This window comes from Misgurnus anguillicaudatus, chromosome 3 (genome assembly GCF_027580225.2).
Source record: "Misgurnus anguillicaudatus chromosome 3, ASM2758022v2, whole genome shotgun sequence".
In the NCBI taxonomy this organism is placed as follows: Eukaryota; Metazoa; Chordata; class Actinopteri; order Cypriniformes; family Cobitidae; genus Misgurnus; species Misgurnus anguillicaudatus.
In genome coordinates, this window is record NC_073339.2 from 32,502,062 (window position 1) to 32,563,009 (window position 60,948).

The 60,948-nt window shown below is 37.2% G+C and overlaps 1 protein-coding gene across 6 annotated transcripts; it reads left to right on the forward strand.

Moving 5' to 3' along the window:
• Nucleotides 1-6,140: 6,140 nt before the first annotated feature.
• Nucleotides 6,141-60,496, forward strand: rapgef2a (Rap guanine nucleotide exchange factor 2a). Of its 6 annotated transcripts, XM_073864771.1 has the most exons (30): nucleotides 6,141-6,800; nucleotides 29,632-29,702; nucleotides 30,843-30,899; nucleotides 32,288-32,371; nucleotides 32,463-32,538; nucleotides 32,620-32,787; nucleotides 33,121-33,138; nucleotides 38,921-39,043; nucleotides 39,866-40,043; nucleotides 41,140-41,276; nucleotides 41,362-41,520; nucleotides 43,108-43,260; nucleotides 43,439-43,603; nucleotides 43,692-43,799; nucleotides 43,939-44,142; nucleotides 44,468-44,576; nucleotides 45,074-45,317; nucleotides 46,390-46,553; nucleotides 48,958-48,972; nucleotides 49,967-50,207; nucleotides 50,323-50,706; nucleotides 50,790-51,001; nucleotides 51,817-51,940; nucleotides 52,209-52,232; nucleotides 56,660-56,877; nucleotides 57,134-57,262; nucleotides 58,303-58,407; nucleotides 58,492-58,651; nucleotides 58,853-59,385; nucleotides 59,471-60,496. In XM_073864771.1, the coding sequence occupies exons 1-30, from the start codon at nucleotides 6,717-6,719 to the stop codon at nucleotides 59,494-59,496; spliced, it is 4,473 nt and encodes a 1,490-aa protein (XP_073720872.1). In that variant the 5' UTR covers nucleotides 6,141-6,716; the 3' UTR covers nucleotides 59,497-60,496. The 6 variants fall into 6 exon arrangements, with proteins under 6 accessions (XP_073720872.1, XP_073720881.1, XP_073720893.1 ...); XM_073864780.1 differs by lacking the exon at nucleotides 52,209-52,232; XM_073864792.1 differs by lacking the exon at nucleotides 38,921-39,043.
• Nucleotides 60,497-60,948: the final 452 nt, after the last annotated feature.

The following is a 60,948-nucleotide window of genomic DNA, read 5'->3' on the forward strand; positions in this document are numbered from 1 at the left end:
ATGACACACAACCTAGCCATTGAACACATAACCTAAGATATTGTGATAATGTTCAGTATTATCATCATTTTTCTCTTCAGAAATAAACAGTATTACAGTATTAAAAAAAGAAAGGGCTACAAAAGGGTTTTTACAGCGATACCACCTTTTTGGTTTCCCAAAGTACCATTCAGTCAAAGGTTATTAAAGAACTATTTTATCCTTACCTTTTAAGTGTCTAACGCAGGGGTTTTCAAACTTTATGATCCCAAGGACCCCTAAATATGATGAACCTTTGTGAAGGCCCCCTTTCCTAAAATATATATAACAATGTATATATTTTTTATTTATAACGAATATATAACTGGCTACACTTAGAATAAAGCTGGATGCATAAACCTGTCCTGAAGACAAACATTTTTAATGCAAATGTATTTGTATTGCAGCAACCTTGACAGTAAATCTTGTTTCATTGCAGCTTTACAAGATTTTTTTCTCTGCTATGTTTTTTAAGTTCAGTATCGAGAGATCCAAATGTATTGTACTCTTGTATAGTAATGTTAGTTATAATTTTAATCCAGGCATTAAAGGGATATTTTCTGCTTCCTGTTTCAAAAACTAATGCCAAGCAACGGACTGTAATGTGTAGAGGAATGAAAATATGGAATGAATTGCCATCGGATATTACAAGTAAAATGAGGTTTTAAAAAGCTTTAAAGAATTATTTAATGGTACAGTACTCAAAAAATTGCTGATTGTGGTGTTTTGAATGAATTATGGGTTTGTATATTTTATTGTATTGTTTTTTATTTTGTTTTTTTTGTTCTTTACTTTGTCATGTATTAATGTATTTTAATGTAACTTTGTTTGTTTTTTTGTTTTTTTTACTTCTTGGACCCCAGGAAGAATAGCCACTACCTCGGTAATGGGGATCCCAATAAATAAATAAATAAAAATGAACCCAAAAATAAAGGGGACTCTAATAATAAAAACACAGTAGAAAGAAACAAAGCAAATATAAATTCTGGAATCTATGTAGCATTAAATGAGAGATAAAAACCTAAAAAACTTCTCTAAACAGAACCCTGAAAGGCGCTTTGGATGTTAAAGGTTCTTTATTAAACCATACAGTAATTTTTTTATGGCATGGTGAAGCGCCTTTATTTTTAAGAGTGTACAGTCAATGTATACACTCATTGTTAGTAAATGAATAAATCAAATTAATTCAGTCTATATGTTACCCGACAAGGATTCAAATGGCCATTTAAAGAATCGAATACATTTGATAAGGAGACAAAGAAAAAGAGACATACTGTACAGTATATTGAGTTGGCTACAGTACATGTATCTGTAACATCTAGAGAACAACTACTTACGTTGGTGTAGGAAGGGCATCTGATTTGTCATCTGGTGGGCTCTTAACAGGAAGTTTCTTTCAGACTGATATGTTTCATCTATAGATGTTGTCTGTATGTGTAAGTGTGGGTGTATTAGTGTGTAGGAGAACTGTGGATGTCAGTGGATATGATAAAGTGCGGTTGTCCCTGGCGTCATTATCTTAAAAGAACCATAAACGAAATTCTTGGACCTGAAAATTTGTCATACTCCTGCACAAAAAGGGACTTATATGGTTGAAAAATGAGTCATGCTTTATTCCCAAAGCTTACAACGAGACAAACATCAGCTAGAGTATTTACGTTTACAGACTGTTAACATGAAGCCCTGTTAACGTGTGCTTTCCATCTTCCCATACGTGATGTGCATACAGTAGGTGGGTGTCAAGATTGTACAAATTGACATTACAAATTGCTCATTTGTGTCATTGATCTCAGTTTGTTTGTTTTTATAGATTTATATATATATATATATATATATATATATATATATATATATATATATCAATTTGTGTGGTGCAAAATTATTTTGGGTACATTTATTTCTTTAATGCAATTCACAACGTGCACTGTTTCAGAGCAGCATTACAGAAAACATTTTAGTCAAATTCAAACAAAACTGAAGAAAGGTTATCATTAGTTTATTTCTTGGAAAGTTTCAACTGTACTTAATATCACACCTTGTTGTATATTTAATTGTAGAAATAAAAGATCTTATTTTTGTGCACCAGCATCTTGCAACCCTTATATGGTCTGTTGATTCGGTGTGGATTGGATTTCTTTTAATCTTTGGAACAACGTCAGAAAGAAAATGGACCTCTGTTTGCCCTCTGACTGAAAATAAGGTTATAAATAGATAACGCTTTAAGACGATGCCATAGGATGATGGTTTACAATGAACTGTCTGGAGGAGGCAGGCAGCAGAAAGCAGTAACAGCGTGTTGCGTGTTTAATAAGTTTCTGTGAGGAAGACATAAATAAGGAGAGTGTTTTTCACCCACGCCTTTGAAGTGCTGTCTGAATCACAGCCTCATTATTTTCACATACAACCAGTTCAGCATATCTTGAGGATCAAAGACCATTGCACTTAAAATACTTTAAAGAGTAGGCCAGAATTACATAAAAATAAACAGAATTAATTAAACCATTTTACTATACTGCCTGCATGGCAAAACCTGGGAGAGAGAGAGAGACAGAAAAAGACAATTGCAGATGACTGCAAAAAACAAATCTAAAGGGTCCAATGTCCACAAATGGATGAAAACATCCTGTTACATGTGAAAACAAGCTGACTTAGCTGGATGGGAGCAAAGCCACGGCACAGAACAGAGACCTGTGATAAACACACCACGACTAAATGGCACAAGAACTGGCACACTGGTACAACCCTTACGAAAGGAAAATATATTTACCAATATTTTACTTGAAATATATTATTATTTTACTTTCCATTTTCCAATATATTGTATATTGGCAATACATGGAATAATATATTTATGGTACATATATTCTATAAATGTGTAATATATTGCAGTATATTGCAAAATATACAAATTATTGCCACTTTCAATATATTGTACATTAATATAATATATGTGTTTATATATTTAAAAATATATGCAATATTATATTTATAATGTATTAACAATATATGTACAGATATAGAATATATTTCAAATATATGTACAACTATATGGAAATATATACATGAAATATATGTAGATATGTGTTCGATATATTGTGGAATACATTTTACATAATGTAAAATTAGATGGAAATATATGTACATATAAATTGTAAATGTATGCACAATATGTGTACATATATGAGAACATGCACATTCAATGTATGAACACATGGGGATACAGTATATGTACATGAAACATCTAATATATATATATATATATATATATTTTTTTTAAAGCATATAAAGACAAACTATTACATGTAAAAAATATAGTGCCCTTTTTGTTCTTGATTGCAATATATTTTGTACCATATATACATGTATGGTTTATGCATATATTGCAATATATTGGAAAATATAAATATTAAATTCCATTTATGGGAATATGTTGCCTAATATATTACATGATATTTTCCAATATACTGCAATATATTTTTGTTTCGTAAGGGAAGATAGTTAAGAGATCAGACAGGTGAGGTGAAATATAACTTAACAGATTATCAGCAAATAAAGTGGTAGGGTTCAGACACAGGACAGACTAGACGGATGAACACTTGGCACTTACACAGACACAAAGCATTCCAACATAAAAACAAGACTTCCAACAGAGGAGCATGGGGGCTTTAGTTAAATTTTTCTCTGCCATGTGATCTAAACCAAGACAAATGCAACTCTAAGACACCAGGCACTTAACTGTGAGAGCATCAGTGACAAAACCCAGTATAAAAAAGACCTGCAAGTTTATAACTTTGTTGCAGAGAGCGATCTGGAGTGTGACAATGGCATGCCACAACAGAGCCCAGACCTGAACCTCACTGAACACCTTTGGGGTAAATTGAACCATCAGCTCAAAGCCAAAAATCATCACAAAACAACAAAGTCTGACCTCAATGATGCTCTTGTGTCTGAATGAGAACGATTCCCCACAGGCATGTTTTAACATCTTCTAGTAAATAGAAATCACCCATTGGAAGCACGTATGGGTGTGATGTCTGAGTGTCCAGATACTTTTGGCCATGCATTCATTGTCATTGTCATTGTCATTATATGCTTTGTCATTATATGCATTATCCATTGCGTGTTTATCTGGAAATAGATTCAGCTGGACAGAGAGTGACAACAACTGTTAAACAACAAGGTGAAACCATACACACATACAAAATGTATATACAGTACTTCAACAGTATGATATACCCACCCATATCATAGCTTTAGCCATCTGGCCATAAAGATTAAGTAGATAAAACACCAATATTTTACTTCTTTGTTGCTAAGGAAACACTGGCTCACTTGGTCACAGACATTATGGTAATTGGTGCCCTACAGTATATGCGGTAGGCAGACCATTTTCTATGCTTTTCAGTACGAAATTACACAAGCCTAAAAATTGATCTCTCTCTCTCTCTCTCTCTCTCTCTCTCTCTCTCTCTCTCTCTCTCTCTCTCTCTCTCTCTCTCTCTCTCTCTCTCTCTTCCTCTGTTGTGAGAAATTGTTGAAAATGACCTGGATAAATAACATCAATAATCATTTGTTAATTACCCTTATTTCCATCCTCCCATGACACACACTGTACACCGGTTAAATAAGAACATGGTAGTTTGTAAAAAATGAGTGCCGTGTCATAAAGATTAGAATAATGTGTTTCATTTTTAAGTAATTTTATTTACATGTTTAATACATCTCAGGCTAGAGGCAGGAAACACCCAGGACAAACAGACAGCCCGTCGCCTACCTAAACAAATAGCTATATTTTACATTTATACAATTTAGTTTAAATATTAACAAAGCATTGTACATAAAATAATACTAAAAAAGAAATATACAATATCACGATAACAACAAAAAATTAGGTTGTATTAAAATGAGGAAAATATATTTCACTGCATATGCAGTGATATAGCGACACCTTGTGGTCACTTTGGGTATTGGCCAATCAGAATAGTTTTTACATATTCTCTAATTTAGCTGATAACAACACACACCAATACAAAATTAACACACTTTAAATTTTTACATAATGTTTATACGACGAACTCTCAATTTTTTTTTTTTGAATCTTCTAACTTATGTGTGTTTTGCAAAGTTAAAGAATAAACTTTACTACATTTATTCTATTATTGCAATCAGGTTAAGTCTCTTTGGGAGAATTTAAGTTGTTATTTATCTTCTTTTATGGAAGGTAATTTTAAATTCTCACTGAAAGATTTTGTATTTTTCTGATAGTAACCATGCTGTCGATCTTGTTGTCAATTTTTTTTTTGCATTGTACATTTTTTATACACTAATCCAAATTTCTCAATACGTTACCTCGATTTGATGTCTTCCTTGCAATTATTTTAGTTATTGTTAAATCTTTTAAACACATTGATAATAATAAGAATAACAAGTTTATTAAGGCTTATGATGATATTATGGTTTTTATTTCCTTCTTTCTTTCTTTCTTTCTTTCTTTCTTTCTTTCTTTCTTTCTTTCATTGTAGATTGTCAATGGAGTGATATTTTGTATTTGTCTTGCAATAAAAAAAATCTAAAATAAAAAAATATTAAATAAATAAAAAATAGAAAGAAAAAAATACAGAATCTACGAATTTTTGTTTGTGAAAGGATTGTATTTATTCTTTTTAATTTTTGTAGATTTTTTATTTTTTCCTATTTCTTTAAATTGTATTTGTTTTACTTTAAATGTTATTTTCACAATTATAACGGCTGTTTTTTTTTTACAATCTATGGATAATGGCCAAAAAATCTACAAAATTAACTGTTTTCACTTCTATTAAAAGAAAAACACTATTTTACATATTCTTTGTAATATAAATTCAGTATTTAATCTCGATTACACACTTTATTGTCATTTTAATTATTATACATTTTCATCAAAACTGACATTCAAACAGAGGTAAGGTAATGTTAAGCAAAATGTTAAGCACACATCAATGTCAAACAAAACCTTATGCTTTATCTAAATCTTATGTTATATGCCCTCGCAGGAAGCACTTTTACAGTTAACAGTGATCCACTTCCAAAGTTTGGATGAACTTATTATCCACACGGGGCGCTAGAGGACAGTTGTTTAATCTCTTGCTTCACAAACTATTGAATCACGGTGTTGTCATCGGTCCAGTTTCACCCCGCCCGTCCTTAGTGTTCGTCGCACGGTCGCTATGGACGCACGTCACTTTGTTAAATTACTGCGATTACTGATGTCGTACGTGTAGTATCGCATATTATCATCCGGACTGTTAAGACTGTTACACGCGCCGGGCTAATAAACGGCAATCCTGAAACAACGAAGATCACGCCTGCATAACCGTAAACCTCTATCTGGACATGGGACAATGCGTAGACGTTTCTGGATTTAGTTAATTTGTTCGTGCTTGTTTCAGTGATGTTACGCGATTCCCTTATCACGTTGGCTTTATATTTGTTCTAGAAAGTGTTAAACTAGCCAAGTATTGGTCGGCGAAGGGACTCTTCTCTGTTACCCCAGGCTTGTATACAACTCCAATCCGCGGCTCTGAAACTGGGCCACATCGAGGCACTTTTGTCTTTTGGGGAACTTACGGAGTTTAAAATGACTGCTCGACTTGAAAGAGAAACTCGGGAGCGTTAGAGGAAATGTACGGGTTGTAATAAAGGAGATTTAGTGTTACACGTGAATGCACGCGGACGGAATGGCGTCTTATGTGGACAATAGTTTTCGACACGCGATCATGAAAAATCCTGCCGACAGGACGCAACAGGTAAGATACACTGCGGTTTTTGTATATAATACTAGATTGTGAGACAGACTGCTTATGTATGTGTGTGCTGTTAAACAATAACCATAGTATGAATTGTTTTAGCTAACGGTGGCCTGTCTAAAGTATCCCTGTAATTAAAACGATACAAATTCGAATGGTTTCCATTACGAGCACAGTTATAACCAGTGTTAGAATTTATGTAAAAATTTGTTTTTAAGCCACAGATGCAAAAACATTTATAAGGGAAATTTGCATAGCGTTTGGATGCTGTTACATGGATAAAATATGGACATTCTCTACATTTTTAACTGGAAGTCTGTCCCCCAATGAAATGCACTCCATGGACTCGGCCACCCCCATTTTCAGCCCTGCATTACACCCATCAGTTGTACAAAACCCTTTTATGTATTGTGTTTAATTTGGGCTGTATTCCAGTATGATTTAATGGTGTTTTATTGGTTCCCATCCTCCAGATATCATCCTGCCAAAAGAACCCAACACATTACCAGTTACAGTTCCCAATAAATCCAATACAATTCCTGCCATAACCATTTTGTGTTGTTTTTAAACAGTTATTGCTCAAGCTGAATTAAAAAAACGTCTGAATGAAACTACATCCATCCCACTGTGGGTTCAGGGGTTGGGGACATTGTTTCGCTTGGACGTTTAAAGGCGCCACTGGTTCCACTTATTCTCATTTTTGGGGATTTGTGGTGTAGCCAAACTCTGAGGGAGCGAGTTAATCTTTTGTTTTACATCTACAACATCTCAGTATTTTCCTAAGCACTGTCGTAAGTTGTATATTGTTGCTTAATATAGACGCACACTCATCGGAGTTGGTTGGACGGTATGTTATTTCAGGCACGTATTACTCATGTATCGGAAGGGTGTATTTCCTCACTATGCCCTGCAATCCAGACTAGACTCTTCTTAAACAATTTAGCCCCAAGACTACAACTTCATTTCTAGTAAACTAGCTGCGTGTTTTTTATATCTGCACACAGTAAACCTACTTGTGACCACAGTAAAACCATGAGTTATTTGTGTGTGGGACTGTGGGGTTGTGAATGTCGTGAAGAGTTATTTAATGAATCAGAAGAATGTCAGGAATGTAGTTTGGAGTACAAGTTTTTCAACTTTGGGCTCATGTGTGCTGCCACAAATTTTTAAAGCACTGCCTTAGGATTCATATTTTGGTTATGTTTTGAGTATTGTTGTGTGATGTGTTCAGGTACACAGCTCGCATACGTTATGCATAAGTTTAGGGTTTTTAATAGGTTGGTACGAGCTAACTCAAAAACAGTCTAGTACAGATGTAAAATTGAGATGGATTGCAGAGCAATGGTTGAATGTATGCCAGTGAATATTGGCACAAGTTGGAACAAATGTGCACTAACGCCTTTTTGAGCACATTTTTGCAGCTTTGAAGTTGTTGACGATAAACAAAAATGCATGCGCGTCATCACAACAAGAAGTATTGTTTATGGTTAAACGAGTTGTTCACCGTAAAATGGAAATTTCCATGCCATCCCAATTTATGATCTTGTGGGTGTCATAACTAGTTGTCAAAAGTTTTTGTGAAGAGACACAGGAGAACCAATGAGATTTTAAGTTATCATTGTGTGGCCATATTTGAATTTAGCACTCTTATCTGTATGTTTTGATTTCCACTTTGCTGAATAGCTCAAAATCTTAATCTTTTTTCTTCTAACAAACCTATTGTTTTGCTTCAGAAGACGTTTATTAACCCACTGGTGTTATTTGCTTTACTTTCATGGTAGATGTTTTTGCTTCCTGGAGCTTTAACATTTTGGGACCTAAGCTATATATATGGGTAGGTCAGCTAAAGAATGAAAGTCATTTACATCTAGGATGGCTTTAACAATTAAACAATTCTTTTAAAGGAATAGTCTACTCATTTTCAATATTAAAATGTTAGTACCTTAACTAAGAACTGTTGATACATCCCTCTATCATCTGTGTGCGTGCACGTAAGCGCCGGAGCGTGCTGCGACGCTTCGATAGCATTTAGCTTAGCCCCATTCATTCAATGGTACCATTTAGAGATAAAGTTAGAAGTGACCAAACACATCAACGTTTTTCCTATTTAAGACGAGTAGTTATACGAGCAAGTTTGGTGGTACAAAATAAAACGTAGCGCTTTTCTAAGCGGATTTAAAAGAGGAGCTACATTTTATGGCGTAATAGCACTTTTGAGAGTACTTCGACTTGGCGCAGTAACACCCTCCCTCTCCCATTATGAGAGGGAGAAGGGGAGCGGACTTTTCAGGCGAGTCGAAGTACTCCCAAAAGTGCTAATACACCATAAAATATAGTTCCTCTTTTAAATCCGCTTAGAAAAGCGCTACGTTTTATTTTGTACCACCAAACTTGCTTGTATAACTACTCGTCTTAAATAGGAAAAACGTTGATGTGTTTGGTCACTTCTAACTTTATCTCTAAATGGTACCATTGAATGAATGGGGCTAAGCTAAATGCTATCGAAGCGTCGCAGCGTGCTCCAGCGCTTACGTGCACGCACACAGATGATTGAGGGATGTATCAACAATTCTTAGTTAAGGTAATAACATTTTAATATTGAAAATGAGTAGACTATTCCTTTAAGTAATGAAACAAATTCAATACCAAGACAGTTATTATAACAGTTGGGACTAGGGTTGGGAACCGAGAACTGGTTCTTATTCAGAGCGGTTCTGTTTTTTAAAAGGAACCGGAACCGGACGGAATTCTTAAGTTTCGGTTCTAAAAGCGTTTCCGATGCGATTCACGGGCAAAGCGCGTTGAGCGGTCACTTTAAATAGCCATGTCTTACCTCCTGATTATTAATTACATTGTGCCACTGTTTACAAAGAAAACACTCGCACTGCTGAGGTAAGCTTTGTATACTTAGTGTTAAACATGTCCAAAAGTTAAAAGTGTGGATTCTAGGGCTGTTGATGATAAAGTGCGACCCACGGTGCACATAACAAACTATGAGAAATATAAAGTACAGTCTCGAGATGTCTTCAAGTTCGCGTGAATGCAAACGGCCATAAAACTCATGAGTTAGTGCCCTATAAACTGATATCAGTGACCCGCTGGCTTTGGGGCAGAACAATGAGGTAAGATGTTCTCTCTTGGTCAAGGTTGCCAAAAGTATCAATTTGCACTACCAGTACAGCATCAGAACGCGTTTTCAGTGCTGTGCATACATTATTATAATCCCAAAGGTTTCGGGGCTCGAGCTCCTACCGAAATGGTCAAGCACATTATGCTCAATTGCTTCACATTTCGCGTCTAAAACCATGCAGAAAACGTGATCATGCCACTTTCATCCTCATTAAAGCACGTGGACGCTCCAAAGCGTCTGTCGTTGCTAAATAACCTAAGCATTGCTTGACGTTGTGACGAGCAGCCACCTGCGGAAAAGAATTTGCGCATATGAACACGCATGTTTGTTAAAAAAATCGTATCTGATCCTCGTTTCCATTTTTATATTTTAAAATATATGTGTGCATTAAATATAAGCCTATATGCATCAATGCACGCATGCACATACAAAAATTATTACTTGTACAGCAGCCTTTGCAGGATAGCCTATATGACATAACACTTGCTTCAGCATTTATAAATCTCAAATCATATGTTTGAGAACTACTCTTAACATGTCAACTTCACCAGGTAGGATCTTACGAGGACTACTTTAACAGGAATCAATGATGAAAATATGAATTTCCTTTACATTTAAAATATTTTGACGTGATTAATAAACACAAATGTAAGTGTTGTGCATAATTTTTTTATTATATGGAACTGAAATCGGAACCGGATCTGGAAAATTTCTTACGATACCCAACCCTAGTTGGGACTGTCTGTCTCTGTTATAAGTGCTTTGTAAATCACTTAAGATAAACATGTCCGCTCAATGTCAAATCAGTAAAATGGGTCTACTGGCCAGTGGACTTCTAGGCAGTTGTAAATGTGAGACCTTGCGATTAACAGATTAAACTTTTCAAGGAGCAGGCTCTGTTAGTGCACATTACATATAGCCTACACAATGCAGATTTGATCAGTCAGTAATACTTTGCATGCAGTTCAGTTAGTTGGCATTGTATTTTCATAAAGATTATTGTCAGTACCCTCAGTCTATTAGAACTGCTAATAAGCATTAGTGAGTGGTAGATTTGGCAAATTAGACCACTGTTGGATAATCTGCTGAATTTCATTTGAATTGTTTGGTCTAAATGATTACAAAGAGCAAGTGGTTTAAATTAGTATTCATTTGTTTTCCATATTCTTGTTTTGTTGTTGAAGTAGGAATGGACATGAGCCATACCAATGGATTTTTTTACATTTTTGAATGGTAATTTTTGTCTAGTTTTCTATTTTAGATTGCTTTCACAATTTTCAGTCTTTATATAAAAGTTATATTTGCCTACAGTCTCACATCACAATCAAAAGTGCTGACAGCTCTCCGAGTCTAACCTTAATGTCAGAGGCTTTGGTTATAACTGAAGCTAGGGTGCAGTTTAATGTATTGCAGTCTTGCATGGTTTCAGTTATGCAAAAATACGTTCACACTTGGTCTCATGTTTTTTCTGTCTTCCTGCACTCTTTCAGTCTCACACACTCGCTTTTATATTCACACACACATAAAGCTGGTAGCTGCCCACAATAGGAGTGGAAAGCCACATTGAACCATATGTTTGTGTCTATGCACAACAATCTCATGACTGTGGTGCCTGCATGAGGAAGTGTTGGTGCACTATTTTGCGGCATATGCGCTGCGACTAATTTAGCAGCCGTTTAAATGAAATTTTTTTTAACCGACTAGTCGACTAGATAAAATGCCCCGAAGACAGTCCTATTTGTGTGTTTATAAATAGGATTCATTCATTTATTAATAAACTGCCATCCATCCCATAATTATTGCTTAAATGAACGTTTTCCAAATTGAAAATCAAGAAAATGCATGTGAGATCCAAGCAATTTTTTCCCGCTTAGATACACTTTTTAAAATAATTGATTGTATATTTAATATTTCACTTTACATGTTTTTAATCATAATTAAAATGACAGTAAATTGAACAATAGAATATTTGTATTTGTTTGGGTAGTCGACTAGGGTTTTAGGTGTCCACTAGTAGAAACTGTACCTGTTGGCAACCAGTTGTCGTTGTTGCCAGGCTAGTAGTTTTAATATGACTTCAGTGTTACATAAACCTCATTCACACAGCACTTTGGTCCAAGAAATACCTGTAAAATGTCCATACAAGCTTCTGTGTGAACGCAAACACGTCCCGTAAATGTACTGGAATCGCTCCCGGAATGAGGACCCAGTAACATTGACATAAGATGCCCAGAAAGCCCTCAGTGTAAACAAGTGTCATGGCGACATAAAGTTATGGTTCAGCTCTTTAAAATGAGGGGTTTACATGCAGATTAACAATCACGATGAGAAATGTCTGCAAACTGGACTGAAGGGAGCTTGTTAAATATCCATTTGTCACCAGCGTACTAGAACGGCACGTCACATGCTCCTTTATAGTCTTATCATAAACAAAAATGCATGCGAGTGGTTTCCGGAGAGTGAAATAATAGATAATAAGCAAACTTCAGACACTGCTGAGACAAAAACTACCAAGAACAGGACTTTAAATACGTCACGTGTCTTTCCGGGATATTTATGGTATCTGTGTGAACACACACACAGATTCCGGCAATTCATTGGCAGTTTGAATGAACCAAAAATCAAATGATCCCAGACAAATCCAGTATGCATTTCCTGTGCATTTTCCGTACTGTCTGTGTAAAAAGGGCTATACTGAAAGAAGAGTGTGTCCACCACAGGCTTTAGAGGTGTGTGGTGATAATTCGCACGTAATGACCCTTGCCAACTTGTGGCTGAGAGCAACAGGAAAGGGAGAGGAATGAGATGTACTTAGATAGGAGAGAAGAAAAAGAACGAAAGGGAAAACAAAACAGAAATGACCAACAGGAAAAAGGAAAATTGACGGGGGTTAAAAGTCTTGATGCTGAATAAACTTCATGGGCTATTTATACCTGGTATGAAGATGCGTTTTGGTCGATCGGATGGCAAGTGGATAAAAAAAGACACATTAACGTTTACACCTTGTATTGTAATTAGTCTCTTTTGTCCAATTTCGACCTCTTCTGTCCTGATTACTGAGGGGCTGGTCTGTGGGCGAGTCGTTAAAACGTTAAATTGATGCAAACTAATATTAGGTCATAGTCCGCTGATGTGTTTATAAGTAAACATGCTGCACATAGTTTTGTACGTGTATATGTAAGTGAGCAGTTGATGAAATAAGCTTGCACAACTTTCAGAATCTCGCAAAATGAAAAGAATAAAAGAGGCGCAAAGGCTTCAGTTTTATCAATGAAAGCCTGAAGATAGCGCTGGTCACTGTGTGTTCATGTTAGAAGTCATTTCCAATATGAAAACATTGTGCTCTACACCACAAAAGCAATGCTGTCGAATGCGTTTTCAGTAACCTCTGAATGTGGTCGAAAGTGGATGAACTCAAAACGTTTTAGACCCCATTTACACCTTTATTTATCGTCATCCACTTGTGATCCGTTTTAGGGTCACGTTTTTCGGTTCTGTACGGTTCTTGTTGTTGCTTTTTTTCTTTTAATTGTTAACACTTCAGAAATTTACTTCAGCATATGATATATAACTTAATTACCCACAATTTAGGATTCAGTATTAACAAAATTGTTATATCGTGTAATCATGCACAAACTGAATTTGACTTGACACTAAGCACATTATTGGGACCATCTCTGAGGAAAGCTAGGTGAGAATTTGATACAGCAAGAGAGAAAACATTGATGACATGCTTTTCATTTATTTGGCAAAAAACGGAGAATGTGTATTGCTATCTCTACAGGAATGTATGTGCCTTTTTAACACACAAAGATTTAAATTGAAGCACACAAAGATTAAACTGAAGAATTAACTTGCATTTATCAAACTGCCAACTTCAGTGTAGTTTTAAGACTTGATCATCGATGTCCACATGAGCGCGAGGGTGCACGTGGCAAAAATTACGTCAATGGTATTGAGCGTTGAGTTCGTTTGGCGGTAAACACCTCCCCAAACGGACCAGGTGCGCGCGCAGTCAGTGGATGCTCGCGCTGTGGAGCCAGACAAAAGTATAAGGCTTCAGTTAACATACAGTCACGACGCTACATTGCGTATGCGTCGAACCGTGCAACACACACATGCTCCGAACTGAGACAAGCAAACCAAACGTTTTGGATGTTTTTCCATGTACCGTGTCACCCCTAAAACAGGTATTGTATGAAATGAAAATGAAAAACCATGTTTTCTTTAAAGTAGATTCACCTGTCTTGCATGGAATGAAAACAGCATACAGCTTTGGAACAATGTGTATGCAAGTAGTCAAATTTTTGGGGTAAGTTAGCTTTTCCATTGCATGGAAGGTTACCCACAATTGTACTTGATTGTGATCTTTCTTTCATTTACCAAAAATTGTGCTATGCACACAAATGTGACATTATACTGGCCACACAGGTCTTATCATTTTTTCATCTGTTAGCCATAAAAGTGCCATGTTTTATCTAAATGATGACTTGATGTGGGACATCTGTTCAGTCAGGGTTTGCTAAACCTTTTGAGCAAGCTGATGTGTGGAAAGATGCATCAGATCTCATAAAGAACCATCTGCTTGAACCATTTTTGGTTCATCATGAGTGTTTAACCTCTGTATATAAGGCAATGCAAGTTTTGATCATTAATTTAAACTTTCTTGAGTAGTGATGAGTTGTCAATTTTATTTTTTAACTTTGACTTGTAAATTCAAGTTGATTAAACTTACAAACTTAAATGCAACATATTATTTTTTATAAATAACAGCAATATTGTGTAATTTATATTAAATTTATATGAATTAAAGCATTTCTGTAATGATGTTCCTCATATTTTTGTCTAACTTTGCTAAAACAAGTTTCACTTTTAGCTTCACAGAGATCTGAAAAACTTTGCCACGTCAAAGGCTCTTTGTAATGTAAAAGTCTAAACAAAGTTTGGTTAAAAAGCTGTAAAGTTCTATCCAAAAGTAAATAAAACATTGTTTATAGTGTGTATTCCTTGGGCATTGTGGGAGGAAAGAGTCATTTTTTAACACTTCAGTCCATTGGTTTCATAACAATGGTTTAGTTTCCTCCCTCCGGCTGTTTCCAAATAGAAAGTCATTAGTGACTGGGACCCCCTGAAATGCCTTAAGATTTTTATCTCATAACTCACACTTCCTCCTTTAGAATAATGTGGTGCGTGTATGAGTTGTAAACAGAGCTTAAAACACCACAAAATATTTTCTTTTACAGAATACCACAAAGCAAAATAAAACATTGTCTCTAAACACATCTTGAATAAGGTTACAGCTGCAAGCCATACTTTTTTTTTTTTTTTTTAAATAAACTTAAATCGATAATTAAGCAGGTGCATAAAAACAATCTCCCTCACCCCGATTTGCACCAGTAGCTTATTTTTTATTTTATTTGAGCTGTCAAGTACAATTTGTCAAATAATGTCAGATTTTTGACTTACGCTGCGTCCGAAAACTTAAGGCAGTGACTCGTTGCCTCGCTGCCTCATGAGGAAATGACTTCGGAGGCATGAAGGCAGCTCAGAGAAAGACTTTCGGACACATTTCAAAGGCAGCGTGTTTGAAATATAAACAGAGAGCGCCTTTGTGATAACTAATCACATATTTGAAAACTACAATACTAATTTCTGGCTAGAAATGCAATTAAAAGGTGTAAAAAGTGAAAATCTACCTTTATTTACACTAAATTGGTGGTCCATTTTATTTTTTCGAACTCGACCAGGCTCGACCAATCACATTCTTATTGTACGCCCACGCATGGGTATCTCAGGAGACAGGAAGTAAACCAAACATTGAATTCGGACATGCCTTGATGCCTTCCTGCCTTGGAAAGCTGCCTCAGAAGGCAGCAATTTTGAGTTTTCGGACGCAGCCTTAGACTCACTTAACATCTCTGCTAATTACTTATTGCTAACTTGTATTTTATGATTTAAACAAAAAATGGCACTAGGAATGCAAAAGTTAAGGATTGCAACTTTAAAACATTTAAACGGAAATACTTGTTCTTGATGTTGCATGTAACACCAGTTTAGTGTTGTCTAAAGGCATCTAATTATTTTTGGTAGAGTATTTTTACAGTACACGGAGCAAAATATTGTGATGTTTTTGGCTCAGCTCTGTTTGAATCTGTTAATGTAGGTAGTGCTGGGCGATAATTCGATAACGATAATTTTACCGATATAAACTTTTTCGATAAAACGATAAGGACAGTTCGATAAGTGATCGATAATGTTTACGCACTGTGAGTAATGTTGCGCAAGCACTTCCGGATGCGGCACGCGCTCTTTGTTTACCATAGGGTTTACAATCAGAGTGTCAGTTAGACTTGAATGAGTGGAAGATGAGGAAAGTTATTCATTTATTAGAGAGAGCCCTATGATTTTCGCGATGCAGATAACGCGGACGGAATCGCGGAATCCAAATGCGCGGAAACATTTTCGTGTGTGTAATGTTGGACGCGCAAACAGGGTTCGTCAAACACAGCAGACACAATAGGTGCAGTATACTGTACTTTCTTTCAGCGTCGGCCTTGCGCGCGGACACATCCGCACAGCTTTAAAAGTATATTTACAGGACATTCACTAATTCAGGAAACTGAGGAAAAACAGCAGATCCACCACTGCAGTGAATATATTGTATGCGTATGCGCTCCCACAGCAACGTGACGCTCTTGACATCCATTTATCAGCGTGTATAGCTCGTATATGTATAACACACGCGTGATCACTGAACGAAGTTTTCTTTTTTGTTTAAGTGAACATAAACAGCTGGATGTTACCTCAGTATATTAAAACTTAAAGTAGACTGTCTTGGATCTTAAAGTGACAGTAGCCTGCTGCTTTCTGTGTCAGAAATGTGTTGATTTCATAACAAATATAGGCTATTTACATTTAATACAGATGCCTGAACATTAAAACAAGATTTTCGTATTTGAATTTGTTATGTTCTGAATAGGCTTGCCGCGATAGTCGGTGAAACGGTGATAACCGGTGCTTCAGCCTCTCACCGGTTAGATCACTTGCCCACCGAGACACCGTCTTTCACCGTCGCTTTGATATTTTCGTGTAATTTAATCATTTAGTTTCGTTAGAGAGAGCAAACTGAATGTGTCTGGTGCCTGAATTCAGCGAAGCTGAACGCACGTCACGTCGCAGAGCAGCAGGTGTCAGATTTCATTTATTCCTGTCAGAGTTTGCGAGGCGAGCTGACTGACCAGACGAAGGCAGAAGCCGCGTGCTTACTCGTTTTTGTTATAATATACATATATGATGTTTAATATAAACGAGATCGTTTTGTTGTTGTGTTTATCATCAAGAAAAATAATAAACCCATCATTCAAGCAGCGCTTTATGGAGAAGTAGCCGGTTGCTCTGCTTGGGACTGGCTGGTTCTTTGAGAATTACCTGCGCACATTGACTCAAGCACTTCATTAAACCAGCTGTTGCACTTGCATTGCATGCAAATTCATACGCAATTTAACGGAGCGTACGCAAGCACTGCATTTAAACAGTTGCGTAATTCAAAAGTGAAAGTAAAATGTGCACGTCTGCATGCGCATTTATAAGCCCCTCCCACACGGTGACACCGGTTTCACCGGGTTTGTGACGCGCTGATTAACCGGTGGGAAAATTACGTCACCGCGGCAACCCTAGTTCTGAATAAAAAGTAGTTTAAAACCATTATTAACTGTCTGGTTTTTAAAATTTTCATTCAGGAGCAAAAATCTGTCTTTAAATTTGACAGGAATAAAGATTTGTTATTTATCATGATAATTATCGATATCGACTGATATGGAAAACATTTTCTCGATATTTTTTTGGGTCATATCGCCCAGCCCTAAATGTAAGTTAAGGTTTCTTTGTTCCTGGGCCTAAACTTTCCCAGCTGTGATTCATTTAACCTTTTCCCAGAAAGTGAGAGTGTGTATTTTTGGAAAGAATGTTTCCATTTTTACCCCATTGAGGCCCACTGATTACATGTAGGGGAGTGGAGGTCATTTAGCTGATCTTGACGTTTGTGTTTTCAGTTCCTTTTTACTTCTAATGGAATGATATGTCAGTGCTCAATAAGCGCATTAGCACACACTCTTATATTATTAATAATGTCTTATCAGCTTTTTCTTTCCTCCCTGCAAGTTCTCCTAAGCCTTTGCATTAATCACAGCTGATAAATGAATTCTGCATTTGTCAGAATAGATTCACGCACAGTTATTTTTAGCAGAACCATCCCCACATCATTTACCGTAGCCCTTTTTTCACATGCATTTCAGGTGAATGGTGTGGTTAATAGCAGAAATGTGAAGGTGGTTGTTTTCATTTCCTCAGTTGTGTTATGTAAGGTACTAATCATTTCGGTTTGAGTTTTTTTTAGACTTTCCAATAAATGGTTGTTCAAAACTTTACTTTCTTTACAAATGTCATTCTGGTAGGAAAGTTAGAAAACCGGCAAGCATTGTGCTATTACTACCGTGCATTGCTTTTGCATTCTCTCTTTTTCTTTATAGAGATGGGATTGTTTTTGTGGCTATGTGGGTGTGAGCATTTACTTTGGAAAAATTCTTCTCTGGTAGCAGCTAAGGAGTTGCCTCTTAATGGATTGTTTGTATGGAATCAAAAGTCATTCCGAGGTTTTTAAATGCTTGGTGCATAACATATGTGAAAATGTTAACATATTTTCAAACAGAGCTGCACAATATAGCCTTTCATAGACAACGCAATGCATGCATCTGCAATAGTCTCATCGCAGAATACAGATAATTTGTACAAAAGAAACTGTGTTTTCGACTCTTTTGCCAGTGGTACACTTAGGGCTGGGCGGTATGATCAAAAATTAATATCCCCGTAATTTTTTCCAAGTAAAGGATAAAAATACTTCTTGAAAGTCAAAGCCTTTATTTAACCTTAATTTAAACAGTTTGCATAATCTTTGTGGCTTATAAAAGTTGTACCATAAAGTTGTAAACACTCCCTAATAAACTATATATTCCACTTCAAATCAAAACAAAAATTAATGCTATACCATGCAGTAGGGCTGTCACTTTTCGTTCGAAAATCGATTGCACAATCGATCGGACCAACCAAAAAACGTTTCGAAAACGAAAATAGGCAATCGATTTTAACCAAATATGTACACTATTAATTTTAGAAGAATTAAACAGTTAAAAATATAGATGTAACAAAACTCACAAACAAGCAGAAAAAGAAAATAAAGAATTTCGAAAGTGCAGTAGGTGTGCGAAAGCTAGACAGAAAATACCCAGCAATTTTACGCACCTATAGTTTCACGCTTTCAATCGCTGCATCTAGTGTTTTGCAAAGAAAATGGAGGACAACGTCAATAAACCTGTGCAACACGAGACAACGTCGAAATTGTGACCTTACAGGAGATGATGAGTTATGACAAGGAGCCACCCTTGCGAGCTGACAGCGACCCGCTTTTGAGATGGAAGATTGGCAGTACGAAATACGCAGCTGGCAACGAAGTACCCGAGTTTCCCTGGGACATCAGAGCGGTCGGAGTGCGTCTTCTCAACAGATGGACATATAGTAAATGAAAAGCGCTCTGCTCTTGACCCCTAAAATGTTGATCGACTTGTTTTCCTGACCAATAATTTGTAATGGCCCTAGTCTTTTTGCGCATTTCATTATGCCTGCCTAGTGCCGTCTAAGTGTCGGTTACGTTTAATAAAAAAAATACACAGCATGTTCTCAACTTCAAGTAAGTCTATTTAAAGTTTCATTTTTGAACAGTTGTTTGAAATGGATCGAATCATTATTTAAAATAATTTTTGAATTGCCTAAATCATAAACGCAGCCGGTTGAACCTGCAGTAATATTTTTCATTTATGGCAGCAGTCCACTCTGCATATTTTTTTAGAGAATGTTGCACTACTGTTGCTGTTTTTTATTCTGCACGAAACTTAATGACAATGAATAAGAAATATTGCTGACTTGTGCGTTTCAGGCGCTCTCTTTACATTTGTCTGTTATTTGGCGTTAAATAGAAATGTCTTTTTTAGACATGGAAAATCGATATATTAAAAATCGAAAATGATTTTTTCACAAAAGTGACAGCCCTACCATGCAGTACCATATAAAAAATGTTCATTTTTATTAGAGCCTTTATCTTATCCGGAATGTATGCTTAAATCCTTGATGGTTTCGGTTGGTGAATGTTTGTCATACCAATGTTGTTTAGCTGGGTTTAGTATGCAAACCAGTGAAGTTCTTAATAATTTCTTGTGCACATGGGCATTATCATGTTGGAATAGAAAGTGTTCTTCCCATACTAAGATTATTAAATCCATAAAATCAGTAACACACAATTCTCATTAATATAGCCTATTTGTGTACACAGAAATGACTAAAGTAGTCAACCTCTTCATTAGACAGTCCTTTTGTCCTTACAGTGTATTCTAGTTACAAAAATGGACAAAACTTAAACACATGATCCAAAATAATAAAGTTTATACAACAGTTGTGGTTCTCGAGTCTTATTGGCTGAGTGCTACGTGGAAACTGAAACTATAACGCACACACATTTAGCACGTTTAACCTGTCTCTGTTTCAATTAACCACATTATTACATAATATTATTTCTCACTAATTATCTCATAATTGATTCACACTAATAGCTTCACTGAAGCAGCACAGTCATTCGTTACTAATTCTAAAGTGACGTTTTAAAATTAAATAACGTAGACTTGTTTGTGACTGGTATACTGGGTTTTGAATCTGAGGGAAAAGTTCCCACAAAAGAGAATTTTAAGTTGGATTGTTCAGTTTCGTGCGGGAAACCACATCGATATGAACGGTATTGGCTAATTCCGCATTGCGTCGGAAAACCATATTAGTATATACCCCAAACCCGACCGCCCAGCCCTAGGTACAATGTTTTGGACAGCAAAAGGAAATCAAACGTCTCTGTGACAAATTGGTGAGCTATACAAAAAAATGCACAGCAGAAGTTAATTACTCTTAAACAGAGCTTTTATCTTATGATCTTGTGAAGTCATTCAGTATTTCTCACATTGGAATATACCGATTATATCTGCCATTGGATGATCAAACAGATAGTTTCGCTAATGGTTGAATCAGTGTTTGGCCTGCTCCTAGATGTTTATACACAGTGCACAGTAATTTTTTGGATTGTTGCGCCTAGATGTGTTTATGCCAAAAGTCAGAAAACGATTGGTTACTGATAACATTTCACGATTGCTCCTTTCATTGTCATACATGATTTTTTATTCCATTGGCAAAAATGGCATGGCAGTCGTAAACTTACTAAAATTAAGATTTTTAGGTCATGTGATGACAACATGACAGCCCCCATAGCCAGCATAGCTTCATGCAGAATTATATTACTGATAAAAAGATAATGATTTGATTTTCTCACAGAAGTGTGGATTCTTCACCAATGCTTTTTTAAAGCTATTTTTATTTCTAAGGTTACCACATTTTAATAATGGAATAGAAGAACATTAGCCTGACGTTGCCATACTCAATTCTAGTCAGAATTTGAGTCTGATACCGCTCCATTGAGCTATAATTATGAGGCGTGTCTCAACCGAAAAATGCCTTTGCACTCAATTGGATAGACCTACGACCAATCAGAGCAACGGAGTGTGTGACGTATGATGAAATTACGTCTTTGCAGCCTGACTGAACTGCTAGTTATTTCGCTACAATGACACTAACATTGTGAATATACTGAGTTAGCGAATGTACATCAACACCTATTATGTTTACAACATTTCGTTTATCTCACAACATGAATTATTTACTAAGTCATAGAGTAAGACTATCTCTTACCATTTGTACGTTAGGTGAACTTCATCCACGACGATACCCATTACGTTTGCTTGAAAATATTGGAGCCTAGCATGTCCCTCCACTTATTCAGCAACCACGATTCCGGGCTTCCGAAAAGAAGCTGGCAACGACCGCTAATTATATCCATCTCGTCGTGCACGCTGAGTTGCATCGCCGTGATAACGTTAGCCATTTCAGTTGCGACCAACTTTTGCCGAATAGGAAGGACGGCAAAAACATCAACAAATGCCCTGCTCGCGTTTCTCTGTTCCTCTTTTAAAATCAATGCTCTGTCGATATCTTTTAGAACAGACTCAATGTCAGAATCCACACATCTGAACTCTACAGCGGCAGCCATTCAACACACGCGCTCTTTGGTGACGTGGTTCATTACGTTACTGTTGATTATCTGTCCATCATCGTATAAAGCCCGCCCTGACAATTTGATTGGTTCGACCAGCATTTGTCCTAGTATAGTAGCTCCTCAACGCAGAAACCCCAGACCGATCTTCCCGTTTACAAAATCTTGTGGGCGGGGCTAAGATCGGCTGGCACCCAGGCTAGAAGAACATATTTTAACATCAAAATGTTTACAAACCTTAAATTTAGGTTACAATTACACGACAACGATTGTACTAAAAATGGACATTTTTTCTGTTTTTTTTTTTATTTCCCATGTACACCACAAAGTTGTCCAAATGATTCTTCTTTACACCGATCATTGAAAACAACTTAAGACGCTGTATTATTTGTGCCAGGTCAGTAGTTTTCGATGTTCACATACAAATTTATTTATAGAGTGATAAATACAAACAGACTAATGGGTTTTTTATATAAAATTATAACAAACAAAACACCTTTTTCCGTACAAAATTATCCTGTAGTACTGGACTGGTACACATCGTTATGCAACACGGCATGCAAAAGAAGGTACTTTTATTTTGCCTATAGTGAAGACCAAATCAATTAAACGTTCAGTCAGGTATAGAACTATGTGTGACTGGAATTCTCTTCCAAATATTATCAAACAACAAAATACTTATTATGGTTTTAAAATTTCACTTAAACATTTCAATATTTAATATTAACTTAAATAGATTCTGTTATCTTATTTTTGATCTACTTGGAGAGTTTTTTTTATATTTATTTTAAATATTGTGTAATGTGAAGTAATGTGTAGATGTGAATAATGTGATGTGGAAAAGTAATGTCACATGAAAGATTATAGGACCCCCAGGAAGAATAGCTTTTAGCTCATGCTGAAGCTAATGGGGATCCAAACAAACAAACAAATCCATGAGTAATTTTGTTTAAACCGATATTTTGTTTCATTTTATTGGAAACCTGTTTTCAAAATATTTTGGTTTTTTATGACTTTAAAATGCTGTTGTTTTGTAAACCCAAAATGCATAAAAAGTTCCCCATGCTTTTTTGTTGTTGTTGAAATTGTTGTTGTGTAAATGTCCTCTTAAAGATGGCTGGTTTAAAAAAAAAATTGTCTATGTATTGCATTTCGATCTCTGTAACACAGATTCACACTAGGAGTGTAAGTGCTTTTCATAAGCTAACTGGAATGCGAGTTATTTAGGGTCAAAGTTCAGAATCTGAATTTATGTAGCCCTCTTAGACAGCTGCTGGTCTTATTCAGCATGTTCAGTATGCATATGAATTGTTTTTATAATACAATGCTTACTGGCCATCTGAACTAGCTCAGTTGACAATGTTTTACTAGACTTTTGCTCCTCTGACTTCTGAGTTTGTTGCATTTATCCCTTGTTCACCCAGCTGGCTCTAATGGTTTTTCCCACCTGCTAACCCTGACACTGAGACACCAGGTGGGGGAAATTCTGCGTTAGCACAGAATGCGTTGTGAAACTTAGAAACCACAGAAACAGATGCTGGGCAACCGTTAGCCTCCTTTTTTTTCAAGTTGCATAACATTGCATTTAATGTATAATGTGCAATGTTATGTCTAGATATTTAAAACCATAAATTTAATAATCTACTAGTTGATGGGTAGTTTGAATGACTGGTCAGTGTAAAGGAAGACTTATGTACAGAGTATACTCTAAAAATGTATACTTTGTAACTGCAACTCGCTTTAGATCAAAGCATTTATCAAATGCATATTGTAATTTGACCTGGATCTCATGGCCTTTTTGATGACGTTTGATCTTACCGTGATGGTAGTGATGTTAGTGTAATTTACACACATTGAGTGATAATCTTTGTAGTTAATGACTCATTATTACTTATTCTGTAATTGTTCCAAACGCAAGGCTTTACTCCTATACACCTGCGAACAAAATCATGACAGATCGGAGAGATATGTGGGTGTAAAGTATCTCTTTTTCTGCAGTGCATGTGGGTTTGTTTGATTTCAAGGCGGCTTTTTCTCATACAGGAAAGAGGTTAAGGAGAAACTTTGAACGCTGATTCACGTTGAGGAACATGATGGCATTTTTAAACACCTGATACCAAAAGCTTCATTACAGGTATCAGATGTAACACTAGCCGATACCGTTTTCACTGACAGCACAAAAAGACCTAAAAACAAGTTTTCATTTCTGGAAATGTACAAAACCGTATCTACCTTTCGAACGCGGATGTAAGTGATGTGACGCATTTCTCTTTTTTTATGTGCAACTTCCATTTCAATAGCCTGCCGGTGTCGTGGGAGCATGAACGCAACATGATTGAAACCGTTATGGTAAAAATTTACTACACCTGCCCTGTATAACCCAGAGGGAGGATGAAATGAAGAAGTGGCCTGATATGAAGATATATTCAATAATTTAGCCTATATGTTCAATAATTTTAGACAAGCCTTTTATTGTGGCCACCTGTGCAATAATCATGCTGTCTAATCAGCATATTGATATGTCACACATGGGAGGTGGATGGATTATCTCAGCAAAGGAGAAGTGCTCACTAACACAGTGAGTTCAGCTTATGACAAATAGAGGCAAAAACAAAAGTGTTGCATTTATAATTTTGGTCAGTATATATTAATTTACAACAAGATATTTCATTTTTTGTCAGTGGTTCCTACTGTGTGTGTATGTGGAAACCCTGGAAAAATGTACTTTAAAAAAAGTCTTTAATAGCCATGACTTCAATTACTTAATGAGAGTAGTTTGCTTTAACCCTGAAAAAGTCATGGAAATTTCATTGGTTATTAATAACCTCTGCTCTTTTGTAAGCTTGATGTTGCTTCTGTTTGGAGTTAACTTGTCGGTAAACCATAGCAGTGATCACACATTAGTCCGAATTGGTCTTATTTAATGGTCTTATTTGACTGGTTTTACCTTATCTTGTATATCTATAGATACCTATATTTTTATATTGCCTTTTCTAGTAAGTCTCCGTTATATGTATCACTGTTGTTTCCTGAATTAACTATATTTTGTTTTAACCATGACCAGGTAATGTGTTAACTCTTTCACCGCCAGCGTTTTTTAAAAAAGTTGCCAGCCAGCGCCAGTGTTTTTCATGATTTTCACAAAAGTTTAATGCCTTCCAGATGTTCTTCTTCAAATATATAAACATGCAATATACCAAATGAAACAACAGACCCTCTGCTTTCAAACAAAAAAAACGTTTCATCCTACCTTGAGTAGTTATTTTGTAATCAGCTTTTGAATATGGGTAGGTTTCTGCAAAAACACCACATTTTGAGCAAAAAGCAGAGATAATTCCATTTTTGTGACGGACTTTTCATAGACATCCCATTCAGAGCGATCTTTAAAACAGACACGGACATGCAGCAGCTTGCCATAGGGCAATACTTCCGGTTTTAAAAAGTTGCGGAAGGATAATAGCGGTATTGCGGAAAGACGGAAATACTCTTCATTGGCGGGGAAGCGTTTTCTCTTGATTGACGAGATATCTCGTCAATGGCGGGGAAAGAGTTAATAATGACAATAGTTGACTTGGACTTTGAATGATTCATTTGTGAATCTGTCTGAATTTTAATGTTTTTATCCTCATCCACTTATTACAAACAACTAAAAATTAGGAAAAAATCCTAGAAATTAACTGGTGACAAATTTGGTTGATTTAATGGCTGATGCGAGACTCCGTAAATCTGTTTTATTTTTTCCAAATTCCGTTTTATAATTCTCAAATTCTGTCTTTTCCCTTTTAATTTTTCTAGATTCTGCTTTTAATGGTTTAATTTAACAAAAAGCATATCTTATCAACTGAAAACATTAAAAGAATGCAATTTAACAGCAATTAATTGAAAGTTTTATTTAAAATTACATATAGGCCGATGTATTTTGGCTGTCACTGTAACCACTGCAACCATGTACTACAACCATGCTGCTGAAAGCAACTACTAGGGCTGTCACTTTTGAGAAAAATCTAATTCGAACGGATATCAAATATCATGCAATGTATTCCCTGCACGTATTTAAAAAAAACGTAATGGAGATTCAATCACAAATTTATTAACAGTGGCAGCCATAAACAGGACTTTCTGGATTTTTTTTTTTACTTAATGTTTGAAACAGCAGGTTATCAACTTGTATGATTAACAACTTGTATGAAGTGCCTCTATGTTGCCACAATTAGGTTACAAGAAAAAAAAAACTATTCAGAACAGGCACAAACAATAACTTGACAACTTAAACAGCAGCAGGAGTAAGGCATATAGCCAGGCCCAAACGGTATATATGTAAGTTTATATACAAACTATAATAAACTATCTTGACATTCACATCTGGTTTATGTTGGTCCAATTTAATTCAGAGGAGTCATTGGTTTGGTGTATTCATTTTCATTGTAAGCCTTTAAAAAGTAATTATTTTAGATGCAATTTTGTAATATTTACAGCTCAAATTCTCTAATTTTTTTTTTTAACATTTAAAATCATTCCACAGAATTTTCCACAAAAAAGCAAAAAAAGTCTGCAGAAGCCAGAGCCACGTCTTTCCTCTCTTGCGCACAGTTGCCGTCGGTCTCACTCTCAGCTTCCTTCCTATTACGAGGTGTTAGACTTTAAAAAAATGGGCTACTCGTAGCATTTTAAAAACAAGATGGTTTATTTATAGTTTGGTTACAGATGTTCGAATGTATATTAGAATATCGAATAAAAAGTGACAGCCCTAGAAACTACCTTTCTTTACATGCAACATTACATAAAAGAAAATGTTTCCGCACATTTATGAGATTTTATTTGCACACTAATTAAACCACGTCAAAAACTAGCATTTGAAAATGAGTTATAGTGTGATTTAAAAATGACTGAATCCTAAATTAGCAGAATTCCGTGACATTCTGCATTGTACAGTAAATTCCACTATTCTGCTTGGATTCCGTGATTCTGTCTGTGTTTTCCGCATAGCGGAAATCATAGGGCCTTATATTTATATAAAAAAAGACTGCTTCCGTTTTTGAACTAGAAAGCATGTTGTTGCAAAACGTTGGATTTGTTTGGTTTCAAAATAGGCATCATGTTTTTTTTTTGTTGGAGAAATTGAAAGTGCTGATGTTGTTTAAAGGGTCATGCCAACATGTCTCCATTACGGGTTTTTTTCCATATCTGATTCAATGTCCTTCTAGTGAGCTCTTCCACAACCAATTGAACTGTGACATTAGTCTGATCTCAGGGGACTCAGTCCATGACCATAATCAGAACTGTGCGTGTGTCTGACTTTCAAGGGGGAAATGCCACAGTCCAAGAATAAACATTCCTGCCCTTCGACTCAAATCGACCAATCGCGGCCCGTGGTGCACCATCCCTGAATTAAACCCATTGGCTTGTTTGAATTTTCTGTTTAAGTTGATTGTGGCATGAGGAGATGAGATTGATGGGTGTGTGGATGAGAGAGGTTGTCGGAATGTCAGGGAGGAGAGAAGACAACAGTGACGCATGAGTGTACCATGGAAGTCTGATGATACAGATATACGATCTGTAAGAATGTACATGTGACCTTTAACCTGCTAGGCCTCTGTATTTAGCTTCACATTTGTTCTAGTGTATTTTTGTATGCGTTTATCAAGATAAATATAAAATCGTTAGTGTTTCATTTTTTTCTTGTGTGGTTCTAAAAACTGATTGGAAGGAGCTACAAACAATTATAGACGCAGGTACATAGCTTTACATAGCTGTAAAGCTCCAGTCTATTAGTACATGATGAAAAAAGATATTTATTACAGATGATTCATAAACCAAAGGCCAAATGCTTGTAAGAAGTTGTTTTATATTTGTGTGTGAGGAGTAAATAGCTCTGATACAGAAATCTGTCCAGTGCTATATAGACATGTAAGTATATTCAGTTACACAAATTGCTCAAACCAGTAAGTACACGTTTCTCTTTTTTTCAAAGCTGAGTGTTACTTACAAGAAAACCAAACGGATGAATTAAGTGACAGCCATCGTAACTTCTGCAATAAGTCATTGAGCAAATAGTAGTCATCTCATCACTTAAAAGCGCAGGAAATGCTTAATGGATGATACTGTGTCATGTGTCAACAGGACCTTGTGACTTGTCCAACAAGAAGGTGTTAAGCAAGTGTTGTTAGTAAGTCAAGCTAAATTATAAAAACAAAAATAAAATTTTATATATATATATATATATATATATATATATATATATATATATATATATATATATATATATATATATATATATATATATATATATATATATATATATATATATATATATATATATATATATATATTTTTATATATATATATATATATATATATATATATATATATATATATATATATATATATATATATATATATATATATATATATATATATATATATATATATAAATATATATATATATATATATATTTATTTATTTATTTATATATATTATTTATTTATTTATATTTATCCTAGTAGTTGTGTCTTGTCTGAAACTAGGGTTGTCAGTAAACATATTTGCGTGGCTATAATTAATTTATCTTATCATAACTTGTTTGCCTGTTCTATTGTGTTGCCGAACGCTCTTCAAACAGGAAGTTATGTTGATTTCCTGATTACTAATTTGCTTCATCTCAGATTATCTGGTGATGGAAGGCAATTACAGATCAAATCTTAGACCTTCAAATCTACTTGCAGACACATCGGGGTTGTGAAGGTGCTTTATTGGTCTGTAGGACATCAGACTTTCATTTTCTTTGTATTGTTGCTCCACCATGACAGTATTTGACCTGAAAGTAACCATAGACAGAGACAGTATATGCCAAGTCTTGCTAGCGCCCTTACCTGTGTTTCACTATGAATTGTGCCCTTGACTCATTTCAGAAAGTAAAGCATAAAATTCAGTTTGCATAGCTGTGAACGTCTCTCATACCGTGTGTTTCAGGCTATAGGATGCATCTTACCCTAATTATTGGCCTACCTTGACAGCATTTAGGGGCATTATGGGATTGTTCTGACTGTAAAACGTGTCTGATGTCCAAACGTGCGGCATCAGGCTGCTTGCAGGATTTTAAGAAACAGCTTGCAAGAAAAGGAGAACATGAAACAGAGACCAAAACCAAATTGAGTAATAAACACAAAAGGAATATCCGCAAATACTACGTTGTTGTTAAATGTTGAATTCACTGTGGGCGGTGTTAAGTAGTTAATGTGTGTGTGTGTGTGTGTGTGTGTGTGTGTGTGTGTGTGTTGACATTGTGTACATTCACATGGCTGTGTACATTCACATAAAAAATGGCACCTCCTAGTGGTGCTTTTGTATACATGAAGAAAGTTCACAAATGTTGTAAAATATGGAAAAAGTGACTGTGAACTGTATGCTTGTGACGGTGTATTTTCTGTGTTTGTATAGATTTGTGTGTGTGTGTACAGCAATGTGAAGTCATTTAGGTGTAACCTGGTGTGTTTGTGTTTTGCAGGATCTGCAGGTTGTGTATTCATACCTCCATGGAATGGAAGCATTGTCCAATCTGAGAGAGCATCAGCTCAGGTATACCACCTCTGTTTTGTGTGCGTGCATGCATGCGTACGTGCGTGTGTGTGCAGGGCATAAAGGAGCACGCTGACATTTTGGGATTTTAACCCCCCCACCCCGAGTTAGATAAGTCCATACATAACTTTTTCATCTCCATGCATCCTGTAACTGTCTGACGCACCCACCGTTAGCTTAGCTTAACAAAAAGACTGGAATTAAATGGCTCCAGCTAGCATACTGCTCCCAGTAAGTGACAAAATAACGTGAACATTTTCCTATTTATATGTTGTGATTTGTGTAGTCACATGGTGTACAAATGACAAGGTCATATGAGACACATCCATCTTTTAAAAGTAGGCTATACATATTGGGAACTATATTCTCAGAAGACGAAGCACTGTTACTTGGGCGGAGTGATTCGCCTTTTGAGAATATAGTTCCCAGTATACATACTGTTAAAAGATGATTGTGTCTCATATGTTATTTGTACACGCTGTGACTATACAAATCACAACATATAAATAAGAAAATCTTCACGATATTTTGTCACTTATTGGGAGCAGTATGCTAGCTGGAGCCATTTACTTCCAGTCTTTGTGATAAGCTAAGCTAGCGGGGGGTGTGTCAGACAGAGTTACAGGACATACGGAGATGAAAATGGTATGTATGGACTTATCTTACTCTGGGGGATACGGTGAATAAGCTAAAATCCCAAAATTTTGACTTGTTCCTTAAACAATTATTAAATATTTCTCCTGATGAAATTGAAAGTTTTGGCATGCAGCACAACATGTTATTTTGCAAAGGCTTCTAAGATTATTACAGCAATATTGCAACAATATTCAACAAGCATCTTTTATGTTATCCAGCTAGATTACTTTACTATAGTTAGCTACAAGTTTTAACAAACAGCCTTCACAACAACAGTGCAAACATACTTAACCACAGATAAGCTAATGTTTGCAAGGCGTAACAATTGCATATCTAATGTGTATGTTATTGACAATGCAGCACTGGCCCAACACGGCACATGACATCCTGTCAACTGACCCCAAAACTGTCTCATACTGCCCCAAGGCCATTGTGTGTGCATGTGCGTGCATGTGTTTTAATGACTGGTAAATTTACTTTACGCTCTGCCCATCTGACTTGCAGGTTAATGTGTGAGACGGTTCGATATGAACAGCATGAAGCCAATGAAGTGTTATTCTAGTGAGTATTAAAACAACACACACAACACAACACACGCTCACAAAGGCTGTGAATTTATCTCTATCTAGGTCAGTTTATATGAGGTTTATATCAAAGTCACAGAATGACTTTTCCCACATCTGCTCGCTTTCGCTCGCTGTATCTCAGATACGCTCAAACCGACATCTGTCTCGTGCTCAGTTCATTTAAATCTGCACACTCCATCTACAGATAAGGATTAAGCGTCTAAAGGCTTTTTAATATAGATACACACACTGCCTGTTGAAACTGAATGTTCAGTACAAACCTCCTGTTTGCCCGGGTCATAAATAAGTTTAAGTGGTGTTTAAGGTGAACAGGAATGGGTTAACAGCATTGACATCAATTGTGGCACAGTGTCGATTACCACAGAAAATAGTTTCGAATTGTCGTGAGCATGCAAGGGCCTGTAAATGTTTAAACTCATTTTACCGTATTAGAAAATACAAACCACATGTTTCTGTTAAACATGCACAATGCATTAAATTGAGCTTGTGTTCTGGTGTTTTTTCTCATTCCTGTTTTTTTACAGTCGTAATGCCACAAGTGTTGATGATGTTGACAAAATTGCAAACTCATGTTTGGTCATCATAACCTTGTGCATTCCCTGTCTTTGATGCTTTTGTCCATTTTTCAGCTGTTTTTCCCCTCCCGTTATTTGGAGTAAATCTACAGTAAAATTTCTGCAGTAACCAGGCGGTCAAACACTGCTTTCCAAAACACACAAAGTCAGCCATGTGCTTCTTTTCAAATGTGTCGTGCAAAATATATTGGCTCATACTATTTCCTCAGCTTAGCTTGACCTATTACTCTCAGTCTTAAATGGCGCACCCATGACGTCCACGGTGTGTCCACTGATGCATATTGTACACAAAAATGACTCAAACTGGCAAGGCACGGTCATGTTTTTGGCACCAGGCTACTACAATAAGCACCTTCGAGAAAGAGCTTAAAGATATTCAGCATTGGTTTGATTTCATGTCGAATGGTCAACACGAAATACTTTTAGACAGAAAAATAATTTCTTTAAACATTCTTGTATATTCCTCTGTAATGTCCTTTTGTTAATTTTGGATAACTCACTCCTACACGTCACATACAAACAAAACCAACTGGTCATTTTGCATGTTGGTCAGACTGTCATGCTTTATAGTCCAATGTCTGACTACATCAGCAACACAAATGTGCCTCTTTTCTCTTGAAATTGCTGAATTGATGCAGTCGCCCACATGGTATGATTAATTTCCAAATGGGTTTCCTTTTCCCTACTACATTAAGTCTGTTAGCTCCACCCGGAACGTCATCATAACCGTGTCTGGGATATTTTGTATGTATGTGTAATGTAAAATTTGTCTGTGTGTCTGCTGCAGTCCTGATGACATTGGGACCTGCTGGTACATCCTGCTGTCTGGTTCAGTCTTTATTAAGGAATCCATGTTTTTGCCACGCAGCAGGTATGTGTCTGTTTGTTTCCATAAAGTTTGCCTCATTGTTTCCTTTCTGTGTCGTTCAATGTTTTGTGTAACGTGTGGCGTTATGTTTCAGTTTTGGTAAGCGTTCTGCGGGTAGTTTGCGTCGTGGTTGTGAGTGTATCGTCCTTGAAGCTTCAGAGATGATTGTGGTGAGTTACATTGGCATGTGTGCAAACATCATTCTTTACAATTGGATGGGGAAACACTCATCTATTTCGTTTCTTTCTCAGGTGGACTACATGGACGACAATGACGAGTATTTCCAAAGGCAAGCGTCTCATCGGCAGTCCAGGAGAAGGTTCAGGAAGATAAACCAGCGTGGAGAGCGACAGACTATAATCGATACAGTCGATCATTATCCAATGAGCAAACCTCCTCTGCCTCCAGGATACCATTCGGTCAGTACACATGCACACACATAAAACTTTTGTTGATCATTTTGATGGCTTGATGTAAACTTGTAACTTAACAAACCAGGAAAAGCTATAAATATTTAGCTTTCCATTTAGATGGGGAGATTTTCACTCCTAATACCAGGGATCTTATTCCCTTCGAAAGTCTATACGTGATATCACTCTTTGTTAATACTTGTGACTCAAGCGTGTTGTTTAAAAAAATAAATACTAATCCTATCAAAGCACAGTGCTGTGGATCATTCAAAATTATTTTTTTATGTTATTGTGGAGTCACTAATATGTATTAAATACCTTTTTAATTTGTTTTGCCTGCAGGAATGCTCAAAATCCCAGGTAACCTTCCCTTTTAATATTATACAGTACTAATCTTTAAAGCTGCTGTGTGAAATTGTTTTTTTAAAGAGACCGTATTTTAACATATCTAAATATTTAGTGACAACCTTTGTGAGCCTTAAAGTAAGATTTTGAAGTTGTATTCCCAAGAGTTTCACATCACTGTTTAAGCAACCATACATGGTAACACTGGCTTAACATTGGTGTGTGTTTGAGGTGTGATTTCTTTTGAAAATTTGCAATTACACACAGCAGTTTTATCACACATGCATGTTCGGACACTGCTAGGCATTCATGAACTCTGTTCCAAAACCTTGCAAGCAAAAAACAAGATGCATTGCGAGGTGCTCAATGAAATCTAATTGAAAATGAACCTGGTCTATATTTGATATTTGTTAACGTGTATTTTGGGATTCTTCGTATTGTGCTCAGGGTTCCCACAGGTCCTTGAAATCCATGAAAGTTTGTTAATCTGGGGGGGGGGGGGGTCAAGGCCCAGGGAAGTTTTTGAAAATATACATACATAGATACAGGTCATTGAAAGTGCTTCAATCTATTTTATGAAAGAAGTTTTCTGGGAAAAAAATCCATATTATTCCCTGTGTAGTGCAGGATAATATCTTAAAAATTCTAGACTTTTTAAGCACACGTGCTAAACTGTTCACTTTAAATGCTTATATCTTCTGTATGCGAATGTTGATTCATACCAAAATGCTTTTTTGCATAGTTGTGACACATGAAAACATCTCGGGTTACGTATGTAACTGTTGTTCCCTGAGAAGGGAATGAGACGCTGCGTCTCCCTTGCCATACTTTCTGCATCCCTATAACGCTGTCTTTGGCAATATTTCAGATAGCAATATACTTCCTGCACCCTGTCTTTGTCGTTAAACCTCACCATTGGTTGAATTTGATATACCCATTCAGACGCACTTACTACTGGAGGCGTCCCCAAAGTGTCACCGCAGTGACGCAGCGCGAGTTCCCTCATAAGGGAACTGTAACAAAGTATCTTAAAAGGGAACACAATGTTACCTTGCTCTCACTTGAAATGTGTCCCCACATTTAGTCCTTGGGTATTGGACCTGGAAAGTCCTTGAAAGGTCTTTGAATTTGAAGTTAGCCAAGGTGTGGAAACCCTGTGTGCTGTTAGTGTAGCAGAATGGTAGCGCTGCATTATATTGAAATCAATTTCAGCAGTCTCTACCTTGCATGCAAAATATTTTTCAAATCCCTTTTTAAATTTTGGTTAGGATGCTTCCTATTTACAAAGTACATAACAAGAAACCTCAGTAGGTTTTGGAAAAGAGCCATAGTCATGACTGCATTAACAAAGCTACTCTGGTAAAACCCATGCCTGCATTTCTCTCATTTCACTATCATTCTCACTTTCTCCTCTGTGGTCCTTTTGAGCATTCAGTTTCTCTTTCTCCATAAAATTGATACGTTTTCTTATATTTGTGGATTTCCGTCAGATATCTATGCCATACTGATTGTTCAGTAAGCTGTCAATCACTGCTGGGTCGACCCTGGTGACGGGTTTAGTGGGGCAGTGGGTGTTAACCATCCCCCAAAACCTATGCCTAAACAATACCAGCATCCTGTTTAATCCCTTGATCTCATGTTGGTGTGTGTGAGAGAAAATGAGAGAGAGGGCAGGGTCTGATGAAAACTGTGTCTGCAGAAGCACTTTCCCTGCTGTTTGTTGAGGAGAGAAGGAGGGATGCTCTTACTTAATGAGTGATTTAGAAATGAAATAGTGTGATGAATGATAGACATGAGGATACTGTTTTGACTGGCTTCAAACAGAAAGACAGGCAGGTAACATTTTAAGGGATCAATTTGGAAAGTGCACACAGGATGGTCGGGCATTCGGTATTGAAGGCTATGAGACAGCTGGTCCTGTCTCACGGCTATGGAGTCTGGGGACATGGGACGAGGACTGTGAGTACCTCATACACAAACTCTTGCGCCACGGACAAACACATAAAGCCTATAGACAACATTATATAATCACCGTCTTGCATGCACAGGCTAAATACGAACCATAAACGAACAAACCTACGTGGGCACACTGCATTATTATGGAGAATATTTGTTTAGCTATACATGTTACATTGTTTTCATGAATGGACAATGTTTTTGGGATAATAAAGTGCAAGCAGAAAAATGTTTGCTTTAGACAAAAAAGGATTTATTATGCTGTAAATTAGTTAGGATAATTGTTAGTTAAAGGAGGAACTTGTATGTGTGTGTGTACAGGTTTTTATGTGCCGTTATCTGAATTTTGTTTGTATGTTAATATTTTTCAGATGACTTTTAATATTATGTTAAGAGTTGTTACCTGCTATTTTGATGTTGCATACAAGTTATATGTAGCTATTAAAGGGACATTCCACTTTTTTGGAAATAAGCTCATTTTTCAGCTCCCCTAGAGTTAAACATTTGATTTTAACAGTTTTGGAATCCGTTCAGCCGATCTCTGGGTCTTGCGACACCGCTTTTAACATAGCTTAGCATAATCCATTGAATCCATTCGATTATTAGCATCGCACAAAAAATAACAAAATTACTATTGTTGGTCACTGTGTACCGCATTTTCCAGACTATAAGCCGCGGGTTTCTTTTCCATATTTTGGTTGGTGCTGCGTCTTATTCTCAGGAGCGCCTTGCAAGAATGAATTAATTTTGACATTTATGAGGCAAGAGAGACCATTACCGTCTATAGCCGCGAGAGTACGCTATATGTTTCTCCAGTGTTTATGCAATTCAGTGGATTCAGTGATGTTGAATAAAGAGTCCGCGAAGTTGATGCTCAGTGGCTTGTTCGGTTAATTTATACTTTTCAGCCTTCCAGGTATGTTCTGTATGCTATTGTTTACCGTGTAAGTAACTGATAATGTTACGATTACGTACGAACATCTATTCAGCCTGCTCTTCTGTGTGCTATTGTTTAGTTGAATAACTTGCCTCTCCAGATGAAATGCGTGTTTTTCGGCGCAGATTTTGTGAAATAATTGTATAAATAAAGCCACGTATAGTCCACTGCGACTTATATATGTTATTTCGTCTGACTGACGCATTTTTGATTGGTGCGACTTGTACTCCGGTGCGACTTATAGTCTGGAAAATACGGTAATATCATTGCGCCTCCTGCAGCCATGTTACAGCAGCAAAGTCCTTGATTATTACGCCAGAATAAGAGTATAGTTCCAAGCCATATCTGCCTAGAAAATCGCAACTTTTTATTTTCCGTTGGTCTTAGTACACAATGTAACTACAGAAGAGTCAAGTTTTAAAGAGGAAAATATCGAAACTCCTTGGTCATTTTTTTGCACAATGCTAATGGTCTAATCAGATTCAGTGGATTGTGCTGGGCTGCGCTGGAAGTGGTGCCGCCGGACCCGGAGATCGGCTGAATTTTATTTTCAAAAAAGTGGAGTGTCCCTTTAAAGGGATTTATTTAATAGACCATACTGTTGAGTTTATAAATTGCGAGTGTACTCTCTAATGCACTACTTCGTTTGGTTGTTGTATAAAGCCCAGCTAGGCCATTGTATTAACTAGGTTATCAGTATGAAGCCATCAACTTTACTTTAGTATGCCTCCGGGTATTCTCTACAGTAGGAGGAAATTGATGTGTGTTTGTTCTAGCAGGTCTGATCATTATTTTGTCTCATTAAAGTCATCGGTAATTAACATGTGAATTTACTCGGATGTAATGTCCCTTTAATTACTTTATTGAGAGCATGTTAGGACTGGGTGACAGCCAAAAAATTAAATCTTTATTTTCCAGCATTTCAACAGTTTACAATATCTTTACATTTGTAAATACCCTCAACCCCCAAAAAACCAAACAAGAAGCCATCATGTCATCCAGTATTCAGAATAACATAATTATTTATATTATGTAAGCAGCACAAAATGTAATGGGTTCAATCCCAAGGCGCACACGTACTGATTAAAGGAAGGCCTTGTAATGCACTTTGGATTAAAGCATCTGTCAAATACAAAAGCGTAATTGCATGACTATTTGCTAAATCACCCTGCACTAGTATTTATCTGTATTATTTCTACCCTCTTAAAACGAAGGTGTTAAAAAACAACACGCTAAATGCGTTGTCCCAGAATACACACATCTCTGTGTTATTATTTGAACAACACATTTTGTGTTACTTTTAACACGACTTGACACACAGGGGTGGTTTCTCGGACAGGGATAGCTTAGGCCAGGACTAGGCCTTAGTTTAATTAGGAACTAACAAACATATCTTACTAAAAACATTACTTGCGTGCATTTCGAGGCAAAACAAAGGGCATTGATGTATTTTAAGATATGTAAGTGCAAGTTGTTTTCAGTTTGAACAGCTCTTACATTTATTTTAGTCTAGGACTAGTCTAATCCCTGTCTGGGAGACCGCCCCATAATGTGTTAAAAGCATAACACAAAAAATGTGTAAAAAAAAAAAAACACATCTGGGTCATTGTACAGAAAATGTGGAATTTGGGTGATGGAAATCTGCTTAAATGAACTTCTTTCAAAACACCCAAAACTTCTATAATAACATTAATTAACTTGTCAAATCTATGAATCCACCAAAACGGGGAGCTTAATCTGATTAATTTTTAATACAGAATCCATGACGTATCTTCAAATGAGAATATAATAATAGATAATGAATATGATAAAACTTATAAACTTAAAAATTTTTCCATCTTGTTTTGTTTGTATGCTTTTATGTTGGTCAGTTAAAGGAATAGTGCTTAGGAAGTACTCATTAAAGAAGACGGTAACACCAATGACCGTAACACTAATGACAATTTACAGAAAAAAACAAACATTTTAACAAAATGGCCGCCATTAGCCATGTGCTATTTAATCAGAGATGTAACAATCACATACTTATTCAGTATAATGTATTTTATGTAAAGAGCTTGACACTCCCAGCTATAAAAAAGAGTTAATGACACTAATGACATCCAAAAAATCTTATCTCAAAATTCTTAGATATATCATGATATTTTAGACAAATAAGGTAAGACATCTCACAAACCTTTTGCCTTCCTCCACTGCACTTCTTCCACTGACCTCTTGCCCAAAGAAAAACTTCAAAGAGCTGATCCATTGTTTCAAAATAAAGGTGCTTTGGGTAGGGTAAAACCAATGACATAAATTTGGGGGACAAATATTTATTTGATATTATTCATATTAACAGTGTATTTTTTACCATTTCAGTGTTGTAGTAAAAACATACAGGGTTAAAGGAAAATGTAAATTAGATTTATTTTATAAAAAACATGGTTTTAAATAATAAGTACACAGGTCAACTTCCATGTATGATCAAAGGGACAGGGCAATTTTCAGGACCAAACATTTAAAAAAAAAGTAAAAAAAAATTAAATAAATAAACTCTCTCATCATTTTAAGAAAAGTTTATATTTATTAAATATATATATATATATATATATATCATTATGGGATTATTGGGTCAAATTAAATGATTAAGGGGTCTGCAGAAGCAAGGGACAAGCATTTCCACCTTTTTTGTAGAATGACCCATCTAATACACTAAGAAGGTATGTGCGTGCGTGCGTGCGTGTGTGTGTGAGAGCACATCCTTCTCTTTACTAAAACGTAATTGTTCTGACAGAAATCCACAATGAACTAGATAAAAGCACAAATTACATGACAAATTGCTATTGTGTGTACATGCTTATATGTGTATTTTATCCCTTCTTTGTTTGTTTGATTTTTATTTATGTGCACGTACATCTTTTGCAGCTTCCTGCAGATTTCTCAAAGCTTCACCCCTCCGACAGTTGCCACTCTCACATGACAACAAGCCAATCGCGTTCCAGCATCGCTAGCGATTCAGGAAGTAGCAGCCTTTCAGATATTTACCAGGTTATTAGAGACTCTGCATTTTCTTATTTCACATCCTTAAAACAAGCTCTTCACACACAACACAACAGAAGCACATCCTGAAAGAGATTTATCATGAACATCTGGGGCACACACACACACTTTTAAATCCTCCCCTGCCGAGGGAACCCTCCTCCTGTGGTCCATCTGTCACCTCTCCATAACCTATTCATGTCAATCCTCAAACATGCACACCTCTTGATCCATAGATCAACATTACACAAACATCTACTGCATACACAATCAACTCTAAATCCTGGCTGCAAACACGCAGTAACAGTGATAGAGAAGCTACTTTAAAACGGTAGCATAACAAGATATGTGCTACTTATAATTAAAAGTAAATAAAGCTAACCTTTCAAGAAAGTAATTACACAGCAGGTTACTAACAACGCATTGAAGCTTTTTTTAAAAGGATTATATCTTATCAGGGCTCTCAGATTATTTCTTTTTGTGCTAGTAAAGCATTTATCTGGCCCCAAAACATCTAAATTTGGGTGATGTTATTTAATTTTACAATGCTGCTATTACTAGGCAGATGCTTTTATCCATTTCACTGCTCACTCCTTTCTACTTAATGTATTTTTAATCAGTGAATCACCATATATATGCAACATAAACAGCCCTTTGCCTCCACATTTTCTAGCTGCATGATTGCTTTGTTGCTTACTTGTGAATGCGAGTCACCAAGGAACAAAATCCGCAGATATAAAGTCAGCTACTTTAAAAACTAAAGAATGTCAGCTAAAAAAATTGCAAAGAGATGCAAGGCATTGTCATCTCACAGCATTATTATTTTTGCAGGCCACTGAAAGCGACTGTGGCGACATGGATCTCAGCGGACTTCCCGAAACGGCAGTGGACTCGGATGAAGACGATGATGATGAAGACGTGGGGAGGGGGACGGACCCTCTCATGAGTCGGGATATTGTGCGAGACTGCCTGGAGAAGGATCCAATGGATCGTACAGACGATGACATCGGTAAGAGACGTATTGATGTTGACCATGCACTTGTGTTGTTGTAGTGATGATTATGGTGTCCAAGGTTAATTTAGTTTTAGTTTATCATTATTTTCCAATGTGCTTTTCATTAGGATTTTGTTAGTTTTAGTCATTATAATTTGGCAGAAGCAGTATTTTGCTCATTGGGCAATAACAGTAGTGTAGTGTGCTATAGATGCAGGTACAGTAGCTATTTTATTTTATTTTAACAATGGGTGTAGGGCTGGGTGGTATGATGGTATATTGCGTTACCGTGAAATAAAATTTTAGACGTAACAGCTTTTTCTATTCTGTCTGTACCGCGGAATGTAAATAAGTGGGCGTGGCTAACTCTGCACTGCCGCAGGTTAGACTGACTGTGAAGGAGAAACATGTTTGTTTGTTATGAGTGGATTATTTTACGCGTTATTTGTGTAATTTCATAATAAGCCCAGTGAATCCACCGTGGGGTTCGCTGTCTCTGTGCTCATGCAGCAGGAGGTCTCTCGCGTGAGGTCTCTCGAGACGCACGCAAGCGGCTACGTTGCCCAATTAAGAAAGCTTTTCTCACGCACAATGCTAATAGTTGTAAAGTTTTTTGAACTTTAAGCAAGCTAAACACTGACACCTGCGCTGCCGTAGTTTGACGCGCCATTTGTTTATAGTACAAACATCTTTGATCAGAAATACAAGAGAGAGATGCGGTTAAGGTCTAATAGAAAGTAAAGGGCATCAAGACCTTAAAACAGACTTCATGGTCATTTTCATAATATCTATATCTAGAGATTCGTCTCTCATATACAAGTATATCCTGTTTGTAGGTTTGTGCATATATTCATACCTGCTTATTTTACATATTGCCTATTATTAATGTACTGTATGCATAAATAATACAAAATACAATAAATGCATACCATAGCTTCAATAGTCTATAAAATAAGTTAATTAAAAAACAAGATTCTGTCTATCAAGACTTAATCTGTTGTTATCTTCTTGGCATTTTCACTTTAACACTAGCTTTAACTCTCCCATATTTTAAAACCGTGGTGAGCATTAAGTTAAAAACTCATTTTGCTCTTTCTCGTTATGTTTAAAGAGCAATTGCTGGAGTTCGTACAGCAGCTCCCGGCATTCGCCAGCCTTAGCGTTTCAGTTCGGAGGGAGCTCTGTGCCGTCATGGTGTTCGCGGTCGTGGAACGGGCCGGAACCGTGGTGCTGAATCATGGTGAAGAGGTAAGACTGGTGCTATACAAGCATCTCGCCTTCTCATTGATATTTAGATGAGATGATAACAGGCAAGTGTATGTTTTTGGTTTAGCTGGACTCTTGGTCAGTCATTCTGAATGGAGCTGTAGAGGTGATCCATCCAGATGGCCGCAGTGAAAGTGTTTGCATGGGTGGAAGTTTTGGTGTTTCACCCTCAATGGAGAAACAACTGATGACTGGAGTCATGAGGACCAAGTTGGACGACTGTCAGGTATGAGTGCGTCTATGTTTGCTTACCATTATACACTCACCTAAAGGATTATTAGGAACACCTGTTCAATTTCTCATTAATGTGATTATCTAATCAACCAATCACATGGCAGTTGCTGCAATGCATTTAGGGGTGTGGTTCTGGTCAAGACAATCTCCTGAACTCCAAACTGAATGTCAGAATGGGAAAGAAAGGTGATTTAAGCAATTTTGAGCATGGCATGATTGTTGGTGCCAGACGGGCCGGTCTGAGTATTTCAGTATCTGCTCATTTACTGGGATTTTCACGCACAACCATTTTTAGGGGTTTACAAAGAATGGTGTAAAAATGGAAAAACATTCAGTATGCATCAGTCCTGTGGGCAAAAATGCATTGTTGATGCTAAAGGTCAGAGGAAAATGGGCCGACTGTTTTAAGCTGATAGAAGAGCAACTTTGACTGAAATAACCACTCGTTACAATCGAGGTATGCAGCAAAGCATTTGTGAAGCTACAACACGCACAACCTTGAGGCGGATGGGCCACAACAGCAGAAGACCCCACCGGGTACCACTCATTTAAACTCCAAATAGGAAAAAGAGGCTACAATTTGCACGAGCTCACCAAAATTGTATAGTTGAAGACTGGAAAAATGTTGCCTGGTCTGATGAGTCTCGATTTCTGTTGAGACATTCAGATGGTAGAGTCGGAATTTGGCATAAACAGAATGAGAACATGTATCCATCATGCCTTGTTACCAGTGTGCAGGCTGGTGGTATAATGGTGTGGGCGATGTTTTCTTGGCACACTTTAGGCCCCTCAGTGTCAATTGGGCATCGTTTAAATGCCACGGCCTACATGAGCATCATGTCCATCCCTTTATGACCACCATGTACCCATCCTCTGAAGGCTACTGCCAGCAGGATAATGCACCATGTCAAAAAGCTAAAATCATTGGGTTTCTTGAACATGACAATGAGTTGACTGTACTAAAATGGCCCCCACAGTCACCAGATCTCAACCCAATAGAGCATCTTTGGGATGTGGTGGAACGGGAGCTTTGTGCCCTGGATGTGCATCCCACAAATCTCCATCAACTGCCAAATGCTATCCTATCAATATGAGTCAACATTTCTAAAGAATGCTTTCAGCACCTTTGTTGAATCAATGCCACGTAGAATTAAAGCAGTTCTGAAGGCGAAAGGGGGTAAAACAGAATTAGTATGGTGTTCCTAATAATCCTTTAGGTGAGTGTATATGACTTGCAGAACACAGGAGATTCACTGCATTAGTTTTTTAAAGTGTTACATTGCATGTTTTTTCAAAGTAACTGGTTTCTACATAAAATCATCCTATGTAATGCAATAAACATTCTGTGAAAATACAACCTTGATATCTTTACTATTGACTAAGTAATGCCATGACAAGGGTCACGGATGTCTAGACTAAAATAATTGATATGCTCCAAAATAAAGCAAACAGTTCACCCAGAAGTGAAGATTAATTTACTTGCCCTCTACTTAAACTGTATCATAACTTTTTCACTCCAAAAACTGCATGGAGAACATCAAAGATTCATCCGTAAACTTGATCTTTTCCCTGTGTGTAGTTTGTGTGCATCGCACAGCAGGACTACTGCTGCATTCTGAATCAGGTTGAGCAGAACACACAGCGTGTAGAGGAGGAAGGGGAAATTGTCATGGTGAAAGAGCACAGAGAGCTCGACCGGACGGGTACCCGAAAGGGACACATTGTTGTCAAGGTGAGTACTGAAATCTCTTTACATACTAAACTGCAAAAGATGACTCTGATGAGGCTGTGCTATTACTGTTAAGAGGTTGTTATCTGGGCAAATCAGAATCAAGTATTCCAGAGAGCTGTGTAATAATACTTAATATTGTGTTTTTATGTATTATTAAATGAGAATTATACATTTTTAGGGTACTGCTGAGAGGTTAATGCAGCACTTAGTGGAGGATCATTCGGTCGTGGACCCCACATACATCGAAGACTTCCTGTTGACCTATCGTACCTTCTTGCCCAGTCCTTTGATTCTAGGACAGAGACTTCTGGACTGGTTTAATGACCCCTGTTTACGAGACAAGGTAGCATTCCTAAATCATCCTTTTCTGTGAAGGAAACATGCACATTCGGCTTTTGCTGCTCTGCACTTAGTTCTTCTGTCTCTCGCAGGTAACACGAGTCGTGCTGTTATGGGTTAACAATCACTTTAGTGATTTCGAAGGAGACCCCGACATGACCAATTTCCTGGAGGAGTTCCAAAACAATCTGGAAAGAGAGGTGTGAACATAATGCTAGCATTACTTACACCCTCTTAAAGTCATTATGCATGTATAACTCAATATAATTTGGTTTAAGTCACATGCATACACAAAAACCTCCTTATCCTTATAATCTTCCCCTCTTTATTTGACTTCAGAAAATGACTGGGCAACTGCGGTTGCTCAACATAGCTTGTGCTGCTAAAGCCAAACCCAGGGTGATTACAATAACAAGGGCTTCTCGGGAAACACCCCTCCCTTTTACGCTTATTGGAGGAGCCGAACGAGGGACACACCTATTCATTAGCAGTGTGGAGGTGGGAAGCAAAGCAGAGGAGGCGGGGCTTAAGCGTGGAGACCAGGTACCACCTTTCGAACCTTAATGTATTATACACTGGATACTGAAACAGCGTCTATGTAAACCTAGCTAAGTCATTTTTTGTGATTTTTACTGTTGGGTACATAAAGTGATGTAAATATAATTCTATGAAAATTTAACATTGATGTCTTAAATATTAGGTAATGCCATCCTAAATATTGAAATCAATGAGTGAAATTTAAACTTTGATGCTTCTAATCTTGTAATAAGTTTTAAACTTTAGCCTTGATTTTAAGGAACAGGGTCAGATATATTGTTTTGTCCTTATGTTTGTGTTAACTAACTGTTTTTATTTTTGTTGTGTGCAGATATTGGAGGTGAATGGGCAAACCTTTGAGAATGTACAATTGTCCAAAGCAACTGAAATTCTAAGGAACAACATCCAGCTGTGTATGAGCGTCAAAACCAACCTCCTGGGTGAGATTCCCACTGGGATTCATTTTCCAACACTCAAAACACACAGGCTTAAGCCTGAAGAAAATTTCAGTTTTTATGGACACAAATTTCTTTATTAGAATAGTATGCACAACGCCCGATATTTGTATCCGCACGCCCTTTGTATGCATAGGCCAAGCATACACGTACATGAGTATTAGGGTCCTTATAATGGGCCAAATATATATTTTTTTTAATGTTCAACTCTCACCCCCTAAATGTGGCCAATACACAAAACGACAACATAAACATCAGTTGAGGGCTGCAACTCCATTTTTTAAATGACAATATTCTGGCCAGACCACTTTGGTCAGTGATATAAGTATTTAAAATGAAAATTATTTCTTAATGTCTAGTGACATATCAGGGCCATTTTATGATTAATTGATATAAATTTCTTAAATACTGTTCCTTTAAGTCAGTCGCATTGAGTTTGCTTCGTATCATCCTTTGAATTCCTCTTTTCTTATTCTTCTCAGTCTTCAAGGAACTTGTGGCCAGGGTGGCAGAGGAAATAAAAAACGGCGTTCCCCATCTTCCAAAGATCGGCGATGGAAAGAAAAATAGCCGTTTCTCTGTACCTGATCTTGGAGCCGGTTCTGATGTCATAGGTCAAGATAAAGTCAGCAAGAAGGCCAAAGCGCACACCATGGGCGGCCGAATAAAACTGATGAAGATTCTAGACAAAACGCGCATGAGTATCCTACCTCAGAAACCTTACAGGTACACACACCCACACATTCTTATTTCGCTTGATAGTTTTGGTTTAAAGCAGGCTGGTAACATACATTTAGAAACATTGAGCCCTCGGTAGGAATGTTTTTCTTATAGAGGGTATGCACGTGACGTCACCTTCTGCGAAAGTGCCTGCGGTTACACCCATTGAGTGGCAAAAGACAGAGCGGCAGAATTTAAGTACAGTGTGAAATCAGCGGAAACACAGGGAAAACGCGTTGAAATGGGAAAAAGTTGTTGTGCGATAGACTGTACAAACAGATTAACAAGAATTCAAAGCTGTTGTTTTACAGACTGCCAAAAAACACAGAAAGGGGAAGTAAATAGATCATTTATGCCAACGTCCACAGACCAGAGGTGGGTTGACAAGTTGCTAGGGTCACTATCAAGCAGAGGTTTTACTTTCTACTTAAAAGTATTTTTTCAAGTATTTGTATTTTATCCGTGTTTTTCTTTGGAAAACATACATTCCAAAGCATATTGTCATAATTACATTTCCTAAATAATACGTTTTTGTTTTACATTTAATATTTAAGTACATTAACATACTTTTACTTAAGTAAAAGTACACAATTTTAATGTAATTAGGTATTAAATAAATTTTAATATGCAATATTAAAGAATACACAGTATGATTATATGCTTTAGAATGTAGTGAAGTAAAAGTTTCCCCAATACAAACACCCAAATAAAGCACAGATGCTTGGAAAATGTAACTAAGTATTGTCCACCTCTGCTATCAAGTCCAACTAAATTCAGTTTAAGCTGATAATTGTCAGTTTTACTGGCATTTTCGCTGCAGCCGCTATGAAAACCAGACATTTTGTTGAAGGTTTGACACTCAACAGTGCGATTTCCGGCGTGGTCACGTGGAAAAGTGACGTCAATGCATACCCACTATACACAGTATGTTACTAAATTTACATGTTTTTTTAAGAATTTATTACATCCACTCCTGTGGTTTATGTGATTAATTGTAATGTGGAAATCGGCAGGAAATATAAATGACGTAATGTTTATTTTGTACACAATAGTACTGAGTCATGGTTTCCGTTTTCAGCAGTGACCTCGGGTTGGGCCAGACCCAGGATGACAGCATTGTTGGATTGCGACAGAACAAACTGGCCCCGCCCACCGTAGCAGTCAGTGGAAATCTCTCATCCAGTAACCCTGACCTGGCCCAGGGCCAGCAACGCATTATCGACTACAGTACACAGCCACCAGGTAAATCCAAACAGATCACAACATGCACTAAAATCTCTGATAACCTTAACCGTTGGTACACATACGAAATCCGATCTTAGTCAAACTTTTTGAGTGTAGTCAACACTGCAGCTTCATCTTATTGCTTATTCTGTTAAAAAAAAGGACTAACCCTTGGCTATGTATAGTGTGATATACTTGATGAGACTCATTTGTGTGTCGCTTTGGGCAAAAGCGTCTGCTAAATGACTTCCACCTAGGAAATACACCTAGGAAGACATTTTATTTATTTAACTCTTTCCCTGCCAGTGTTGTAAATGATTTACAAAGTTGCCAGCCTTGTAAATGATTTACACACAAGTTGAATGCCTTCCAGAAAATTTCTACTTTAAATATATCAACATATCAAATGAAATAAAAAAAAAACATTTAATCCCATCTTCATTTGTTATCACCTCTCAAATATGGGTAGGTTTGTTCAAAAGTGCAAAATTTTGAAAAAAAATCTGAGCTAATTGCATTTTTGTTTGTTTTTATTGTTTTTGGATCAAGGGATGCTTTAGTGTTTTATAAGTTGGGTAAGATTGCCTCCTAGTGGATAATTGTGAAAATATGGATTGCTGAAAAACGAGAGAGCTCGTCAATGCGGGGAAAGAGTTAAATATTTAATTACTTCTAAAAGATGTATCTTAAACTCTTAAATATGCTTCATGGATGTAGTGCCATGAAACTTGCAAATCTAGACACCATTTGGATTTTGAGAAATTGTAAGTGTGGCAAAGAAACTCTCCACCCTGTTTCTCAAAGATTTCATCCAAACCAAGCAATCATATTGGTGCTTGCCATTTTCAGAAGTTTTTTATGTCTATCAAAATTTCATGAGTGCTCATTGGGTGGTTTGAAGGTTTAAAGTGAAGTTAAGGATGAAGGTATTGTCATTAATAACTCACCCTCATGTCGTTCCAGGCTCGTGGGACCTCCGTTCATCTTCTGAACACATTTTAAATGTGTTTTGAATTTAGTTTGAGAGCTTGTTGATGACCCTTCGTTGAAGGTCTATGTACGGTATGCTGTCCGTGTCCAGAAAGGTAATAAAAACATCATCAAAGTAGTCCATGTGACATCAGTGAGTCAGTTAGAATGTGTTGAAGCATCAAAAATACACTTTGGTCCAAAATTACGACTTTATTCAGCATTGTCTTCTCTTCCGTTTCTGTTGTGAAGCGCATGCGTGAGATTAAAGTCATGTGACTGCAGTGACGTGGATGACGTGTTATCCTCCGACATGTTTGCAAATTTTTTTTTCAAATTTACAGGGTGCATCTCCCTTAGACTGTAAACGAAGCTCGGGCGCACAAAAAAAAAAAAAAAAAAACAGCTGGGGCCACCCAGGTAACACGTCAGCATCACTGCAGTCACGTGGCTTTGGTCTTGCGCATGCGCTTCGCAGCGGACGCGGAAGAGAAGACAATCGATGCTGAATAAAGTCATAATTTTTGTTATTTTTGGACCAAGGTGTATTTTTGATGCTTCGACACATTCTGGCTGGCCCACTGGTGTCACATGGACTACTTTGTTTTTAGTACCTTTCTGGACATGGATAGTGTACCGTGCGTAGAATTTCAATGAAGGGTCAACAAGAACTCAGACTAGGGATGTGCATTTATGTCATTTTTTCATTTCGATTAATCCATAGGTCTGAAGAACGAGTACTCTATTAACTGGGGGCGGGGCAATCAAAGGGGCGTGGTGTACACGTCATATAAAAATTAATTTTGAAGAAACTATGACAGAACAATGAACACACACTAGATTATTAATGAATTAAATGTTTTTAACAGAAACCTCTAACAGGAAAAGCTGCGTGATTAAGTGAAACTAAAGGGTTAATAAACACAAACCGAAGCACTTACTGATGTCATACGCCGGTCTGCGTAGCTCAACACCACCTCAAAGACGCATTTCCAGACCCAGTCTTTATTACCACATGCGCTTGTAATGCTAAACAGCCATCCAAATGCCGCCATATCCACAATAAATAAATAAATAAACCCACATGATCATCGTTTTCGTGGTCGATCATCGATGCCACGTTCGAGTACTCAAGCCCATCCCTATCTCAGACTGGGTCTAGAGCATCTTGAACTGTGTTCCGGGGATGAGCGGAGGTCTTGCGAGTTTGGACATGAGGGTGAGTCATTAATGACTTTATTTTCATTTTTGGGTGAACTATCCCTTTAAGACCATACCTCATTAACCCTGTAACATACACGGCATACTCTTCATCCTACTGTATTTTTCTTGGATTCTGCTGCTCATAAATGCATTCTGCTCCACTGCTCCGTTTATGTTCCTGCCTTCCTCAATATTTCTGTCATATTCGTGCAATGTTTTAACATCCCTGCCACCCTTTCCTTACTCACAGCTCCTGGATTCACTCGTGAGTATTCGTACACTGCTGCGGTTCGACTACCTGATTCTTTAGACACCCGTCTTTCTAGAAATCGTATCTGTTTGTCCTCTTACCTAATTGCCTGTCTATCTCTCTCTATAAGATTGTAGTAAAATTTTTGCCACCTCTACTTGACTGTCTTTTCTTCTCTGCCGGTCTTTTTAGCTCTGTGTAGCTGTAATCATTCTTTTACAGATTCAACTAGTTTTGGAAGAACTGTCGACAAACTCAATGGCAAAGTTTTGGCACTGACGGCCCAGACATCCCACATTTGCAGTTACATTAATACAACTAGTCATCGCTTGCTAAAAACACTTTGAGGAATTGGAAAAAGGTTTTTTTTTTAAGTTAACATAAAAGGGGTGTTGCTATGTGTTTTGGCGGTAGACTGTGTTTTGCCGGTAGCCTAGCAAAACTGAGTCACGCAAGTCAAAGTGTACACGCCTTTAGGATGTGGGATTATTTCTATATGCTGCATCTCTTGACCACCATTATTTTTAATAGACTGGTGTATGTTGTGCCATCTGCAAAACTTGCCACTGGGTCAGGATCCTTTCCTTTTCCCAACTGTCATCTATAGACCGCTCTTATTTTACTTTTCTGTAGCTGCAGCTCATGCTTAGCATTTGTTTTTGTTATAGTTTTTCACAAGGTCGGCCTTTCATGAGATCTCCGTCATATTGTTTTCTTTACTGGAGAACTTCCTCTGTTTCATTTTACTTTTACTTTGAAATCATTATGTGTGACAAATTTCCTAGATGGTGATTCCGAGATGCTGCTTTTAGCTTCCAAACTTCTGAACAACTTCTCTTTTAGGCTTTTTCTTAAATCTGGTTTGAATCTATCTCTTCTATGTTGTTCATTCATCTAATGGTAGTTTTAGAATCTGCATGTAATCCGTTCTATGCGGGAATATATGGATCATCGTGTTGGTCTTGGGAAAATCTATTTTATGTGGGGGTTTTTTTTTTTTCATTTGCAGAATTGCAAGAGCAGGTGCTGCGTGTTTTCAAGGCAGACCAACAAAGTCGTTACTTACTGATCAATAGGGACACCACGGCTAGAGAGGCAGCCAATCAGGCGATACGAGAGTTTGGTTTGACAACATCATCCGAAGCCTATTCGCTCTGTGAGGTGTCAGTCACGCAGGAGGGCGTCATCAAACAGAGACGACTTCCTGATCAACTTTCCAAACTAGCCGATAGGATACAGCTCAGTGCCAGGTTTGGTTTTAATACACGGCAGGAATCCCGCCTATATCAAATAAACACAAAGTCAGGATTTGAAAAGTCACTTGTAGAGATTTATTATAGTAATGGCTGGCTGTTTATTTGTCAGGTACTATCTGAAGAACAACATGGAGACGGAGACGCTGTGTTCAGATGTGGAAGCTCAAGAGATGCAGCGAGAATCTCAGGTCTCTCTGTTATCTTTGAGCTCAGTTGAGATAGCCAATCAGCTGTCAGCGCGCAACTATCTTCTCTTCTCGAGCATCGAACCAACCGATTACATCATTGACCTCTTTAAGCTCCGCCCACACGATCCTCCCTCCAACCTTCGTAACTTCGAAGGTCTCGTGAACCAGGAGACCTTCTGGGTCGCCACAGAGGTCGTACAGGAAAGCAATCCGGCCAAAAGAATGAAGATCATCAAGCACTTTATAAAGATCGCCCTTCACTGCCGCGACTGCAAGAACTTCAACTCCATGTTCGCCATCATCAGGTATTAACATCTAGTAAAAAAATAACTTATTAATAAACGTTTAAAAGGATCCTGTGGCTTATATTTGTATTTGCTATTTGTAGCGGGTTTAATCTGCCACCTGTCTCTCGATTGCGGGCCACATGGGAACGCTTGCCTGGAAAATACGAGAAACTTTTGGAAGAACTTCAGGATGTGTTCGACCCATCGCGCAACATGGCCAAATATCGCAACCTTCTCAACAAGCACAACCTGCAGCCGCCCGTCATTCCTCTGTTTCCTGTCATCAAAAAAGACCTCACCTTCCTTCACGAGGGTAATCCACATCTCTGCATTTTAATGCACTTAGGCTAATTGTCTTTTTATTGTTAATAGTGATGTTTATGGAAACTAATAAATACTTAAAATATTGCTTAAAATATATTGCGTATGTTTAATCAAATAAGTGAAAATATTAGGGCTGTCAAAAGATTAATCGCGATTAATCGGATACAAAATAAAAGTTTTTTGCATAATTTATGTGTGTGCACTGTGTGTAATTATTTTATATATAAAATACATACGAGTTAATGTTTGTATTTAAGAAACATTTACATGTATATTTATATACATGTTGATATATTTTATATTATAAATATTCAATTCAATTTTATTTATATAGCGCTTTTCACAATACTTAATTGTTTTAAAGCAGCTTTACATTAATAGAAGCAGTAAAAGCACAGAAAAACGACAGATAGCGCAACATAATACACAATAGCATAAGCAGTCAAATTTGCTGCGGCTATGACTCAACATTATGAGCGAGGTTATTACTAATGTAACGTCTAGAAGAAGAAGCTAAGTTAAGCCCAAGCAGGGCTTAAAATTGAATTTTATCAATAAAACGTATACCTAAATATATATATATTTTTTAAATTCATACATGTATATATGTGTTTATATATACATAATATATACACACAGTACACACACATATATTATGCAAACAAACTTTTATTTTGTTTGTGATTAATCGCAATTAATCTTTTGACAGCCCTAGAAAATATATGAATGAATGAATTGTAAGGTGTCTATTATCTAAAGTAATTACAGGTAAATGTTAACCCTCAAACATGCGTGTGTTTATAGGCAACAACTCTAAGGTGGATGGTCTGGTGAATTTTGAGAAATTGAGGATGATCGCCCGAGAGATCAGACATGTGTTTCGAATGGCCTCCATCACAATGGACCCTGCATTGCTTTTTAAAACCAGGTACCCTCCTCACCCACAAAGCTAATAGTTATTCAACACTGATATGTTGTATAAATTGAGATGCTAAGTGACACAGACACACTCTTGCCACATACAGTGTGCTGTTTATCCATTGCTGACAGTTTCTGTTGTCAGTCATTGTGTGCTTGGTGTCTTTCCTTTATATGGGCCTTTGCTCTGTGGGCTTCACTGTCTAAGCACTAGTGTCATTTTGTCTCCTCGTTCTCGCCATCTTTCTGTTCTTCGTCCATGCGGCTCTGTGTTGTAGGAAGAAAAAGTGGAGGAGTCTAGGGTAAGTGGGAACGCTACTGTCTCTCGTTTTCTTTCACTTTCTCTATTTAAAGGTCAAGTGTGTAATTTCTCCACCACTAGCATCAACATAGCGAATGAATGGTTCTTGCTGATTTTCTGAAACACTTCACGTCTTTAGCATTGGTCTCACAGACACGTAGTCCCACCACAAAACTGCGATATTGGTTAGGCATTGTTGCAACAGAATTTGCATATTTATTTAGTTCTTCACTGCAAATTAAAGGTACAGTGTGGGTTTTAAGCAGCATCTAGAGGTGAGATTGCAAATTGCAACCAACGGCTCAGTTCGCAGCTCACCACTCAATTTCGAAATGCATGGAGAAGCTACGGTAGCTGCAACAGGACAAACATGGAGGAAATGTGCTCTGCAGATCAGTTTGTCTGTTTAGGGCTACTGTAGATACATGAAGGTCACTTCCATGTGAGGAGACTTGTGGTGTATATAGATAAAAACGGCTCATTCTAAGGTATTAAAAGCAATACCGTTCATTATGTAAGATCTTTATACACCACTAATAATTATAGTTATAAATATTATATTGCGTTTTTGTCAAGAGATCCTTCTAAAAGTCCCACATTGTACCTTTAAGCCGAAACAGGGAAAAGTTTTTTGAATTAAAGATGCACACTTCACCTTTAACTGTTATGTTTTGCTATGCTTACTTCCCAAAAACACTTTGTCTGGTAGTCCACTGTTTGTAAAACCAAATATGTTCTTTATTTTACCAAATGCTCTTTTTCACCCTCTAGAAAAGCATGAACTTTTTCTGATGTCCCGTTATTTAACCAGTTTTATAAAATGATCTTTGATACTTATTTCCTTAACTCAGGGGTCTCAAACTGAAAGCCCGCAGGCCATTTGCGGCCCACCCTCCTACTCTATGTGGCCCGCATCTAGTGTCAAAAATATTTTATTTACTAAGTTTTATATTGTTTAATACTTTAATTTAACACTGTGTGATCCTACCACTGCCATTTCGACAGCATGGTTGCCAGTTATTATGGTTTCTTAAATTAGTCCGCAATGGACCATACATGCGATTTCCGTAATAAGCCGCAGATTGAGGTCTAAATAACCACACATGCGGATTTGTAATAGAGTGCCGCAAGGATGATGTATTTTTGTAGCCCAACCCCGGAAGTTAGCGGGACATTGTTTTCCTTGCTAAAAAGCCTATACATTTTTTCCCATAAACTTTTTTGGATGTGTTTAACAAAAGTTTATCATGCTTACATGTTTTGTCCAACAAGATAATCTTCACTGATGATAGCAGTTATAAATTTCGAATTGTAAATGTGTTTTTTTCTAATATCCCTGCGGCACAAAAACTTTGCAGGTGTATAATGTAGCAGATATACTTAAGCTTTTCATCTTCAGTTGCGCTACTGTATGTGTCGGCAACCCGAGATGGGGCGAAGAATAAACTATGGCCCTGTCCCAAATGGTGAACTTCATGTGGACTTTCTCGTGGCCTTTAAAGGATTAGTCCATTTTCTTAAAAGAAAAATCCAGATAACCTACTCACCACCATGCCATCCAAAATGTTGATGTCTTTCTTTGTTCAGTCAAGAAGAAATTATGTTTTTTGAGGAAAAATTTTTTTCTCATTTTAATGGACTTTAATAGAGCCCAACATCCAATACCCAACCCAACACACAACAGTTTTTTCAACAGAGTTTCAAAGGACTATAAACAATCCCAAACGAGGCACAAGGGTCTTATCTAGCGAAACAATTGTCATTTTTGACAATAAAAATAACAAATATACACTTTTAAAGCACAACTTCTCGTCATGTAGATCCGGTCGTAATGCGCCAGCTGACCCCCCGCAATACGACATGATGTCAAGAGGTCACAGAGGACGAACGCGAAACTCCTCTCCAGTGTTTACAAGTGTTGAGAAAGAGGACCGTTCCTACATTGTTGTATGTCAACTGATACTAATTAATGTCTTTGTGTCAGTTTATTGTTTACAAGGGTCCGCAAATGTGCGTTTCATATATGAGGCTGTTTACACTTGGCATTAACATGCGTTTTCGTCGATCGGATCACAAGTGGACGACATTAATGCCAGGTGTAAACAGTGTTCAAAACATTTTGAGCTCGTCCACTTTCGACCACTTTCAACCACATCCAGAGGTGGTCGAAACCACTTTCGATCGGATCGCTTTGGAGTTGCGGAACGCACATGTGGTTGAATGCGTTCGAACAGCCACACGCGACCGCCTTCTCTCCGCCCATTTATCTAATCTGAGGTATTAAACACAAGTTTTACATCTTATTTTTTTACTTCTGGCGTGAACATTCGGTGAACAGCGCTATTTTTAGCCTTTCATTGATAAAACTAAGCGGCTGATCTCCGTAGTTTCGTTTTGAAAGCGTGTGAAAGTTGCGCGATCCTATTTCATCAATTGCGCTGAAAATTCAAAGAAAGCTCTTACAAAACACTGTGCAGTATGTTTACTTGCTAAACAAGCAGTGCACTCCGATTAGTTTAGTTTGCGTCCATATAAACTCATAATTACTCCCGCTCGGGTTTGCATGACAGCAGACAGAGAGACTCGCCCACCGTCTCACAGACCACCCCCTCATAGTATTCAGCACAGAAGCGGTCGAAAGTGGACAAAAGAGACGGATTTAAATACCAGGTGTAAACGTAATGTGTCTCTCTCGTCCACTTGTGATCCGATCAATGAAAACACATCTTAATTACAAGTGTAAACAGCCCCTATGTAACACCTGACCTCCCTACGTCACTACGCATTTACGTTAGGTCGCGCTGGACCGGACCTAGACGAAAAGTTTAAAAGTACATGTTTTTTATTTTTTTTGTCAAAAATGACAATCGTTTTGCTAGATAAGACCCTTATGCCTCGTTTGGGATTATTTATAGTCCTCTGAAACTCCGTTGAAAAAAACTGTTAAGTGTTAAGTATTAAATGTTGGTGTCCATTAAAGTCCATCAAAATGAGAAAAATCCTGCAATGCCTTCCCCAAAAAACACAATTTCCTCTCGACCGAACAAAGAAAGACATCAACGTTTTGGATGACATGGTGGTGAGTAGATTATCTGGATTTTTCTTTTAGGAAAATGGACTAATCCTTTAAGTTGCGCGTGATCGCTTAGTCTACGAACCCGCAGGGTGTCCCATCTGTCATTTTTACGGTTGGAAGTGTGCTCACCAGCGCCCCCTTGGCTTTGCGCACTTTACCAACCCAGAAGTCCTTGCGAAAGAGCAATCAGAAGACGGAAGAAGAAGTTCACACTGACGGGCAACTTCTCTTCCTATTTTCACTTTGACGTTCGAGTCTGTCACAAAATACACCTCCGGTGCAACCATGTGGACTCGCATCAAGGGTCCCTAAAGTCTACACTACATTATGTCATCAAAGGGTGGGCTCTGATGAGGACCACAAGTCTGGAGTATGCCATTTGGGACAGGGCCTCTATCTCCAATATTTTGAATTTAGACTGCAATACCAAGTTTAGCCGCTAGAGGTCAATGTTAGATACAGCTTCTTTGATTTAAAATGTTTCATATAAAACGCATGTTAAACACGAGGCACGGTGCATCTTCCTTTTTTCCAATGTGCTCGGGAGGTGGTGCTCCACTGGCGTCTTCTGTTTCTTTGAAACCATGAACCGGGCTCTCCATGACGCGAGAAAAACGTGCAAAAGATAAATGTATGCAGCTATGTCACTCATGTAAAATGAAGTGCATCTAATATATCATAATTTAGCTTTCTATGCAATTACACACAGAGCAACACTACTAATATTACTTTTTTTGTCCAACTAGCTTATGTAACATTAAATACTACCGTGCAAAAGTTTATGGTCACTTTCTCTTATCTTATCATATTTTTCCAGAAATTACACTAATAGCAAATTCATCAAAATAGGGAGTAACACAGATGGAACTATGCAAGTCAATACTGTGACTGAAAAAATCCAAAATAAACCAAATGTATCTTTAATGAGTTAAGAAAATATTAAATAATTTAATGTAATATTAAAGAAAATATTTACTTTGTTATAAAATAATGTATATTAAAGCTAGAAAGCACTGTTTATGTATTTTTAAAGTATTATTATTATTATATGCTAAATAATATAATTTATATATAACAGTACATTTACAGAAGTATTGTGCTTTTTTGAATGTTAAAATAGGTCTGCAGTCCTCCTGCGAGATGTCACTTGATACAAGGTGCCCCAAGCCAGTTTGAGTTTGAGACCTCTGCCTTCACATGTAGTTTTCTAATTTAGTTAGTCTGCTCTGTGTTGTGCATGTAAATAATCCTCATGGCTACGCTAACCAATTTCTCCAGGTTCCACTGGATTGATTTGATTTGTTCAGTGAATAAGCTGATTCAGTAAGATATTGTTACTTGTCTGTGTGTAGATCTCTGAGTCAGGTGAGCAGCTCGTCTCTGTCTGACATCGGAACGATGGGTGGGAAAAGGAAGGGTAGGCGGAGCTCTTTCCTCAGCACTAAGAAACTCTACGAGGTGGAGATGATGAGCAGACGCGTGCGGCAGTATTTAGACTCGCACGCTCTCGAGAGCAACGAGGACAAGCTTCATGAGCTCTCTATACTGTGTGAACCACCCAACAGTGCGAGTGAGTCGCAAACTAACACACATTTGACTTTTTCATTTATTTGTTTCCTGTACGCACCATACACACAATAAACATAGTAAAATAAAAAATGGATGGTTGTTCTATAGCAAGTCAGGACATAGCAACAACTACAAATTTGATTTTGTGTACTTAAAAACATGCGATAATGGTCTTAAAATTAATATCGCAACACAATTGCATTTTGTACTCAAGGTCTGCAAATGGGTGCTAATATTGTGTTTGTTCTTGTTTTTAGCTCTGAAGATCTCAGGTGAGAGGAGAAGAGCGGATGCGTCACCTGTCAGTCAGAGGAGCTCCACTCCTCAGCACCTAAATGGAAATCCTGACCGCAAGAAATCAATCGACAAAGACCTGCTGCCATTCGGTTAGCATCTTTTCTCTTATACGGGTGATTCTCACGAAAACTTGGTTTTAAAAATGTCAAGCATGAAAATGTAAAAATTGCTTACATTTACTTTTTTTCCCACCAGACATTGAAAAACAAAGTCTGGAGTTAATGGGAACATTAATTTAAAAACTTTTACTTATCATTTAACACTTTTTGTAACATAATTTAAAAAATGAGTCCTAAAAAATCTCATTACCTCAACGGTCAGAAAACATCAACACTGACATATTTTCAAAATGACATGACAAACCTGAAAGAACATAATTTGGAGATTCTGCACATGCATTTAAAATCAAAGTATTATGCTTCTATTAATTAAATTAACATTTAATAAGCATCTGTTGCGGTAATGATAATCAAAATGTCGTGTAAGCATTCTGACAAGACAATATTTCAAATTAACTGTTAAAAAAATGATCTTACCTAGTAGCCATCTTGAAGTAACTGGTCCATGTGCTTGGTCACTCAAAATCAAACTTTATTAAAATTCTGTATGTGTGCTTAAACTGTTCTCAAAAAGTGTTGCGGAGGATGAGAACATCAGGCATGGACACATCATTTTCCTATACATGAATATTCAGTAAATATTTTTTCTCGCCAAGTAGTCTAGCAAATCATCCATATTGTCTTAATATTTTTGAGTTAATTTGATTAAATTACAACATAACGCATGTTCAAACACAGCCAGACACATTGCGGTAATGAGAATTTCAGCAGAAAATGAGATCGAATTTACAATTATAAATTCTTATGTTGAAATCACACATTGTGCAAGGTAGAACACAGTATTGTGTTAATTCTGATGCTTTTTAATGTTACTATATTACACATTTTAAAGCTAAAATCATTAGTGCTGTGGTGTTCCAATGGTTTTGTGAGAATCACCCATACATACATAATTGATCACACATGATGTATTTAAATGGCATCCGAGCACCCTCTGCTGGTGGCTTTTAGTATTAGAGATATTGAGATGAGTTGGTGTGTCGCATTAAATAAGTTTCTTCCTCTTTCAGAAGAGGGGCGGGACAGACAACGAAAGCTGACGGAGGGCAGCCAATCAGATGCCTCGTCTCTGCTTTCCTCTCCGCGTACCTCACCTCGTAATACACCTAGAAAAGGTATTTAAACTAGGTATTGATATTTGTATGCAAGGAATTGTAACAGGAGTGTTACACCTAAAGTTATTTTTCATTGTCTTACAGCCCCACAGTTGGTGGTGAGCGATGCATCAGATCAGTTGAGTTTGTTAAGCTCCTCCTCCTCTGATTTCATCATAAATGACGACCACAACAATGCTCAAGCCCATACGCTTACACACACTCTCAACACGCGTAGGGCGGAGCCTGACCAAATAAGCCTTGGGTAAGAGATTTGCACACATTTATCTAATAGTTGAGTATATTTTATATAGTCTTATATAGGATTCTGATTGGTTACCCAGTTACTGTGTAAATAGAAATCAAATAATAATTTAGTTTCACAGGAACTAGGTTTTTAGCTGAACAATAGTACTTAAAGGGGCGGTTTGATAACTCATTAAAAACACACATTTCTTTCTCTCAGGTCCTACTCCCTGACTCAGGATCAGTGCGACCGGGCATCATTGGATGCAGCAGACAGCGGGCGTGGCAGCTGGACGTCCTGCTCTAGCGGTTCCCATGACAATATCCAGAGTATCCCACATCGCATCGGTTATTATGACAATCGCAGCTGGGAGACGCTGTCTGAAGGCATCGGACGTAGTCACGCGAGCACTCCTAACGGATGCTGGGGCGAAGACTTGGAAGGCGACACAGGAACGATAAAACGTAGAGGCGGAAAAGATGAGACTCCAAATACGCCAAGTGTCGCGAGTCGAAGGGATGGCCGTTTTAGAGAGCCACCACCCACTCCACCGGGTTATACCGCTCTTTCATTGGCTGAGACAGACAGTCCTCAAGTTCATGCTCATGGGCGACGGCCACCGGACTACACCGCGGCGCTGCAAAGGTCCCGATTTGTTAAAAGATCATGTGAACATCCTTCACAAGTACGCCCATCAAGTAGATTACCAGCATACAGCCATTGCCAGTCACCACGACGACCACAACAAGATGGTATGTTTGCAAAAAAATGCTGAAAATACTCCAATTACAGGTTTTTGGAAATAAATTGAATTCATTGTTTCTTTATCTTTTACAGAAAACGAGCAAATATCTGCTGTTTGAATGTCTTTGCCCCAAAGTTTTACGACAATCCATTGACATGACTGAAATGTGGAAACATGGCCAAATGAACTACAGCATAGCATTTTGGGTCTTCACGAAGGTCACAAGGTTTTGGCACTTTTAACAAAACAAAGAAGGAACGAAACCAAACAGTGCACAATAAAAATGAAGGTCATCGTCTCATGATGCGAATGTGATGCAATGTATCAGTGTTACATGCAAAAAGTGTTATTTCATTTCTTACGAAGGTTTGGTCTACCATGTTACTTGAGTTTGTGTTAAGAGTGAAACTGTGTGTGTGTGTGTGTGTGTGTGTGTGTGTCTGTGCTTGAGTGTGTGTAAGTGTTAAATTTACCACAGAGGGAGACGTAGCCCTCTTCAAACACTTGAAAACATAGACTGAGAAGCTGTCCCATAGACCTCAATAGTCTCAGATGCCTCTGTGTGCAAACATCAGTGTTTATTATATGGTCATTTTAAACTTGTCTTTTCTTATATGATCGTGTCCAACTTTGCCACAGGTTTTTGTTTGAGAATATTTTATGTTTTGTATTTTTATTTAATTTTATCTGTCGATTCCATTATTCCTGGCTATTCAAATGATATATGGCACAAATCATGAATTGTTGCACAAGTTTTCGAAAGCAAGATATATTTTTTGTAGTCAAGATCATATATAGTTGTTACAATAGGGTGGTCATGATATGGTCAGTAGTACATACTTACAGCAGTATATTTTTCTTAGAATGTCATGATGAATTGTGTTAGTTGAAGTGTATCGCTTATAGCTCCTTGTGTTATACCCAGCCAAATCTATAAGTACCACATGTATTTCTACGTCTTTTACAAAGACAACTTGCAAAGTCTGTAACTACTTTGTATTTTTAATACAACTATTGTAAATATTGGTTATATTTTGTTAAAAAATTTCAGAGACCTATTCTGTTACAACGCAAATCTGCTACAAATGACTGATGGAAAATAAACACTGTAGCAATGACTTTCGGTTTTGGTCTTGTATTAGAAAATTTGCTTTCACGATTTTTTTATGCTTTTAAATTTTGCAGGTTTACAAAGCACATCCTAAAGGTATAAAATATTTGAGCTGATAAACAGGGGCTTAGCACAGAGTTATGGGCCCTATACAAAGATACTGTGCGGGGCCCCCTATATCACTTTTTTAAATGATAATGTAAAATGAATAGTAATTAGTTCTTTTTTTTATGTTTCTATACACATGACATATAATTCACTGATTTAGTAACCGCTTGTGAATTACTGCCTTACAGCATTGAAGTCCTATATGAAGAGTTTGGTTCCAAAAGAGTTTGTTTTTTCCCCTCAAAGTCTAGTTTTTTGATTTGCATTTCAATTAAAATTTTTATTAACTACCGTTTGCACAGCTACACAATAAAAAAGTAGCACAATAAAAATATGATTAATGTAATAATA

Excerpts from the sequence above, each read along its gene's own strand:
- rapgef2a (XM_073864771.1), top strand. The coding sequence starts at position 6,717 with ATGCACGCGGACGGAATGGCGTCTTATGTGGACAATAGTTTTCGACAC. Across the intron at positions 43,261-43,438 it reads AGGGACACATTGTTGTCAAG|GGTACTGCTGAGAGGTTAAT; the intron begins GTGAGTACTGAA and ends ATACATTTTTAG. Across the intron at positions 57,263-58,302 it reads CAAAGACCTGCTGCCATTCG|AAGAGGGGCGGGACAGACAA; the intron begins GTTAGCATCTTT and ends TTCCTCTTTCAG.